Source organism: Nicotiana sylvestris, chromosome 2 (assembly GCF_000393655.2).
Source record: "Nicotiana sylvestris chromosome 2, ASM39365v2, whole genome shotgun sequence".
In the NCBI taxonomy this organism is placed as follows: domain Eukaryota; kingdom Viridiplantae; phylum Streptophyta; class Magnoliopsida; order Solanales; family Solanaceae; genus Nicotiana; species Nicotiana sylvestris.
Genome location: NC_091058.1, coordinates 31,304,149 through 31,369,765, shown reverse-complemented (window position 1 = coordinate 31,369,765; position 65,617 = coordinate 31,304,149). Strand labels below are relative to the sequence as shown.

The 65,617-nt window shown below is 37.2% G+C and overlaps 1 protein-coding gene across 2 annotated transcripts; it reads right to left on the bottom strand.

The window, feature by feature from the left end:
* Window positions 1-6,788: 6,788 nt before the first annotated feature.
* LOC104226867 (cold-responsive protein kinase 1-like) lies at window positions 6,789-14,504 on the bottom strand. Of its 2 annotated transcripts, XR_710953.2 has the most exons (8): window positions 14,301-14,504; window positions 13,360-13,522; window positions 11,980-12,092; window positions 11,588-11,798; window positions 11,271-11,505; window positions 9,808-9,958; window positions 8,406-8,783; window positions 6,789-6,917 (listed from the first exon to the last, which is right to left on the bottom strand). XR_710953.2 is itself a non-coding variant. In XM_009778959.2 (7 exons), the coding sequence occupies exons 2-7, from the start codon at window positions 13,430-13,432 to the stop codon at window positions 8,466-8,468; spliced, it is 1,101 nt and encodes a 366-aa protein (XP_009777261.1). In that variant the 5' UTR covers window positions 13,433-13,522; window positions 14,301-14,504; the 3' UTR covers window positions 8,041-8,465. The 2 variants fall into 2 exon arrangements, 1 of the variants encoding a protein (XP_009777261.1); XM_009778959.2 differs by lacking the exon at window positions 6,789-6,917 and having other exon boundaries at window positions 8,041-8,783.
* Window positions 14,505-65,617: the final 51,113 nt, after the last annotated feature.

Sequence of the window (65,617 nt, the reverse complement as noted above, 5' to 3'; positions counted from 1 at the left end):
TTTGGAGAGCCGTGTAGAGAGAGTAGGGTACTCAGGTAGAGTTGAGCACAGCTTTTTATCCTTAGACGGGCAGTCCGAGCATACTATTCAGATATTGGAGGACATGTTGCGTGCTTGTGCTATAGATTTCAGAGGTTCATGGGATGAGTTTCTACCGCTTGCAGAGTTTGCCTACAACAACAGCTACCAGTCGAGTATTCAGATGGCTCCATATGAGGCTTTGTATGGGAGGCGGTGTAGATCTCCAGTTGGTTGATTTGATCCCGGTGAGGCTAGGCTATTGGGGACAGATTTGGTTCAGGATGCCTTAGAGAAGGTGAAGGTGATTCAGGAGAGGCTTCGTGCAGCGCAGTCGAGACAGAAGAGTTATGCGGACCGGAAGGTTCGAGATGTGTCCTACATGGTTGGCGAGAAGGTTCTGTTGAAGGTTTCACCCATGAAGGGTGTTATGAGATTTGGGAAGAAGGGAAAGTTGAGTCCGTGATTCATTGGGCCTTTTAAGGTGCTTCGGAGGATTGGGGAGGTGGCTTATGAGCTTGCTTTGCCACCCAGCTTGTCTAGCATGCATCCGGTATTTCATATTTCTATGCTTCGGAGGTATATTGGAGATTCGTCTCATGTTTTGGACTTCAGCACGGTTCAGTTGGATGATGATTTGACCTATGATGTGGAGCTAGTAGCTATTTTGGGTCGTCAGGTTCGGAAGTTGAGGTCAAGGATATTGCTTCAGTGAAACTGCAGGGAAAGGACGGCCCGTGGAGAAGACTACCTGGGAGACCGAGCGGGAGATGCGGAGAAGATATCCTCACCTATTTGAGGCTCCAGGTATGTTTCTTGACTCGTTCGAAGACGAATGTTTGTTTAAGTTGGGGAGGATGTGACGACCTGGCTAGTCATCTCGTGAGTTACCGCTCTATTTTCCCCATTTCTGCTTTATTATGCTTTGTTATCCGTGTTTTATATGATCGAGTTGAGTAGGTTGTGTTCGGAGTGAATTTGGTAAGAAATGAAACACTTAGTCTCTTTTAAGAAGGTTTAAGTTGGAAAAGTCAACCGGATGTTGACTTATATGTTAGAGAGCTTGGATGTGAGTTCCGATGGTTTGGTTAGTTTTGGGAGGTGATTTATGACTTAGGAGTGTGATCGTAATTGGTTCTGGAGGTCCGGTGTAGAATTAGGCTTGAATTGGCGAAGTTAGTATTTTGGCAATTTTCGGTTGGTAGGTGAGATTTTGATATGAGGGTCGGAATAGAATTCTGAGAGTTGATGTAGCTTCGTTATGTCATTTGTGATGTGTGTGCAAAATTTCAGGTCATTCAGACGTGGTTTGGTTAAGTTTTTGATCGAAAGCGTATTTCGGAAGTTTTTAGAAAAATTAGGCTTGAATTCAATGTGAATTGATGGATTTGGTGTTGTTTGAGGTGTTTTGATGATTGGAACAAGTTTGAATGAGGTTTTAAGATGTGTTGGTGCTTTTGGTTGAGGTCCCGTGATCTCGGGTGAGTTTCGGATGGTCAATCGGACCATTTTGGAGTTTGAAAGTTGCAGAAAAATTTGCCCAGCTGTTGCAGAGAATTATCTCTTCGCGTTCGCGAGCGGAGTCTCGCGTTTGCATAGAAGAATTTGAGGAAGGCTAGAATTAAGCCTTCGCGCTCGCAAGAGGTGCCTCGCGTTCGCGGAAGGCTAGGAGTTTGTGCTTCGCGTTCGCATGAGGTTGTCCGCGTTCGCGTATAAGGATTTGGGGTCCAGTGGAATTTTCTCTTCGCGTTCGCGTCAGGTGTCTCGCGTTCGCGAAGGTCAAGGTGGAGGAGGAATCTGGCGTGTCGCATTTGCGTAAGGTAAAAGTTGGTCAACGTAAATTTGTATTACGCGGACGCGAGAGGTTGACCGTGTTCGCGAAGAAGGAAGGGTCAGACCTGGGCAGAAAGTTTATAAGTTATTTCATCCGCGGTTTTTAAGCTCATTTACTCCATAATTGGTCTTTTTGAGAGATTTTTGAAGTAAATCGAAGAGGGATTCAAGGAAAAACGTTTGGAGGTAAGGATTTCGGACCAAAAACTCGAATCTATTGTGAAATCCACCTAGAAAATCATGAAACTTAAGCTAAAAATAGAAGAACTAGGGCTTGAGATTTTGAGCTTTTGAATTGGGATTTAGAGGACCATTTGGGGTCGGATTGGAGAACTTTTGATATGTATGAACTCGTGGGGTGATAAGGAATCTAACGGTGTAAAAATTTCTGAGTTTCGGGAAGTGGGCCCGGGGCTCGGGTTTTGCTAATTTCGGGATTTTTGATATTTTTTGATTGTTTTTGTTTGGGCTTTGTTCCCTTAGCATATTGTGGCGTATTTGTTCTGATTTTGGATAGATTCGACGCGCGTGGAGGCCGATTCGAGGGGCAAAGGCGTCGCGAGCTAGAGTTGTAGCCGGTTCGAGGTGAGTAATGATTGTAAATGATGTCCTGAGGGTTTGAAACCCCGGATTGCACATCGTAGTGCTATATTGAGGTGAGACACGCGCTGGATGATGAGCATGGGGTCTTTTACTACTGGGGATTGAGACTTGGTCTGTCCCGACTGATGATTTTACCGCGTATTTGACTGAAACTTATTTGTTATCATCATGATTTGGGCTAATTGTCATATTTGGGCTTCGTGCTAACTATTTGAACCCTTTGGAGATTTTTGACTGATTTTCCTCACTATACTTATTAAAAATCATATCCTCGGTCATGTTTCTATCTGTTTTAAACGATTCGAGTCGGTTTTATCATACTATTCCTAAATGAGAGGGATTTGTGGGCTGAGATCCCTATCTTCTATTATTGTGTCCGAGAGGCTGTGAGGTTAATGACTGAGAGAGGTTGAGAACCCAATGGTGAGTATTATATATGTTATGGATCGGGTTGCACGTCGCATTAATACTTATATGGATCGGGCTGCACACCGCAACAATATAGCGCTTGGGCTGTAGGAGCCCCTCCGGAGTCTGCACACCCCCAATGAGCGCAGTTGACTATCTATATGGATCGGGTTGCACGCCGCAGCGATGTACGGATCGGGTTGCACGCCGCAACGGTTATTCTGATTTCTGTTATTATGAGAGATATATGGGTCGAGAGCTGAGAATGAGCATTAAGTGATGAGAGTGAGCCCGGGGAGCTGATACTGTTATGAGTGATTGATACTGTATCTGACGGGCGGATTTCTACTTGTTATTTACCTGCTAAATTACTTGTTTTACCTTATTTAAAGAGATTTCACTTGATTTTTTCACTGATTTACTGCTTTACGTGTTTTTTACTACTTTGATATAGAAGTGTTTTGTGCCTTTACGTATTTTCATGCTTTCAGCCATTATTTATAATTTTTACTCACTGGGTCGGAGTATTCACATTACTCCCTGCACCGTGTGTGCAGATTCAGGCATCGCAGAGTCCGCTCCTGAGTGCTGATCTTCCCGTCCATGCAGTGTTTCGGAGATCACGAGGTAGCTGTTGGCATCCGCAGCCCCCGTGCCTCCCTTATCTTATCATTTTCATGTTCTTAGAACTATTGTATCGGGTTTAGTGATTAGTAGACTGTATCAGGATTTCTCTTAGTTGCTCATGGCTTGTGACACCCCGGTTTGGACTGTGTTGGGATGGCTTTTACTATTGTTATCGTTAATTCTGCAAATTATGGATATTATATTATGCTTTAGAACTGTTTATGATATTTAACTGTTTAAAAGAGGTGTTCTGTTTTGGTCTGACTGGCCTTGTCTTCACAAGAGGCGCCGTCACGACCGGATTCGGAAATTGTGTCGTGACACAAAAAAAAAAGTTAACTTAAATTTGATGACTTCATTTTGTTGTAGCGAATTAAAAAGAACAAAAATATAATTGAGTAAATCTCACTTGTTATAACTGACGTTGTTGCTATTACCGATACTGTATTTAATGAACCCGCTTGTATAAAATTTTGGATCCGCCATAGTTAACTAAAAGTAAATATTTTAACATGGCTAACTAAAACTTAATCTCTGATAAAATTAATATTATTTGTATGAATTTTTTTCTCTTTATATCATATATTGTAGAAGATCTTGTGGATTTTTCAGATTGTTCATTTGAAAAAATTATAACTCTTTTGAACGATTATGATACCTTCCAAAAATTAAAGTTCTTGATCAATGGAGGAAAAATATCACCATTTTTATTCAATAAGATACTGATGGATGTTGTGTCAGAATCCGCAATCACATTCACTTTCATATGCAGTTCTATTATAATGGCAAGTCAGCTGTTATAATAGGAACTCATAGGCTCATTTCGTTGCTTGGCATTTCGATCATGGTCATTCATAGATAGTTTCTATTATGTGCTTTAAGGCATTCCTATCCCCATTTTACCCCTTCCTCCAAAGTTGGAGTAATTAAAAAACTGAAATACTTCTAAGCTCTTCTCCTTTTTTTAAAAAAAAAAAATTGTAGATGAAAATATCTTCCAACATACACACAAACAATATGTCGAGTTCAATTATTATGGACGAAAATCTAAACTATTCTCAATCTAAAATTAATAAATACTAAATAACAAACCCCCTATAACTAAAATATCAGGGAATATACAATATATGTTATCAGCTCAGTAAATGCAATCAGAATCACCTATACTACCAGTCTGAAAGAAAACAAAAATGTTAAAAAAAAAAAAGGAAACAAAAGAACTAGCGGCACAAAACAGCAGTACCGAAGGATAAACCTTTGGAGCAAAAATAAGTTGCTGGAATTTTGTCAAGGAGCTTTGACAATGTCTTCCTATATCACTAATTTTGTAATTTCAATCCTCTAAAAACTTAGGTGCCATTTGTTTGAAATTTTCTAAAAATGAGTTTGCAAACTCAGTTTTTTAGAAAGTGTCTGATCTTTTTCGGAAGAAAAAATTTTTTTGTTTTTGAAGATTTTCAAACTCAGAATTTCAATTTCTTCAAAAACTCCAAAAACTTTTGAACGATTTTAAAAACTGAGTTTAGAAACCTTTAAAGAAAAAAGTTAACTTTCTCTAAGAAACACTTTTTTCAGAAACTAAAAAACTGAGTTTGCAAATTCAATTTTAGAAAATCTCAAACAAGTGTCAGTCACCAATGATGATTATCTTCTTCTTTTTTAGATAGGTAACTAAAAGAGTTTTATTGATGTAAAGAGGGGGCCAATTTTAAGAAAAAGTTAGATAGGAGCAATCTAAAAGATCACTTTACAGAGAGGTTAAAGAACTAAGAAACTCAGCCAACGCCTCCGACTCTAAAACATTTGACGAGGTTATGTTGCACCAAAAATTAAGCAAAAATATACATTTGTGCTTTAAATTAACTACATTGTCCTTTTTGTTATCAAAAACTCTAGCATTTCTCTCTCTTCATACGACCCACCAAACTACTGTTGGGATAGACTTTCGGATGTAACACGACGCTTTATGCATATCCTGTTTGTGCCATGAAAGGAGAAATCAACCGTGGTCCTAGGTAGGGGCGGCCCAAGGGTCAAGCCGCTAAAGCAAAGGCTTTAGGCCCCCAAATTTTGTTTTCTATTCGTATTTGTATTGAGATCCCGATTAATCTAGATTTGTACCGCGTAAGACCTAGTAAAAGAGAGAACACATTTTATCAGGATTTTTTTAACCACGAGACTTGAACCCAATATATCTAATTAAGGTAAGTTGGATCATATACATCTCACAACAATCTTTAAAGATAGGGTCTAAATATATTTGGCATTTTAAAATAAAAAAGTAAAATATTTTATAAAAGGTAAAGATAACTTTTAATTTAATATTGATGTAACCGTTTGAGCAAATGGAGAAAGAGAATCACTCCCCCTAAATCCTTGTCGCGAATATAAAACTTTTCATTATTTAAATTTTACGATTGACATCATTAGTGAGGTACCTATATTATTATTCTCCTTTTACATTTCTCACTAAAAACGTGTAATAAACTTTTATAATCTGTTTTTTGGTATCTTCAATAGTCAAAGTATTATTTTTTATCTTTCTCATCAGAAAACGGGTACTACATTCTTATATTCTCTTTCTTGGTTTCTGCAAAAAAAGCTTAAGTTTTCGATAAGTTATATTGTTCTCTTTAGAAAGAAAAGAGTTTTATTTTTTCTATAAAAAACAAGAGTTGAAGAGTACCGTTGAATAAAACTATATTGCGCATTCTTTTTTTTCCTTTTTTCCCTCTGGTTTCAAGCGTTTCAACAAGTATATTTGAACATAAAAAATTATTTCGATATCAAGTTATCAACTTCTTGAATCTGGTTCTATTGTCTAAGATCAACAATATCTTAGGAGAGATTAAATTATTTATAAAAGAAACTATTAACAACTTTACATCTTAAAAACCTAGAAAAACAGACTTCAACTAAAATTATAGATGGTTTTTTTTCTTCCTCTGAAAGGCCCCAGACTAAAAATTGGCTTTAGGCCACCAATCTTCTTGAGCCGACCCTGGTCCTAAGCATGCACCATTTGATACCAACATGACACAAAATAAAATGCCAAATCTGACTAGTGAAGCTGCAATGCAGAAATAAGTGGTTCACAGCTTCCCAATCCCTTCGGCATAGCGAGCAACAATGATGATTATATAGGGATCACTTGAGTGATTGTGAAGGGTACAGAACTCTGTTGACTAGTTCTGCATTCAGACGACTTCAATTTTGAACGCATGCTTGCATCAGAATCTTGGAAGAAACCAGGGGGTGTAAGTTCTTTCTCATTTAGCTGGATATTTCTTGAGAGCATCTCAATAACCTGGCTCATCGTCGGTCTTCTGTTTGCATTTGCTTGGATGCAAAAGAGAGATACCTTGATGTACCTTACGACTTCTTTTTCGAGAAATCATCCAATTCTTGAGAGATGATGAATAGGCTTCCTGTTAGGACGAAATAACTTACCTTTAGGATGTGTTGGGCGTTAAGGAAAATATTTTTCGGAAAATGTTTTTCAACTTTCCCATATGTGGTGGGTTTAAATATTTTGGAAAACATTTTCCTTATCAACACATTTTCCTCCGATTGGAGGAAAATGTTTTCCTTATCAAGACAAGGGAAAACATTTTTCAAAACTCCTTCTCAACCTTCTCCACCTTATTCTCCACCCTCACCAACCTACCCCACACCCACCCACATAACCCTATCCAATGCCTACCCACCTCACCCCTCTCACTAAAAAGGTTTTTTTTTTTCAAATTTTAGTTTTTTTTCTGTCCCCACCCCCCGCAAAAAATATTTATTTTACTTTTTTTATTGTAATTTCAATTTTCTATTTTTTCGTTTTTCTGCAACACCCACTCCCCCTCCCCCTCCCCCACCCAATTGCCCCCACCCCCGCACAAAAAAAAATTATTTTGTAATTTTTAAATATCTATTTTTTTTTTTGCAATAATTTACCCATCCCCACCCCACCCCCACCCCACCCTACATAATTTTTTTTTTACTTTCTTTTTTTCAAATTTCTATTTTTTTCGTTTTTCTGCACACACACACACACCTCCGGTATTTTTTATTTTATTTTATATATTTTTCATCTTTCGGTTTGCATATTCGAAATTTTACAAGTTCCAAGGTTATGAGTTCGGAGGTTTATGTGTTTGGAAGTTTACGAGTTTAGAAATTATAAAGTTTACAAGTTCAAAATTTCGCGGTTTCAAAAGTTTTGCGGTTCAAAAGTTTATAAAATTTGAGGGTTCAGAAGGTTGTTGGTTCGAAAGTTTATGGTTTCATATTTATTGTATCTAAATTATTTATGAGTACTCTTGAGAAGCTATTTTCCTTAACTTGCGTACCAAACACCGGAAAATGAATAAGATTACTGCTTGTTTTCCAAAAAAATATTTTCTTGGAAAACATTTTCCGTTATACCAAACACACCCTTAGTACTCTCTTTCATTTATAAAAAAATAGCTTTGAATGTATAAGAAGATTAATAACCGCTAGGACACATATATATAGAGAGAGGGAGGAGAGAAGGAAAAAGAGGATGAAAGAAAACAAAAAGGTCAAAAAAAGGAAACAAAATAACTAGCGGCACAGAACAGCAGTACCGAAGGATAAACCTTTGGAGCAAAAATAAAATACACGAGTTGCTGCAATTTTGTCAAGGAGCTTTGACAATGTCTTCCTATATCACTAATATTGTAATGTCAATCTTCTGAAAACTTAGGTGGCATTTGTTTATTTTCTATTGAGTTTGCAAACTCGGTTTTTGAATTTTTTGAAAAAGTGTGATAAAAAAAAAATCTCTGAATTTCAAACTGAGTTAAACCTTTAAACAATAATTTACTCTTAGAGACACTTTTTTCAGAAACTAAAAAAAACTGATTTTGCAAATTTAATTTTAGAAAATCTCAAACAAACGTCACCTTAAGCCACAAGCAATCTCCCAGGAAGAATGATGCTCAAGTGCCATTCACCAATGATGATTATCTAGGGGTCACCTGAGTGATTGCGAAGGTTACAGAACTCTGTTGACTAGTACTGCATTCAGACGACTTCAATTTTGAACGCATGCTTGCATCAGAATCTTGGAAGAAACCAGGTGGTGTAAGTTCTTTCTCATTTAGCTGGATATTTCTTGAAAGCATCTCAATAACCTGGCTCATCATCGGTCTTCTGTTTGCATTTGCTTGGGTGCAAAAGAGAGCTACCTTAATGTACCTGACGACTTCTTTTTCGAGGAAATCATCCAATTCAGCATCTACCAGCTCCAATAGCTTTCTGTCCTCATAGAGCTGCCAGGCCTGATGCAGTAAATTGTACTTTGGTTACTTTGATCACTTGGTATGGAGCAAAAAGGGGAAGGGGAAAAATGCATTTACAAATAGCTTATAGGCTGTAGGTTGCTAACTATTTAGCCATAAATTTGTGAGATTCAGCTAACTAAACTGAATAAATCAATCCATTTTGGAGTTCATCTTACTGTTGCGACATCTTCTTTTTGAATAACTGGCTAGTCAATAAGTCTGGAAATAACAATTGCATCATAAGACTAGCCAATGAAAGGGAGATTGGAAAAGCAAAGTTTAGCAAACAAGTATCAGTTGACTTCTTTGAAAAAAATATTTGAGCAAGGAGTCCGCTTTCACAGCCTTACTTTACCCTCCCCCTTCTGCCCCAACCAACATAATTCTAGAAAGGGAAAACTCACAATTTCTGAACAATGACAAATTGATAATACTAACATCCATTTAGATATTTGGATCTCTTTACCCCAGAAAATATGAATTCGGTTAGTGAATACAAACTCCTATAGAGAATAAGGCACTAGCTCCTTGTACCCAATGAATACCTTATTGGATCAGTTCATGCTTGGAATAGTCTTTCTGATGACACACTCAGAAAAGAAAAGGAAGTCTCAGAATCTCCGTTGCTTTCCTTTCACTCACACCGTTGTCTTTAATAAATCATTTTTTCCATTCAGAGAAACAGTACTTTTTATCCACTTCTTATCAGTTAGATTGTATAATTATCAATACTCGTATAACTCTGCGAGAAGTAAAAGCTTAATCATATAATAACTAGAGATGGATTCACTTATGTTCTTTTATTTATTTTACCAGACCTCTACTCAATTTGACTTCATATAGTGCATTCATCTCAAAATGTCCTTGCGGTGTTCAGAGATTTTCATTAACATGAACCAGAATAAATGGTTATTAGTTGGAAATACAAGATGAATCATGCAACAGATTCTAGATGCGACACCCAGGAAATGAATGCCATTAGTTTTAAATAAATAAAGGAACTTAGAAAAATCTGACCCACCCATCCGAGAAGTGACTTCTTATCCCCTCGCCAAATACTGCTGCTGCTGCTCCTGCCACTAATTGTTTCCAGTATTAGGACCCCAAAACTGTAAACATCAGCCTTCATTGTTAATTGTCCGCCTAATACATATTCGGGAGCCAGGTAGCCACTGCTTGGAAGAGCGAAAAGGTCTAGAAGTCAGAAACTCGCCTCCAACAAATATATTGGAGATCTATAATCTTAAAACAGATCTTCATTCTTCAGGAAATTGAAAATGCTTGAATCAATATATTCATACAACTGTTTACAAATGATTCTAAAGAGCTAGAAAAGAAATAATCAGTTTATGTTTTTATTAAGGCATCCTTTTTGCATTTGTCAACTATATATAAATCATATTTTTTGTTTGCATGCCTTATCGCTTTCTTTAGAATAGCAGTAGTTAAATGTGTCAAACACATCCTATTAAGGCTAAAGACTTTATTCTAGGGAAAGCATATACAAACTTTTAAAATAACTAAAGGAATGGCTTTATTTGACTTATGAAAGAAAGTTTAAAATTTATCATCAGAAGGACTATGACTTTCTTGCTTTTCAATGTTATGACCCTATTTGATATAACCACCTCTAAATGTTTAATCGGATATAAAGACACTTACTTTTATAAGTTCATGAGACAACAGCATAAATATTCAACAATCTAATAAGGTGGATATATTACAACAATGTAAATATGTTCCACTGAATTCTTTTTAGGACTGCAGGACAGAAAAAAGAAGATGCATCGACTTCTCAATTAATCATATAGTAATAATGAACTATATGTGTACTAAGAGATATAAGAGTAAATGCAAAGCACAAAGTAGTTAAGTATTTAATGCACACGTTTTTACCAACATTCTTTTTTACTTAATGAAATACAAACTAATCATCTGCAGTGATGAATCAAACTAACAATACCTCAATCTCAAGCAAATTTTTAATGACTCCTCCATATTCATATGGTTCTAATTCATGCTCATTCACTCAGTGAATTGATCATTAGGCATAGTAGGGCCACATATTGCTTCCAAGCCTAAGCAACCTAGTTTTTTCAGTTTTTGGTTCTATCTATAGAAGTGTTTCATAGTCTCATAGACTAAAGTTCTCAAGAAGCACATACTTGACTCTTCACCCAAGACAAACAGCCACCACAAAAAAGTAGCTATCACAAAACCGATAAAAGAAAAAAGATGGACAAAGGACCCTAGTTATATGAATGGCACCTGTAAAAGCTTCATTTCTACCTTTTTACTTCATGGCATTCATTTCCAGCATTGTTTTTCCACTCCTTTTTAATTTACTTAGAGTTAAAGAAACCCACATCATCTCATGATATCTTTACAACTAATTACACCCTAAAACAAACGAAGCCATAAGGTCCTACTTTCAGCCACGCAAAACATAGAGGGGTTCGACAAAAAATTCAGAGGAAGACATACGTTGTTCCCGCTATTTTCGTGCTGATATGGGTGATATTATCTGGGAAAAGCTTGGCAAGCCCAAAATCTCCAATTTTTGGCGTATAATCCTTGTCAAGTAGAATATTACTAGCTTTTATGTCCCTGTGCACGATATGTGGCACTAGTTCTTCATGTAGATATGCAAGACCTTGAGCAGTACCCAAGCAAATAGCAGCCCTTTTGTCCCATTCCAACTTAATGCTAATCCTGGAACCTGCAAAGAAAACGCCACTATCAGTAGCCCATTCCATAACTCTGACGTTAATCTTTTACTTCACCAGAAGCTCTGCAATTACCAAACAGTGCTTGATCAAGGCTTCTATTTACTAAATATTCATAGACCAAAATCCGGTTATTTCCATCAGCACAACATCCAATTATCTCAACTAGATTTGGATGTCTGACATTTGATATGGTCTCAATTTCAGTCAAAAACTCCCGCAAACCCTGCTTTGATTCCGCTGCAAGTGTCTTCACAGCAATTTCTTTTCCATTTTTTAGAGTTCCCTACAAATTGCACAGGAGTTGATAACCAGCAACAAGAACCATATCAATGTAATTAAAGACAACGAAATTTGTTAGTATTTACTAAAGTCTTACCTCGGAAGCAAAGACAATTGCCGTATTATACAATTATTTTTAAAGAGGGAGACAATCATGAAAATCAAATGGCAGAATAGAGCTGTACCTTGTATACTGTGCCAAAACCGCCTCGCCCTATTTTATTAGTTTGATGGAAGTTGTTGGTTGCTATTCTTAATTCACTAAAGGAAAAATTCTTTGTGCTTGCAACGGCGCGGTCTGCCAAAAATAAAAGATATGTATGGTATATGAAAATGGAGAATAGAGGCTAACTATCTTATTTGTTGTGCATAAAATGAGGTAATAAGAAATTATTTAAGGCATCAAATTAGGACCAAGAATACAATGTAAGGCATCAAATCTTCCTGTGAGAGTTAGAATCATCAGATGTTTTTATGCGGCTTCCCGAGAAAACGGACAAAATGGAACTTGCCATCCTCTAAAGAATGTGATCACTAATGAATCTTCACACTACTCCATAAAGTGAACTTGTTTATCATAATAAATAACATAAATGTAACACACTTGACCAACTATCTAATAGATAAGACACTTGTAACACACTTGGATAATTGGCTCTTATCCTTAACCAAATCGAACATATTTTAGCAAGCCATTAGCAGGTACATTCAGAACTCTATTCTCGATCCTTACATTGAACCTTCCAATTAATTGCCTTTGGTGTTCTTCCATACTGCAGGATGCTCGTCTTGGATTTACTTAAGACAAGCTCTAGTAAAGACACTCAAAGCAATCCAGCAGACAATTCTTTTGCATTAACGTCACTTATGCCTAAGTTGAAAATCGTCTAGAACTAAGATTGCTCGGGGTTGGATAATCTATCAAATGCTGATTAAGTGTGGATGATATGTGCAATGCATCTAAAAAGTATTAAAGATGATTTGTGATACAGTTGTGAGCATTTTGTATCATTTCCTCGTCACTTCACCCTCAACCCATCTGACATATACACGCATACCACAATATTGATTCACTTTCATATGTCTTGAAAACTTGCATATCTACTCAATCACAGTGTCTTTTTTGTTTTTTTGATTGGTAAGTTTCTCATTCCAGTGTCCTTTCTTCTTAATCTATCCACACTTATTTTTTTTTATTTTTTTTTATTTGTACCGGGTGTCCGAGTCTCTAAGAGCCCCAACTAATCCCGGGGTGCACAGGCCCTCGGCAAGGAGTTTCCCGCAAGTGCACCACGGTTAATCTATCCACACTTATACCTTCTTTCAAGTTTGTTTAATACATAAATCAAGTTAACCTGTGAAGTTTTGTGACTAGGAAGTTCAGAATAGGGTCAGCCAGAGTGTCATGCCAAGCACATAAAGTTGCAAACAAGTCCTCCAAACAACAACAACAACAACAACAACCCAGTATAATCCCACAAGTGGGGCAAACAAGTCCTCCAAACAACCAAATAAACCAGAAAACAACTCATCAGCTACTATCCCAACTTAAAATAGGCACTAACCTTCTGTATCTCTTGTATCATGATGAACAAGATCACCACCCTTTTTTCGGGCACCAAAAAGGCAACAACTCATGTCAATTTGCGTTTTGCGTGACAAATATTCTAATCAATTGATAGTGCCTCTAGATGAGTAAATTACATGTTAGCCTTCACCATGGATACCCTGTAAAACAAAGAAAAGGTTTTCCTCCTTCAGCTTGTTAAACTTATTATCAAAGCAAAACATTTCTTGCTCGGATGGAAAATTCCTGCCCCAACTAAATGTACTATAAAAATTCTATAAAACTTAAGAAATGATCAACATATATTCAGTAAAAGTCAATATGGTATATTCCCAGCCGAGTCAAAAAACATTAGGTTATTTCTTTCCATCTGTCTAAGCCTTAGCAGATGTCTGGTGCTGGTGGAAGGTAATAGGTTCATGGTACCTGTGGAGTTAGTCGAGGTGCGCACAAGCTGCCCGGCATGGTTATTTTAAAAAAAACGAAGTCAATATGGGTAAGCACAAATATTGTTTTCATTTTGCATTAAGATCTCACTAAATTTGCAAGAGGTTGAAAGCGTTATTCTTTGCCTATGAATTAAGGTTTGCCCACATATTTTCTATAATAAATAAATAAAGCAAAAAGTCAAAAAGGCAAGGAATTTGATAGCTCGATGCCTTAAATTTACTAAAAATGTAGTAATTTAGCTCCTTCCCTACAAATTCACTCTTTGGATACAGCTGAATTAAGGTCGCTTACATATATTCTTTTCAAAGAAAAAAAAATGAGCAAAAAAGTCAAAAGGCAAATGAATTTGATAGCTTGATTCGTTAAACTTCCTATAGTTTTAGCTCCATCACTAAAAACCAAAAATGGTAAATAATCAATTCCAAGTAAAATAAGAAACCTAATAATAATAATCAATAGTAATAATCATAATTCATAATTATTGCGTACCTTAAATTGGAAGGCCAGAGGGAAAGAAGAATATGAAAAATTATAGTATATGGTGGAAAATAAAGGAGAATCTTGTGAAAGAAAAGTAGAGAATTCACAGAAGGAGCTTTGTTGGAATAGGTGGTGGGCCGGCGGAGAAGAAGAAGAAGGAGATGAAGAGTCATAGTTAGGCTGTGTGAATGACTTTTTAATCAGCGCGTTCTCACGTTAAAGGAAAATTTTGAGGCTTTGACACTCTGAAGCTCGAAAGCGACTCTGTCTGCTTTCTGCTTTTTGCCACCTTTCACTCATACGCTGTTTCTTCAACCACTCATCTTTCGGACGGCATTTATCCTAATATAACTTACTTTGGGGTCAAACTAGTATACGATTTATACCTATATAAATTATATTAGTATAAGTTATGCTCCAATTGTTATTTATTCATTGTTTGGTATGTCGTATTAAGAATGATAATTGCATAATTTTTAAGAAGAAGGTATAAGTTATACCGGTGCTAATTACCCCACCTTCTATAAGGTATAAGTTATCCCGGTGTTAAAATTAATACCGGGATAACTTATACCTGGTTTGCTAACCAAACAGAGTATTAAGGTGATATTAAATTTTTATAACACTCTTATATCTTCTTATACCTCATACCAAACGACATCAAAGTAAATATTTTAACATGGCTAACTAAGACTTAGAGCCCGTTTGAACATAAGAATTTTTTTACTTTTTTCCGAAAAAAATTCACTTTTTTTAAAATCAGTATTTGGCCATAAAAAATTTTATTTTTCACTTGAAGATGAATTATAAAAAAAATCGCAAAATTAAAAACCTCCAAAACGTTGTTTTTCAAAATTTTCACTCAAATCACGCACAAAACTTCAAAAACAACTCAAAATTTTATTCATGTCAAAACACAACTCTAATTTTCAAATATCATTTTCACTTGAAAAAATTTTTACTTTCTTTTTGGAATTTTATTTGGACATAGGAATTGTAAAATTCCAATAAAAAGTGAAACTTTTTTTCCAAGTTAAAATGGTATTTGAAAATTATTTGAGTTGTGTTTGTATAATTTTAGATTATTTTTGAAACTTTGTGAGTGGTCTGAGTGAAAATTTTGAAAATAGCCTTTTGGAGTTTTTCAAATTTTTGAAAAATTCCAAAATTCATTTTCAAGTGAAAATTGAAAATTTTATGGCCAAACATTGATTTCGAAAAATTGTGAAATTTTTTGGAAAAAAAATTTTAAAAAAAAAAGTTATGTCCAAATGGGCTCTTAATCTCTATTAAAATTAATATTATTTTCTTTGTATCATATATTTTAGAAGATCTTGTGGATTTTTCAAATTGTTCATTTGAAAAAACTATAATTCTTGTTATTGGATAATTATGATACTTTCCAAAAATTGAAGTTAATGTGCTTTAGGCATTTCTATCTCTATTTTACCCCTTCCTCCAAAGTTGGAATAATTAAACAACTGAAAAACTTCTAACCTCTTCTCCTTTTTAAAAAAATAATAATTGTAGATGACAATATCTTCCAACATACACACAAACCAAAAAAAAAAAAAAAAAAGAAGAAGAGGAGAAAACGATGGCTTGAAATTACAATAATCCTGTACCATTTTAAAATAGAAATACAATTTGTTATATAATTGAGCATTCTAGTTAGGGTTGTTAAAATTAGTCAAACTATGCTTCGATCAACCTCATCAAATTTGATCAGTTAGGTAAGTGATACTATTAAGAGTAGGTAACAATAAGCTAAACTCAAATTAACCCGTCAATATCTTGACTTTAAATAGCTAAAATAGTTCATTCCAGCAATTTGATTATCAACCTGTTACTTGATGACAAAATTAAAATAACTATAGAAGTAGTACAATTCTTCAGTTTAAATAAAGGATAAAAGAAATGGATATAGAATATTTTCTTAAGGCTAGAAAACAACACGGACCTCATCATTTAAGGGCAAATATCACTTTTACCTATTTACATGTAATAGCCGCAAAAATATAGTATAAAATTTTGAAAGGAGCTATACAATCTTCCCATTATTTAACATTCGATTTTGGGCCGATTTTGACTTTGACATTCACAAGATGACATAAGAACTCCTTAAAATATTCAATGCATCTGTTTAATTGAGACCGCTTCATTTATTTTATTAGTTGTTAGTTAAAGTCTCAAAATTAGAATTTCATCATCTTTAAACATAAAGATAGCGATGTACTTATTTTCCATACGAATTGGTTGACCATTCTAGAATGTCAAAGTAAAACTTCCAAAATCAAAGGAGATAGTCAAAACATTAGCCTATTTTAATAAAATCGTATAATGGACCAACATCAACTTATAGTTTTTCTTAATTTTATGTAAATGTTTTATATTTATCATACTGTCTGAATTTTTTAACCAAGTTACACAAACCTCAAGTGCGATTAGTCACTAGTATAAATAAGGGCATGTTATAAATATATTATATTATGGATGTTCATTTAGTACTCCGTTGTAAATAAGCTTCCTGAAGAAGCTTATCCATATGGGACTCCACCGTAAATATGTTTATCTATTTAAGTACTCTATTGGAAATAAGCTTCCTGAAGAAGCTTATCACTTCGATACCCGGTTATGGATAAACATTACCCCCGGTAGAAGATTATCCATACCGGGTATAATAAGCTTATCCTTTCAGTACCCAGTTATGGATAAACATTACCCCCGGTAGAAGATTATCCATATCGGGTATAATAAGCTTATCCTTTCAGTACTCCGTTATGGATAAACATTGCTCTCAGTAGAAGATTATCCATATCTGGTATAGTAGCAGCTTACACAACAGCTTCCTTTCTTCTATAAATAGAAGAGATTTCAGTTCATTATGTACATCAGTTTGAATTCGAATAATATATCAGTTTCTCTCTATACTTGTCTTTACTTTATAGTCTTTATTTTATAACACGTTATCAGCACGAGACTCTGCCATCTCGAGCAAATATTTTGAAAGTATCTGAGGTAAGAACTTTCTTTTCCTAAATAATGTCAAATCTTTCTAAACTTGAATTTGTAGCCCTGGATATATCGGGCAAAAGCTACATGTCTTGGGTGCTTGATGCTGAAATTCATCTTGATGCGATGGGTCTGGCAGACACCATCAAAGACAAAAATCAGGCATCAAACCAAGACCGTGCCAAAGCAATGATATTCCTACGCCATCACCTTGATGAGGGCCTGAAAATGGAATATCTTACTGTTAAAGATCCAGTCATACTGTGGAATAATTTGAAAGATAGATATGACCACCTGAAGATGGTCGTTCTTCCACAGGCACGATATGATTGGACTCATCTAAGGCTACAAGATTTTAAATCTATCAGTGAGTATAATTCTGCTATGTTCAGAATTATTTCCCAATTGAAGTTATGTGGTGATAATATTACTGATCATGATATGTTGGAGAAAACTTTCACCACTTTTCATGCCTCGAATATGCTCCTGCAGCAGCAATATCGAGAGATGGGATTTAAAAAGTATTCTGAACTTATCTCACATCTTCTTATAGCAGAGCAACATAATGGGCTATTAATGAAAAATCATGAAAGCCGACCTATTGGTTCTTGTCCATTCCCTGAAGTGAATGAGACGAACTTCCACCAAGCTAAACGTGGAAGAGGTCGTGGCCCCAGTCGTGGTCATGGCCGTGGTCGGGGAAGAAACCCCAATCATGGTAATAATAATGCACCAAAGAAGCCTCCTCACCACCAGCAGTGGAAAAGGAAGGAACAAAAGCATGAAGCGGTGCAAGCGCCAAATGCAGAAAATGCATGCTATAGATGTGGAGGAAAAGGGCACTGGTCACGTACTTGTCGTACGCCAAAGCACCTGGTTGAGCTTTATCAAGCCTCCCTGAAGAAGACAGAGAAAAATGCTGAAGCAAATTTTATTTCTGAAGATAATTTAGACTTCATGCATTTGGATGTAGCTGATTACTTTGCACTCCCAGAAGGAGAAACAAGTCATGTAATCGGTAGTGAATCTGTAGAAATGTAAATATTTTAATTTTTGTTGTTTGTAATAGATAGTATGGTTATGTAATTGTTGTACATAAATAAAAGTTATGCTTTGATAATGATGTTTACTATAATATATTTTATTTATGTTATTTTGAAGAATATGGATAACCCTCAAATTATGTTTGGATCAAAGACAAATCATGAAGATATTTGTGTTATTGATAGTGGAACAACTCATGCCATATTCAACGATCAGAAATACTTTTCTTATTTGCATAAGGAAAAAGCAAATGTTTCAACAATTTCTGGTAATATAAGTTTGATTGAAGGCTCCGGAAGAGCCATAATATTTCTGTCTAAGGGAACAAAACTTATTATAGACAATGCATTGTTCTCCTCCAAGTCCCGAAGAAACTTGTTGAGTTTTATAGATATCCGCCGAAATGGGTATCATGTTGAGACAATAGATGAAATGAACAGGGAATATCTTTGTATTACAAAGAATATTTCTGGCCAGAAATGCATTGTAGAAAAGTTACCAACTTTATCTTCTGGCTTATACTATTCAAAAATTAGTACAATTGAAGCACACTCTATCGTAAACCAGAAGTTTACGGATTCAAATACTTTTGTGCTTTGGCATGGCCGTTTGGGCCATCCCGGATCAATAATGATGAGACGAATTACTGAAAATTCGAGTGGGCATCCATTAAAGAACCTGAAGATTCTTACAAATGACGAATTTTCTTGTGATGCTTGTTATCAAGGCAAAATTATCACTAGACCATCACCAATGAAAGTTGGCATTGAATCCCCTGTTTTTTTAGAGCGTATACATGGGGATATATGTGGACCTATTCACCCACCACGTGGGTTGTTTAGATATATTATGATCCTAATAGATGCATCTTCAAGATGGTCTCATGTGTGTCTACTATCATCTCGCAACCTGGCGTTTGCAAAGCTATTAGCCCCAATAATTCGATTAAGGGCACAATTCCCAGATTATTCTATAAAGGCTATTCGCCTTGATAATGCTGAAGAATTCTCATCTCAAGCTTTTGATAATTATTGTCTATCAGTTGGGATAAAAGTTGAACATCTTGTAACTTATGTTCATACTTAAAATGGTCTTGCAGAGTCATTTATTAAATGTCTGCAATTGATAGCAAAATCACTACTTATGAAAACAAAATTCCCCACTACTACTTGGGGCCATGCTATCTTGCATGCAGCATCACTTATCTGTCTTAGATCGACACACTATAATAAATATTCTCCATCACAATTAGTTTTTGGTCATGAACCAAATATTGCCCATCTACGAATTTTTGGATGTGATGTATATGTGCTAGTAACACCACTACAGCGTAGTAAGATGAGACTACAGAGGAAGATAGGAGTATATGTTGAGTTTGAATCACCCTCTATTATTTGCTATCTTGAACCATTGACAGGAGATTTATTTACTGCTCGATTTGTAGATTGTCGGTTTGATGAAACAAATTTCCCACAATTAGGGGGAGAGAAAAAGGAAATCAAAAGAGAAATTGTGTGAAAAGTTTCATCATTATCTCACTTTGATCCACGTACCCCTATATGTAATCAGGAGGTCCAGAAGATCATCCATTTACAGAATATAGCAAATCAAATACCAGACGCATTTACTGATTTGAAAAGGATAACTAAATCACATATCCCTGCAGAGAATGTGCCTATCTGAATTAATGTCCCAGTAGGACCATCTACTAGCATGAAAGCTAGTGAACCTAAAGCACACCTGAAGCGTGGTAGGCCTTTGGGTTCTAAGGATCTTGAACCTTGATATGTCAAAGAATGTCGACAAAGATCTGATTGGCCAAAATGGCAAGAGGCAATTCAATCATAATTGAAGTCACTTTTAAAAGAGAGGTCTTTGGACCAGTAGTCCAAACACCTGCTGGTATAAAATTAGTTGGTCATAAATCGATTTTTGTGCGAAAAAGGAATGATAAAATGAAGTTGAAAAATGCAAAGCTCGCCTTGTTGCACAAGGATTCTCACAACGACCTGGAGTTGATTTTGATGAAACATATTCACCTGTTATAGATGCCACAACATTTCGATATCTCATCAGTTTAGCACTACATGAAAAGCTTGAAATACATCTAATGGATGTAGTTACAGCTTATCTGTATGGTTCACTTGATAATGAAATTTATATGAAAATCCCTGAAGTATTTAAAATGCCTCAAGCGAATTCAAAATCTCAGGAAATTTATTCAATTAGATTACAAAGATCTTTGTACGGTTTAAAGCAATCTGGTGCATGTGGTATAATCGCCTTAGTGAATATTTGCTGAAAAAAGGTTACATAAATGATGTTATTTGTCCATGTATTTTTATAAAGAAAATGGCATCAGAATTTGTTATACTTGCTGTTTATGTTGATGACATAAATCTTGTTGGAACTCCAGAAGAGCTCCAAAAGGCAATTGAATATCTTAAGAAAGAATTTGAGATGAAAGATCTTGGAAAGACAAAACTTTGTCTTGGTCTGCAAATTGAATATTTAGCAGACGAGATCTTTATCCATCAATCTGCCTATACATAAAGGGTCTTAAAATGCTTTTACATGGACAAAGCGCACCCATTGAGTACACCAATGGTTGTTCGATCACTTGAAGTGAATAAGGATTTGTTCCGACCTCCAGAAGAGGACGAGGAACTCCTTGGTCCCGAAGTACCCTATCTCAGTGCAATTGGTGCACTAATGTATCTTGCTAATGCTACAAGGCCTGACATAGCATTTTCTGTTAATTTACTAGCAAGATATAGTTCTTCTCCTACACGGAGACATTGGAACGGGATTAAGCATATATTGCGATATTTAAAGGGAACTCTTGATATGGGTTTGTTTTATGCTAACAAAGATAGTGCAGACCTTGTTGGTTATGCAGATGCAGGTTATTTATCTGATCCCCATAAAGCTCGATCTCAAACCGGCTACGTATTTACATATGGAGGTACTATCATATCATGGCGCTCCACAAAGCAATCTATTGTTGCTACTTCTTCAAATCACGCTGAGATAATAGCTATTCATGAAGCAAGTAGGGAATGCGTATGGTTGAGATCAATAATTCATTTTATTCGAGAAAAATGTGGTTTGGAATGTGAGAAAAGACCCACAATTTTATACGAAGACAATGCTGCATGCATAGCCCAATTGAAGGGAGGATTTATAAAAGGAGATAGAACGAAGCACATTTCACCAAAATTATTCTACACACACAATTTTCAGAAAAGTGGTGATATTGATGTGCAACAAATCCATTCAAGTGATAATCCAGCAGATTTATTCACTAAATCTTTGCCAACTTCAACTTTTGAGAAGATGGTGTCACACCTCCTTTTTCGCCCGCGCCGCCTCAAAAGGGCGTGGAAGGGAGTTTTTTCCAATTAAAGGACAATCGAAACGGGATTTATTTATTTATTTCAGAGTCGTCACTTGGGAGATTTATGGTGTCCCAAGTCACCGGTTGAATCCAGAATCGAGAAAAATATTGACTCTGTTTAACAGTCTGCGCACCAGAAATCCGGATAAGGGATTATGTTAACCCGGGAGAAGGTGTTAGGCATTCCCGAGTTCCGTGGTTCTAGCACGGTCGCTCAACTGTCATATTCGGCTTGATTATCTGATATAATACATGTTGAACATATGTGCGAATTTTAACTTTTAACCGCTTTTATCATAGACCATTTTTATCGAGAATTGCAACATCGTGAAAATATATCTCGAACCACGTCACATCAATGTACCCGTGGTTACCGATATATTTCGACTCTGTTGAGATTTGAATTTGGGTCACATAAATGTGCACCCAAGTTTAAGAAATAAATTGTTAAAGATGTGCCTAAAGCGACTAGCGTATCATTATTTTGGGTAAGGCCGTGAAATTTGCTAAACGACCGATCCCGAAGTCTATACAATTATTAACCATTTATTGAGGGCCCCGCAACTTGTGCGTTTTATTGGGTGAGGCTCATCTCATTTATTTTAAAAGGATAATCCTAAAGTGCCTACATTTTTTCTATTAAATTTGTCTCTAAAAAAATGAAAGAGAAAAGGTCCTAATTTATTTACATGCTTACGAGTTGTTAAATTAAAAAAAAAACTTGGCAATCTAATTTTAATCATAGACCATTTACATGCTGAAATTAACCAATAATATCTAGCTAAACAATATTCCTACAAGTTCCGAAACGGTATATTCGTTTAATGAGCTAACTGTTGAATGTTTAAGAATAGTCTAAATCAGCTAACATGCTTTTTGAGACATGATAATCATCCAACAATAACGAACTAACTGGACAGAGTTACTACACCATTTATTTATTTTTTAGGCAATACATAGACAGTTCGTCCACTAAGCTACTGTCAGATGTTCCATTATATATATTAAACAACTACATGATTCTGATTAGAGGAAGCTAAATAATGTATATATACAAATAAAATTCAGAATATAACTAAGATAAATTCAGAACTTCAACTTTTCATTTCATAATCATGCTTCATGTTTCAGTTTACAGTAACCAGCGTGCCAGTTGTGTACCTGATATTGGAAGCAAAAGAAAAGGAAGATCAGCAGGAATGCAGTAGCATACAACAACAGCAACAGCCAGCAACAGATTTAAAAACCGAGCAGAAATCCAGCAACAACCAGTGAAGCAGTAGCAAATAACCAACCAAACTCAAGGAAACAAATCAAATGAAAATCCAGAAACACCAACAACAATCAATGGGCAGAAACAAAGTGAATCTTTTTTAGATTGAAAGACTAGTTAATGTTTAACCCTTAAATCTTGACCCCTCTGTATATCCAGTGTATGCAGATTGTATATCGGGTGTATACTACTCTCTCTTTCGAATCTCCTTCGAAATTTTTTCTCAATATTCAGCCAATCCCCTATCCCCTTTCAATATTTTCGGAATCCCTCCCTCTTCCCAGTATCCAGACCCCTTATTTATAGCCAAACTTCAAGCATTTAAAATTAAAATCCCACCATCTTTCACCCATCCCCCTTTAACTTCCACTACTTAATATTTTGTCTCCCACTATATTAAACAAATATATTAGTTCCCACTAACACATATCTTTTCTTTATTTAATTCCATTATTTCCCACTACTGCATGCTTTGTCCTCCACTATATTAAACAATGTATTAATTTCCCACCATTATGTCTTGTCCCCCACTACGTAATAAAAAATATATTAATTTAATATTATTAGTACCTAGTGGACGGAACACTCAGATTAAATAATTGTTCAAATTTTCAATTCCAAAAATACCCCTCTGAAATTACTGAAATTACCATTCTACCCCTGAAAATACTGCAATTTACCATTCTACCCCCATCAGCTATAACCAATTCATCTAATCAATTCTAACCAAAATACAGCAGCTGTAAGCACGTGATTTTTGCTTCACAGACAATCGCTCCAAAAGAAAATAAAAATAGTGGCAAAAGGCTTCGCTATACAATTTTTCGATCTTTCCATGACATGTGTTGTTAGTCGTTTGTGAGTCTGTCCATTTTGCAAACAAAAATACAAAAATATGTGTCAGTAAAAGAAAATTCAAAAAATAATATATATATGTGTGCGTCCTTCGTTCTAGGCTTTTAGTTAACTTACTTGAATATTTGGTGTTAATTGTGTTAAAATGTTCCATTGTTGCTTAGTTTTAATTTCATTATTTTATTGTCTATTATTTTATTTTTTGAAAAATGAAACTAAAAAAAAAAAAACAACAAAAAAAAAGAGAGGGAAGAAAATCGGTTGGGCCCAAGGAAATAAACCAAAAAAATGGGCCCAAACCAATTCGATCAGGTCCAGTCCAAAACCGGCTGCCCAGGCACCTCCTGAAACGACGTCGTTTCAGGCAAATCAATCTGAGCCGTCTGTCCCAGCCGATCCAACGGTTCAGGACCTCTTTCAGCGACCCATGTTCAAACCCGACCCAAATAACCAATCCGATCCGACCCCTCACTTAAACCAAATGACCCCGTTTAACTACCAAACGACCCCGTCTCGTGTCTCATCCTCAGATCCAAGCCGTTGAGATCATCTGATCTAACGGCTCAGATCCAATCAGACTCCCCATATATAAACTCAACCCTTCACCCCACGCCCCCTATCCGAACCCCACCCCTCACTCGTCTCCTTCCCCGAACCCTGAAACCCCCAAACCCTAACGCCGCCCTAGCTTCCCTTCCACCAAAACCCGGCAGCATGAACGCCGGGGGCCACCTCCTGAACACCCTAAGCCCCCCTCACTCTCCTGAACATGGATCTGTTACCCCCTAGGCTCGAATCACTTTCCTTCGACTCGAATCTTCATTTGAAGATTTGAGTCGAACCTGGACCTATGCCAAACCACCCCATCTTCACACCAGACACTCCCCTGACCTTCCTCGTGACCAAGCTAAGCTTGGTTTGGTCCGAATCTACCCACAACTCCCTAAAAATCAGATCTGGAAATCCAGACTTTAGAACACATGCATCTGGGGAATCCGGCCGGTTTGGACATGGGTTTGAGGTCTAATAGACCTTAATCAAGGTGTTCTCATGTGAGAACATCCTGATTAAAGTTTGTTCGGCCTCAAAAGTTCGAGGTTAAATCAGATTTGGGTCTGTTTGATTTAAACATTTTCGGTAAGTTTTCCTTTCTTTTGTGTTAGTTTTAATTAAGTGGTCAGCATGTTTCGTTGTGTTTGTTTGTTTATTTTTGTTATTTTTCATTCGGATTTCTTTCATCTCTGTAAAGACCTTTTATTTGGTCGATTGTCTTCTGTTTGTTCTGAATACTCTCTGTGATAAACATGATCGTCAGTTAGATTAATCGTCAAATGAACTAATTCATATAGGCCCAGTAATTTAACAAAAGTTGTCTGATACCCCTTAGGTCCCTGAACGTATTGTTTATGCGAGCGACTGATTATTACCTGCTATAATTAGTATAGTCGACTCGATAAATGTCGTCGATTAGTTTTCTATAACTAATGAATCGAATGAGCTAATAATGTCGCATGACTAATGAGCCTGTATTGTGATTTGAATGTTGGGCATTACCCATGAATGGTAGTTTGTAACTACATTGTAAACAATTAAAGGCCAGGTTGGGGCAGTTCTGAAATCGAATGTTCAAAGCCCAAAGTGCCCTGATGCTGCAATAGGCAGGGCAGTAATAATCCAGGGTTAACAAGGGCATTCTGGGGTGTTGAAAAAGACAGAAAAGATTAGTATAAATGGGCTGACAAGTAGGGTACTAATTTAGGATTAAACTAATACCAATGGGGAACAAGACACAAGGGTATGGGGCTTAAAATGAATAAACAAATGAGCCCATAATTCTGGATTAAACAAAAACCAGGCGTGGGGAATAAAGGGGGCTGACACCAAAAGATGTTTAGGGATGGGCTTTAAGGGGTATGGGCAGACTGCAAGTTGCAGATGGGGGGGGGCAGCCTAGCTGCACTTAGTCTTTGGCTTATAAATAGGCCATTCGAAAACAAAAAGGGGGCTGGACTTTTAGTCTTCAGAAAAAGAGAAAACAAAAGGCTGGAATTTTTAGTTTAAAAGCTGAAACTTTTAGTCTGAAGGAAGGTTTACTGAGTTTAAAGAAAACTGAAAAACATAAGTTAGTTTCCAAATAGATTATAACCAAACACCATCTGAAAGTTGAATAAGAATTCATATTGGTCAAGCTGCCTTGGCCAAGTTCTGTCATCTGCACTGACTGAGCTGTTTGTTGGTTGCTGAACTGTTGTTATTTGCTGCATCGAACTTCTTTTACTTCTGGTGTTCATTACTCTTCGTCTGGAATTACTGGTTTGGCATTCGACTATTCGCTGGTTTCTTTTGTTCTGGGAACTATTGTTGGTTGTTCGCGGACTGTGGAAAACACTTGGTTTAGTTGGTTGATTGCTGTGTTGTTGCTGTGTGTCTGCCGCTGCTGTATTCACTGCATATTGCCTAGCTGATCATTCCTTTCTTCTTTGTCCTCCTTACCAGGTACACAATCGATACCACTAATGTAACTGAGAGTTTGAACATGAATGCAAAAGAGAGGACCTGCAGATTGTTTTTATATACACGTGGACTGTTGTGTTAAATGTCATGTAGTATATAGTAGTTACATTTTCGTTTGGATAATAGAAGTAGCCTACATGCTTAGTGTATCAATGTAGGTTAATGAATGCTAGTCATGTATGTGTGCTGTTAGGTGAAAAACATTCCCAGTGTAATAAGTTGTATTTTTAGACTTAGTCTGAGGGTGTAATATATTCTCTAATGTAAGCCAAATAGGAAAACTATCCACTTTAGTTAAAGTTCTTTCTCCTTTTGCCAGATTGTCCCATATAAATTGATAAACTCATTTCACAGAACAAAGAATCAGTTCTAGGCCTCAATCTCATGAAGGCCGAGCCCAAATCGAAACAAATCAGTTAGGCCCATATCGAAAAACAGGGGCCCAAGTCTGGCCATCTCGCATGAGCTAGGTTTGGGCCCATAATTTTCGACTAGTTGTCCATAATCGCAGTCACGTTTTATTATTCTGTAAAAGCATTTTAAATCCTGTTATAAGTAAGCTCGCAATCATGTAATCGATTAGGGCTATTTACTGCTTTCAATTAGTAGAGACAAACACCACAAGAAACGTAGTTGCTATAGGATATCCTTTTAAAATAAGGACGAGACGAGCCTCGATGAAAATAAACAAAACGCGCAGGTGCGGGGCCCTCGTTAAATGTATATTATTGAAGCATTTAGTTTCCAGGACGGGTTGCTTAGCAAATCTCACAACCCTCCTAAAATAACAACACGTTAGTCTTTTTAGGATACGCTTTAATAAACCTTACCTTCTTAAACTCGGGTGCACATTTATGTGACCCAAATCCAAATCTCGACGGATTCGAAATGTATTTCTAATCACGGGTACATTGATTGTGACGTGATCCGAGAGGCATATCCATGACGTCGCGAATTCCTTTTAAAAGTAGAACGAGACGAGCCTCGTCAAATAAAATAGACTCAGCTGCGGGGCCCTCTAACTGTATATACATTACAACACTTAGAATTCGGGACATGCCGTTTAGCAAATTTTACGGCCTTCCCCAAAACAACCATACGTTAGTTGTTTTAGGCGCGTCTTAAATAATTTATTTTTCTTAATTCGGGTGCACATTTATGTGACCCAAATCCAAATCTCAACCGAGTCAAGGTATGTCAATAATCACGGGTGCATTGATGTAACGTGGTTCGAGATATGTTTTCACGACGTTGCAAGTCCTATAAAAATAACAGTGAATGATAAAAGCGGTTTAAAAGATAAAATTGGCACATAAGTTCATGCTTGTATAAAATCAGATAATCAAGCCGAATATAACAATTGAGCGACCGTGCTAGAACCACGGAACTCGGGAATGCCTAACACCTTCTCCCGGGCTAACAGAATTCCTTATCCGGATTTCTGGTACGCAGACTGTAATATAGAGTCATTCTTTTCCTCGATTCGGGATTAAAATTGGTGACTTGGGACACCTTAAATCTCCCAAGTGGCGACTCTGAAATAAATAAACCAATCCCGTTTCGATTGTCCTTTAATTGGAAAAAACTCCCCCTGCGCCCCTCGGGCGCGGAAAAAGGAGGTGTGACAGCAGCTATAACCAATTCCTAATCAAATTCAATCAACAAATTCAAACTATCTCAAGGGACTATAACCACCGGAACCCAAATTCCCGGAAGCTCTCCCCGGGCTTCTTCTCAAACTTTAGCAATGTGAGACGGTCAGGGACTATCTCAAGGTTGTACTGGAAGTGACCTGCGAAAGCCTGTGCTAGATCGTCCCAGGTGTACCACCTACTCGGATCTTGTCTTGTATACCACTCCAGTGCTGACCCACTTAGGCTTTGGCCAAAGTAAGCTATCAACAGCTCGTCTTTGCCACCAGCTCCTCTCATCTTACTACAAAAACCTCGCAGGTGTGCCACAGGATCGCCATGCCCTTCGTATAAATCGAACTTGGGCATCTTGAACCCTGCCGGCAATTGGACGTCAGGGAAAGGGCATAGATCCTTGTAGGCTACGCTGACCTGATGGCCTAACCCGTGCATGTTCCTGAAGGATTGCTCCAGGCTTTTGACCTTTCGAATTACCTCCTCATGTTCTGTGTTCCTAACCGGTTTCTCAGCTTCCTCTGGGATCCCAAATTGGGGTGTATATGTGTATGGCTCGGGAGCTTTAAAAGTGGGTTTAGGAGGAAAATATTGGGTGTCGTGAACTTGGAACAGTGGTTCACTAGACGATCCTTGTAATGTGGCTGGGGGAGGTGCCACAAAGACAGGAACATTTGGTGGTGGAGGGTTCTGATTGGGTGGCGGAGCTTGGGGATCATAGGAATCTCTCCCCTGATAGTAGTGGTAGCTTGTGAAGCTTGTTGAAAGGCCGGGGGAAGGGTATTCCGGCGTGTGTCCCGGTGGGGGAGTAGGAGTGACGAGTGGTTCGGGCCCCTTTTTCACCTTAGCCATGGCTTGCTGCATTTCATTCATTTCCAATCTCATTTTTTCTATATTGGCCATCGCCTCCTTCAGCATCTGATGTGCCGTCCTTTCCGACTCAACACTATTTTCTGAGCCAGTCATGCTTTCTGGTATAGGCCCTTTTGATCTTGTTTGATAATGGTATGGTGTCAGTACGCTTTAACAACTAACTGTTTGAAATTGGACAAACAACAAACCTGTTAGCGTTAGAGTTTTAACAGATATTGCAATTGCACGTTGGGGGATGCAATGTTTTTAGGCAGTTAACCATTTCTAACATGGTTTTGCTCCTACCGTATGCATCCTCCCGGCTTGTTTTATTTGTGCCTTTTTCAAGTGTTTCGGAAACCATCCATTCCTTCTTTTTCTTTTTTTCCTTTTCTCTCCCTCTCTTTTTTTCTTTTCTTTTATTCACTTTCTTTTTTTTTCTTTTTTAGCGGTGGTCGAACCTTATGTAGATTGCCTACGTATCATGTCCCCGCATGAATCATACCTTGCGTAGTTCGGACCAATAAAAGATAAATATTAATAAAAACATTTTTTTGGAATTTTCAATTTTCATAATAAAACAAACTTGATTACAAAAGTTTAAAAACTGACCATATTGATAAACTTTGACAAAAGACAACAAACGGTCTCGAAAATCAAATAACCCGCATACTCTAATCAAAGAATTACAAACTCAAAAACAAACAGCCAGATTCCTTCCCCTATATGCCAATTTTAACCAAATGGTTGTTTTTGGCCCCTTCTCAATTTCACATGAATTTTAAGGCCGGGAAGGATTATTTTACGACCTTTCACAAACTTGTTCGTTCTTTTACGAAAATAGCCCTTCGACAACTGAAAGATACTCTAAGGCTATCTCGGCAAGAACGGTTTTAAGACATCACCGAAGCCAGACCGGCTTATTTTAACTAAAAACCAAATGGTATTCACTTGACAACTGACTATTTTCTTGTTTTTCAAATAATAAAAGACCTGGTTTTGCAAACACGACCTTTCAGCGCCTCAGGGACGAAGATTTTAAGGCTGTGAGGGTCAAAAATCAAAACATAACCAAAGGTGGCTGTTTATGCAAAATCAGCCTTCCGGCGTCCCGTTTGGGAACATTTGGCTAATTTTGACAAAACGACGTGACCCAACTTATTTATGAGTCTCTTCTTGTTTTTTTTTCAAATTAGAATAAAAGACCCGGTATTGCAAACACGGCCTTTCAGCACCTCAGGGACGAAGAATTTAAGGTTGTGTGGATAACCAGTCAAAATTCTTAAAGAATGACCAAATGTGACCGTTTATGCAAAGTCAGCCTTCCGGCGTCCCTTTTGGGGACACTTGGCTATATTTGAAATGAGCGGCATTACCCGACTTATTTATGACAAAAATTCGACATTTTTTGGCTATTTTTGCAAAGGAGAGGTTGGACCCGATTAAGGCTGCCTACGTATCTCACATCCGGTGAGAATCAAACCAGCGTAGTTCGCCACATATAAACTAAACTTTGTAAACAATAATCCTTTCTTTTCCAATAAATCAAACTAAAAAAAAATTGCAAAATTTCGGCAGGGTTTTGACACTACTTGGACATTGGTTTTATTTTTTTCTAAAAAAAATAAGTAGTTATCCCCCTACACTGCTATATTTTTTTCCCTTTTTTTTCACAATTTTTCAAAAATTCCTGATTTCAGAAACCGGTCAGCATGCAGATCTGAAGCAAATAAATGTGCAAAACAAACAGGATGCAGCAGGATGGTCTTTTTAATTTAGGTTGCTTGTCCTAGATGTACCCAACCCCTGTGTTGAGTCCCCTAAGTCAAATGCAACATGATGCAAATAAGCGTTCCTACAAGGGATCCGGTCATGAGGTTTTGTTATACTAGGTTTATCCTGGGTATATGTTCTAGACTGTGTACCCGAGCGGACAACTCGAGTCGAGGAGGGAGCTACGTACCGGGAACCAAAAGGCCATCCGGCTTAGTAACTTGTCCGGCCTCTTTCTTATTTCGGGTATTGACACTAACAGAATAGGGAGTCTCGACCAGCAAGCACATCCCCGGAGGTAAGAAGAGAAGGGTTTCGGCACAGTTTATATACAGTTCAGATAACATCAAAGCGGTAAAAGCAGCATTTAGCACATTAGGCCCAAACATGTAACAAAATCAGATAAAGCCAAATATAACAATTTATCTAAGCTCGAATTCTGAACCCTGGACCAGAGATTCTGGGTTCGTCCCCAGCGGAGTCGTCAGAGCTGTCACACCTCCTTTTTCGCCCGCGTCGCCTCAAAAGGGCGCGGAAGGGAGTTTTTTCCAATTAAAGGACAATCGAAACGGGATTTATTTATTTATTTCAGAGTCGCCACTTGAGAGATTTATGGTGTCCCAAGTCACCGGTTGAATCCCGAATCGAGAAAAATATTGACTCTGTTTAACAGTCTGCACGCTAGAAATCCGGATACGGAATTATGTTAACCCGGGAGAAGGTGTTAGGCCTTCCCGAGTTCCGTGGTTCTAGCACGGTCGCTCAACTGTCATATTCGGCTTGATTATCTGATATAATACATGTTGAACATACGTGCGAATTTTAACTTTTAACCGCTTTTATCATAGACCATTTTTATCGAGAATTGCAACATCGTGAAAATATATCTCGAACCACGTCACATCAATGTACCCGTGGTTACCGACATATTTCGACTATGTTGAGATTTGGATTTGGGTCACATAAATGTGCACCCAAGTTTAAGAAAATAAATTGTTAAAGGCGCGCCTAAAGCGACTAGCGTATCATTATTTTGGGTAAGGCCGTGAAATTTGCTAAACGACCGATCCCGAAGTCTATACAATTATTAACCATTTATTGAGGGCCCCGCAACTTGTGCGTTTTATTGGGTGAGGCTCATCTCATTTATTTTACAAGGATAATCCTAAAGTGCCTACATTTTTTCTATTAAATTTGTCTCTAAAAAATGAAAGAGAAAAGGTCCTAATTTATTTACATGCTTACGAGTTGTTAAATTAAAAAAAAAACTTGGCAATCTAATTTTAATCATAGACCATTTACATGCTGAAATTAACCAATAGTATCTAGCTAAACAATATTCCTACAAGTTCCGAAACGGTCTATTCGTTTAATGAGCTAACTGTTGAATGTTAAAGAATAGTCTAAATCAGCTAACATGCTTTTTGAGACATGATAATCATCCAACAATAACGAACTAACTGAACAGAGTTACTACACCATTTATTTATTTTTTAGGCAATACATAGACAGTCCGTCCACTAAGCTACTGTCAGATGTTCCGTTATATATATTAAACAACTACATGATTCTAATTAGAGGAAGCTAAATAATGTATATATACAAATAAAATCCAGAATATAACTAAGATAAATTCAGAACTTCAACTCTTCATTTCATATTCATGCGTTATGTTTCAGTTTACAGTAACCAGTGTGTCAGTTGTGTACCTAATATTGGAAGCAAAAGAAAAGGAAGATCAGCAGGAATGCAGTAGCATACAACAACAGCAACAGCCAGCAACAGATTTAAAAACCGAGCAGAAATCCAGCAACAATCAGTGAAGTAGTAGCAAATAACCAACCAAACTCAAGGAAACAAATCAAATGAAAATCCAGAAACACCAACAACAATCAACGGGTAGAAACAAAGTGAATCCTTTTTAGATTGAAAGACTAGTTAATGTTTAACCCTTAAATCTTGACCCCTCTGTATATCCAGTGTATGCAGATTGTATATCGGGTGTATACTACTCTCTCTTTCGAATCTCCTTCAAAAAATTTTCTCAATATTCAGCCAATCCCCTATCCCCTTTCAATATTTTCGGAATCCCTCCCTCTTCCCAATATCCAGACCCCTTATTTATAGCCAAACTTCAAGCATTTAAAATTAAAATCCCACCATCTTCCACCCATCCCCCTTTAACTTCCACTACTTAATGTTTTGTCCCCCACTATATTAAACAAATATATTAGTTCTCACTAACACATATCTTTTCTTTATTTAATTCCATTATTCCCCACTACCGCATGCTTTGTCCCCCACTATATTAAACAATGTATTAATTCCCCACCATTATGTCTTGTCCCCCACTACGTATTAAAAAATATATTAATTTAATATTATTAGTACCTAGTGGACGGAACACTCAGATTAAATAGTTGTTCAAATTTTTAATTCTAAAAATACCCCTCTGAAATTACTGAAATTACCATTCTACCCCTGAAAATATTGCAATTTACCATTCTACCCCCATCAGTTATAACCAATTCACCTAATCAATTCTAACCAAAATACAGCAGCTATAACCAATTCCTAATCAAATTCAATCAACAAATTCAAACTAAATGATAAACAACAAAGAAACAACTGGAATTATTTTGACTGAACAATATTTTTTAACAACAAACCTACTTTCAGATTCAACAACAATAACAAACAAGTATATTCAAATCATTGAGCTCAAATTCAAATTAAACTTAAACAAAACAAATAAACAGATTCAAATCACTAAACTCAATAATCAATTGATCTTCAAATTAAATCCAACAACATTACAACAAAGATGAATGATTCAAACTAAATCAAAAAATTAAAAACCAAAACATAAACTCACATTAAATCACTGGATTAAAAATGAACTTCAAACAAAAAAATGAACACGAATTAAATCTAAATTAAACAACAAAGATGAATGATTCAAACGATTAAACTAACACCCTTCTATGTTAAAACTAAACAAAACAAATGAATGAAAACAAACCGAAGAAATAATCCAGAAATGAAAAACAACAAACAAGAAAGGAATCAAACATATACTGATTTCAAATCTGAGAATATCAAACAAAATACGGACAGAAATGAAACTTAAACCAACTAACCGGAAATGAACAACGACGAACTCGAACCAAGACTGCCAACGACCTAATGGATCTCGACTTCAATGAAAACCCACCTTCTCTTTAACCTTGACGAACTCAGACTGGACCTCGACGAGGCAGTCATGGTGAAGAAAAAGAAGACGAAGAAGAAGCAACAGCAACAGCAGCAGCGCTGCTTGTCGCGGACGGGGAAGTTGATGGTTTTTCCGGCGACTTGGGGTGAGCTCGGCGAAGCCAGCAGCAATGGTGGCTTGGGTGGTGTTCATGGATGAGCTGGGACAAAGAAGAAGGAGCAGCAACGCAGCAGCACTGCTGCTCGTTAATGGCGGAAGGGGGAGGGCAGTAGTAATGGTGGTTTGGACGTGACGACGACGGGGCTACTGGTTGGGCGACGCTGGAAGGGTCGTTTGGACATGAGGTCGTTTAGCCTATAGGGACAAAGAAGAAGAAGAAGGAGCAGCAGCCATGGGAGCTTGGTCGTCGATGGCTGGTCGTAGTAGAAGCGATGGTGGTCGCTTGCTGGTTTTTCCGGCGATGGAGGCGATGAGGATGGAAAAGCTTAGAGACGAAGGAGGTGAAGCAGAAAGGGTGGTCGACGGAGGTTCGTCGTTTGGTGGATGTAACAGAAGCAATGGCGGGTTTGGGTGGTGCTCGCGACTTAGACGAACGGAGTGCTGTGTGTGTAGATGAGAGAATGACGACGGAGAGGGGTGTTGTTCGTCGTGGGCTGGTGAAGCAGCAGCAGAAGGGCAGCCATGGGAGGTTGAAGAAGAAGAAGAGAGGGGGGGGGCAGGTGACTTTAGTTTTTTTAGGTTTTTTTTCAAAACAAAATCCAAATGGAAGAAAGGGTGGGGGTGTGTGCTTGGGGTTATGGGGCGGACCGGGTCGGGTCGACCCGGTAGGAGTTTATTTGGTTTGGGTCATGGTTGATTTAAATTAGAAGGTGGCCCAATCCGATTTTCTTCCTCTTTTATTGCTTCTTTTCTTTTACTTTCTAAAACTAAAATTCTAAATTAAATTACAAACTAAATTAACTTATTAAAAATACTAATTAATTCCTAGCAACAATTATCATATAAAATGAAATGACAATTAAAATACAATCACACAATTTTTACATTAAAGGCTAAAAATGCAAAAGATGCCTATTTTTGTAATTTTCATTCTTGTAAAACAAACTTAATTACTCATAATTGCAAACCTAAATCCTAAATGCAAATGCGACATATTTTTATATTTTTAATTAATTTAGCAAATAAACATGCACAGACAAAATGCAAACAATACAAGAAAAATAACACAAAATTCACAACAATTGCAAACAATCAAAAAATGTTTTATTTTTGGAATTTTTTTGGAGTAATTCTCATATAGGGCAAAAATCACGTGCTCACAGATGCCCCTCTTTGTCCGAAAACACGAAGGGTTTTCGTGCAAAGATAAAGTGAGCGATTTTTGCCCATCCGAGTACTCCGTGTGAAGCATTTTTTGAAAAAGATTTAACCGAACCTTTGCTTCAAAGGTTTCCTACATATCCCTGGCTAGAAGGGAATCAGGTTAATGTAGTTCGGGAAGTTTTGGTAGCTGGGACTACCATGGAACTGCAATTTTGTTGCTACTGTTGCTGCATGCTGTTGCTACTGCTTTTCGATCTCCTTATTACACCGTGCCAAAAGAAAACAAGAAGCTAGACTAAACTATAGTCTATGAATTACAAAATCTTATCTATCTTCCACGCGCTCTGGTTGCTTTGCTTTCTTGTCGGCTTGTGTTTCCTCTGGTGCCTTTCTTTCGAAAACTGCTGGGGATGACACTTGCCTTTTGCTTTTACAAGTGTCATCATTTTGTTCGGTCTGCTGGGGATACTGCTCCCTTCATTAAAACTTGTTATGCTGGGGATTTTTTTTGTTGTAACCCTCCTCATTACTGACTTCTGAAAGATGACACAACCTCCATTCTTCAGGCGGGATCCTGACTTCTTCAACTTAAGAAATATAACAACCTCCGTTCTACAGGCGGGCTCCTGACTTCAACAACAACTTAACAATAATTCAGCCTCCATTCTCCAAGCGGGCTCCTGACTTCTTCAGCAACTTTGAAAAAATAAATCATTTGGCAATGATTTATGAAAATATATATTTTGGCAATATTTATACAAGCAGGACCACTCGGGTCGAGACCAATTAAATGTCCTTTTGAGGAAGGATTAAATTCAATATCCTATTCGAGGGCGTATAGACCCATCATATCCTATTCGAGGGCGGATAGACCCATCATATCCTATTCGAGGGCGGATAGACCCATCATATCCTATTCGAGGGCGGATAGACCCATCATATCCTATTCGAGGGCGGATGAACCCAAAATATCCTATTCGAGGGAGGATGAACCCAAAATATCCTATTCGAGGGCGGATGAACCCAAAATATCCTATTCGAGGGCGGATGAACCCAAAATATCCTATTCGAGGGCGGATGAACCCAAAATATCCTATTCGAGGGCGGATGAACCGAAAATATCCTATTCGAGGGCGGATAGACCCATCTTCAAAACTTGAAATTGTCTTACCTCCGACTGTTTTTCTTAAAATCGTGCGGTCTTGCTATCCCTTAAATATTGAATTGATTTCCTCGTTCCTCCGAGAAAATTTTCGACAATGGCAGAAAATTTTTTGGCCCAGTTTTGGTGCTTTTCCTTGTGGTATGTTTTTCTCCATTAATAAGATTTCCTTTTCCTGCTTCAAATCAAAGAAAATTTATTAGTTTTAAAACATGGTGAGTGGTCGTTCCACTCCTGCTGGGGATGGTTTTTCCCTTTCTCCCTTCCCCGCTCTGTGTTTCATTACGCTATCAAAACTTGTTGGGGATTATTTTGCTGGAGATGAATTTTCCTTTTCTTCTTTCCCCACTATGTGTTGTCCGACCCTCTTGGAACTTGGTCAAAAATCTGTCGAGGATGCTCCTACATCTCGATGATCTGCTGGGGTCCTCTTGGGATCTAGACCCATTCATCATTTGGTCTTGCGACCAACTTCTTTTCGCTTTATCGCCTTATCTTTGGCCTATCCTATTCGCATTTTGCTTTGCATCGTTTTGGCAACTGGTAGTAAGCTCTGAAAATTCTTTTCAAAAACAAACTGCTGCGGAGGTAAAGTCTTTAAACCAAGAAATGAAAAAGTGATGATCTCAAAAAATAGAAAAAGAAGAAGTCTTTCTAAACAAATGCTGGGGAAAAGGAAAGAAAAGGACTTATCTTAATGATATAACCGATCCCAACGATCATGTCACGCATTCCAGATTAATCAACCCAGTCTATTTGTATCAATCAACCTTTCGAACGGCCTCATGTTGTTGGAGATAAACAGGCACTCAACTCTTTGCCAAATGCGGATCCTTTCCGCCAATCTTGTCTTGTCTCCTCATAGTGCCCTTCGAGGGGTTTTCACTAATAAGACTCTCTCATTTCTCTCAACTCTCATCGCCTTACGGTGCCTGTGAAGGTTTTCATCGATAAGACTCTCTTATTTTATTTCTCTCAACTTTCGTCGCCTTATGGTGCCTGTGAAGGTTTTCACCGATAAGACTCTATCATTTTATTTTATTTTTTAGCTGGGGATCGGAGTATTACCGATATGACTCTCTCTGTTGGGGATTCTTTCGGCTATCAATTCATTTCCAACTTATGATCTTCTTCTTTGCTGGGGATCAAAGTGTTATTCCCGACTTCCATTTGCATTGATTTAGCACTTCTCAGATACTGATCGGGAGGTCTTTTTGGACATCAATATGGGTTTTTGTGTATGGTTAAAAGAAAAGGGGTAACAAGAGGTTCAAAATAATTTTGATGGGTAAAACATTACAACTCTTGGAATCAACTTTCTTTCCCAAAATTATAAACACAAACTTCTGCCCCAGTATTTCTTGCTTGGGGATTTTTGTTTTTTTGTTACACTATGACCGAGCCGTGAGGCGCCTACGTATCCTTCTTTGAGGAATCAGGTCAAACGTAGTTCCCAATTCCTTTGTTTTTTGTGACTTTTCTTTTGTCTTTATTATCATTATTTTTTTTTCTCTTTTCTTTTTTTTTTCATTTTCATTACTGATTCCAAAAGAGGGGTATGAAAGTATAAATAAGGCTCAAAAGGGGAAGCAAAGGATAAAGTGTTTGGATAGAAGAAAGAATTGTCTCCGTCACTTCATTCTCCGATAAATGCTAAGTACAAACAAACAACAATTACAATTACAAGAAATCATACATAATATCTCTTAAATGCGTCAGAATTGATAGCCATGTCGATGCATTTCCCTTCGATATCTGTTAAACATAAAGCGCCATAGGGTTTGCTTTGTTCAGATTGCGATAATCAACACACACCCTGATTTTTCCATCTTTTTTGGCACTGACACCACATTAGCCAAACAATCAGGATATGGAGCGACCCGAATAACCTTAGCATTCAACTATTTGGTTACTTCTTCCTTAATCTTCACACTCATGTCGGTTTTGAACTTCCTCAATTTTGCTCGACGGGAGGAAATGTCGGGTCAGTGGCAATTTGTTAACCACTAGATTGGTGCTTAAACCCGGCATGTCGTCGTATGACTATGCAAAATGTTTTTGAATTCAATAAGTGCTTTGATTAGTTCTTCCCTGATGTTTGGTTCAATGTGGATGCTTATCTTAGCTTCCCTGATATCATCCGCATCCCCTAGATTGATGACTTCCGTGTCGTTTGAGTTGGTTTTTTTAAAAAAAAAAAAATAGGCTCAACTCTCTGTTAATTTCTTCGAATGCTTCAATCTCATCGTATTCCGACTCATCATCACAATCTTGTACTATAAGTTCGAAATCAGATTGATTTTTTAGACTAGGTTGAAGATCCGTCGTGCATGCCATGTCATTAGAACCAGTATAAAGAGAACTGTTCAGAAGAGAAAAAGAAGAAGAAAAATTAAAACAAAATAAGGAATGAAGAAAAAAACTTTCACTTTATTAAAATACGGGATAGCACGGTTTCACACTTTGGCGAGCACAAAAAAAAATCTGGATTACAACCCTGGAATAATCCAGACAACAAGAAAGAAAATCAGAGCCCACTACCAAGACTCCCTTCGGATAGGAAGAGGAGTAGCCATTCAATTGTTGATTTTTGCTTTCAGCCCCATACACTGTACATCCACCTTGCTGGACCCTTCCCCCATCAACATAACTGGCTTGTCATCTACACACTGCACCACTGCTTTTCCACTGGTCGGTTTTTCTTTCGAACTATTTTCACTGGCATGGATCGTCATTACCGTTTGTGAGGGCTTCTTAAGCTCCCCTCCTTCGTGCACTAGCTCGATCATGTGGGTTTCATGGTGTGCCGACAACGGGTTCTGATTGATGTTGGGTGCCTCTGGTGTCTGAACCTCAATCTTGTTGGTGTCAATAAGATTTTGCACTGCATGTTTCAACTTCCAACACTTCTCGGTATCATGTCCGGGAGCCCCCGAACAATACTCACAGCTTACCGAGTGGTCCATATTTTTGGGAAGGGGATTTGGCAATCTGGGCTCAACAAGACTCAACAAACCTAACTGCCTTAATTTGTGGAACATGGCAGTATAGGTTTCTCCCAACTCAGTGAATGTTCTCTATATTCTTTCATTTCTGAAAGCCTGATTTCCCCGGAAACCTGCCCCTGGAGGGTTCCTGTAGGCCCTTGGCGGCAGATAGGTGTTTTGTGGAGGTGGGTATGTATTTTGTGGAGGTGGATATGTGTTTTGGGGAGCCGGCGCGTGCCATTGCGGGCGAGCCGGAGGCTGAGTGTATGTCTGGGCTTGGTGTACGGAGAAGTGTGGTTCTTGTGGCGGGTAATAGGGTTGTGGAGGGTAGTTTGGAGTGTGAGGGTAGTTTGGGTGATGGGGTCTGGGTTGGTAGCGAGGGGAAGGACCTCTCGATCTGGACCAGTTGCCTGCTTCTATTGTCGCGACCTCTTCTCTCTTTTTCTTTCCAAGCGCACCTCCCATGCCGCTCTGAATGGCCTGAGTCGTTGCATTGATTGCCGAGTAACTCAGGATTTTATTGGACTTAAGTCCCTCTTCTATCATAACTCCCATTTTCACTACTTCATTGAAGGATTTGCCAACTGACGTCACCAAGTGACCAAAGTACGTTGGCTCTAGAGTTTGCAGAAAATAGTCCACCATTTCATTTTCCCTCATTGGAGGATCAACTCTGGCTGCCTGTTCTCTCCACCGGAAGCCAAATTCCCGGAAGCTCTCCCCGGGCTTCTTCTCAAACTTTAGCAATGTGAGACGGTCAAGGGCTATCTCAAGGTTGTACTGGAAGTGACCTACGAAAGCCTGTGCTAGATCGTCCCAGGTGTACCACCTGCTCGGATCTTGTCTTGTATACCACTCCAGTGCTGACCCACTTAGGCTTTGGCCAAAGTAAGCTATCAACAGCTCGTCTTTGCCACCAGCTCCTCTCATCTTGCTACAAAAACCTCATAGGTGTGCCACAGGATCGCCATGCCCTTCGTATAAATCAAACTTGGGCATCTTGAACCCTGTCGGCAATTGGTCGTCAGGGAAAGGGCATAGATCCTTGTAGGCCACGCTGACCTGGTGGCCTAACTCGTGCATGTTCCTGAAGGATTGCTCCAGGCTTTTGACCTTTCGAATCACCTCCTCATGTTCTGTGTTCTTAACCGGTTTCTCAGCTTCCTCTGGGATCCCAAATTAGGGTGTATATGTGTATGGCTCAGGAGCTTTAAAAGTGGGTTCAGGAGGAAAATATTGGGTGTCGTGAACTTGGAACAGTGTTTCACTAGACGATCCTTGTAATGTGGCTGGGGGAGGTGCCACAAAGACAGGAATATTTTGTGGTGGAGGGTTTTGATTGGGTGGCGGAGCTTAGGGATCATAGGCATCTCCCCCCTGATAGTTGTGGTAGCTTGGGAAGCTTGTTGAAAGGTCGGGGGAAGGGTATTCCGGCGTGTGTCCTGGTGGGGGAGTAGGAGTGACGAGTGGTTCAGGCCCCTTTTACACCTTAGCCATGGCTAGCTGCATTTCATTCATTTCCAATCTCATTTTTTCTATATTGGCAATCGCCTCCTTCAGCATCTGATGTGCCGTCCTTTTCGACTCAACACTATTTTCTGAGCCAGTCATGCTTTCTGGTATAGGCCCTTTTGATCTTGTTTGATAATGGTATGGTGTCAGTACGCTTTAACAACTAACTGTTTGGAATTGGACAAACAACAAACCTGTTAGCGTTAGAGTTTTAACAGATATTGCAATTGCACGTTGGGGGATGCAATGTTCTTAGGCAGTTAACCATTTCTAACATGTTTTTGCTCCTACCGCATGCATCCTCCCGGCTTGTTTTATTTGTGCCTTTTTCAAGTGTTTCGGAAACCCTCAATTCCCTCTTTTTTCTTTTTTCTTTTTCTCTCCCTCTTTTTTTTTTCTTTTATTCACTTTCTTTTTTTTTCTTTTTTAGCGGTGGTCGAACCTTATGTAGATTGCCTACGTATCATGTCCCCGCATGAATCAGACCTTGCGTAGTTCAGACCAATAAAAGATAAATAATAATAAAATATTTTTTTGGAATTTTCAATTTTCATAATAAAACAAACTTGATTACAAAAGTTTAAAAACTGACCATACTGACAGACTTTGACAAAAGACAACAAACGGTTTCGAAAATTAAATAACCTGCATACTCTAATCAAAGAATTACAAACTCAAAAACAAACAGCCAGATTCCTTCCCCTAAATGCCAATTTTAACCAAATGGTTGTTTTTGGCCCCTTCTCAATTTCACATGAATTTTAAGGCCGGGAAGGATTATTTTACGACCTTTCACAAACTTGTACGTTCTTTTACGAAAATAGCCCTTCGACAACTGAAAGATACTCTAAGGCTATCTCGGCAAGAACGATTTTAAGACATCACCGAAGCCGGGTCGGCTTATTTTAACTAAAAACCAAACAGTATTCACTTGACGACTGACTATTTTCTTGTTTTTCAAATAATAAAAGACCTGGTTTTGCAAACACGGCCTTTCAGCGCCTCAGGGATGAATATTTTAAGGCTGTGAGGGTCAAAAATCAAAACATAACCAAAGGTGGCTGTTTATGCAAAATCAGCCTTCCGGCGTCCCGTTTGGGAACATTTGGCTAATTTTGACAAAACGGCGTGACCCAACTTATTTATGACTCTCTTCTTGTTTTTTTTTTCAAATTAGAATAAAAGACCCGGTATTGCAAACACGACCTTTCAGCGCCTCGGGGACGAAGAATTTAAGGCTGTGTGGATAACCGGTCAAAATTCTAAAAGAATGACCAAATGTGGCCGTTTATGCAAAGTCAGCCTTCCGGCGTCCATTTTGAGGACACTTGGCTATATTTGACATGAGCGGCATTACCCGACTTATTTATGACAAAAATTCGACATTTTTTGGCTATTTTTGCAAAGGAGAGGCTGGACCCGATTAGGGCTGCCTACGTATCTCACATCCGGTGAAAATCAAATCAGCGTAGTTCGCCACATAAACTAAACTTTGTAAACAATACTCCTTTCTTTTCCAATAAATCAAACTAAAAAAAAATTCAAAATTTCGGCAGGATTTTGACACTACTTGGACATTGGTTTTATTTTTTTCTAAAAAAAATAAGTAGTTATCTCCCTACACTGCTATATTTTTTTTTTCTTTTTTTATCCACAATTTTTCAAAAATTCCTGATTTCAGAAACCGGTCAGCATGCGGATCTGAAGCAAATAAATGTGCAAAACAAACAGGATGCAGCAGGATGGTCTTTTTCATTTCAGGTTGCTTGTCCTAGACGGATCCAACCCCTGTGTTGAGTCCCCTAAGTCAAATGCAACATGATGCAAATAAGCGTTCCTACTAGGGATCCGGTCATGAGGTTTTGTTATACTAGGTTTATCCTGGGTATATGTTCTAGACTGTGTACCCGAGCGGACAACTCGAGTCGAGGAGGGAGCTACGTACCGGGAACCAAAAGGTCATCCGGCTTAGTAACTTGTCCGGCCTCTTTCTTATTTCGGGTATTGACACTAACAGAATAGGGAGTCTCGACCAGCAAGCACATCCCCGGAGGTAAGAAGAGAAGGGTTTAGGCACAGTTTATATACAGTTCAGATAACATCAAAGCGGTAAAAGCAGTATTTAGCACATTAGGCCCAAACATGTAACAAAATCAGATAAAGCCAAATATAACAATTTATCTAAGCTCGAATTCTGAACCCTGAACCAGAGATTCTGGGTTCGTCCCCAGCAGAGTCGCCAAAGCTGTCACACCTCCTTTTTCGCCCGCGCCGCCTCAAAAGGGCGCGGAAGGGAGTTTTTTTCCAATTAAAGGACAATCGAAACGGGATTTATTTATTTATTTCAGAGTCGCCACTTGGGAAATTTATGGTGTCTCAAGTCACCGGTTGAATCCCGAATCGAGAAAAATATTGACTCTGTTTAACAGTCTGCACGCCAGAAATCCGGATAAGGAATTATGTTAACCCGGGAGAAGGTGTTAGGCATTCCCGAGTTCCGTGGTTCTAGCACGGTCGCTCAACTGTCATATTCGGCTTGATTATCTGATATAATACATGTTGAACATATGTGCGAATTTTAACTTTTAACCGCTTTTATCATAGACCATTTTTATCGAGAATTGCAACATCGTGAAAATATATCTCGAACCACGTCACATCAATGTACCCGTGATTACCGACATATTTCGACTATGTTGAGATTTGGATTTGGGTCACATAAATGTGCACCCAAGTTTAAGAAAATAAATTGTTAAAGACGCGCCTAAAGCGACTAGCCTATCATTATTTTGGGTAAGGCCGTGAAATTTGCTAAACGACCGATCCCGAAGTCTATACAATAATTAACCATTTATTGAGGGCCCCGCAACTTGTGCGTTTTATTGGGTGAGGCTCATCTCATTTATTTTAAAAGGATAATCCTAAAGTGCCTACATTTTTTCTATTAAATTTGTCTCTAAAAAATGAAAGAGAAAAGGTCCTAATTTATTTACATGCTTACGAGTTGTTAAATTAAAAAAAAAACTTGGCAATCTAATTTTAATCATAGACCATTTACATGCTGAAATTAACCAATAGTATCTAGCTAAACAATATTCCTACAAGTTCTGAAACGGTCTATTCGTTTAATGAGCTAACTGTTGAATGTTTAAGAATAGTCTAAATCAGCTAACATGCTTTTTGAGACATGATAATCATCCAACAATAACGAACTAACTGGACAGAATTACTACACCATTTATTTATTTATTAGGCAATACATATACAGTTCGTCCACTAAGCTACTGTCAGATGTTCCATTATATATATTAAACAACTACGTGATTCTGATTAGAGGAAGCTAAATAATGTATATATACAAATAAAATTCAGAATATAACTAAGATAAATTCAGAACTTCAACTCTTCATTTCATATTCATGCTTCATGTTTCAGTTTACAGTAACCAGCGTGTCAGTTGTGTACCTGATATTGGAAGCAAAAGAAAAGGAAGATCAGCAGAAATACAGTAGCATACAACAACAACCAGCAACAGATTTAAAAACCGAGCAGAAATCCAGCAACAACCAGTGAAATAGTAGCAAATAACCAACCAAATTCAAGGAAACAAATCAAATGAAAATCCAGAAACACCAACAACAATCAACGGGCAGAAACAAAGTGAATCTTTTTTAGATTGAAAGACTAGTTAATGTTTAACCCTTAAATCTTGACCCCTCTGTATATCCAGTGTATGCAGATTGTATATCCAGTGTATACTACTCTCTCTTTCGAATCTGCTTCGAAATTTTTTCTCAATATTCAGCCAATCCCCTATCCCCTTTCAATATTTTCGGAATCCCTCCCTCTTCCCAATATCCAGACCCTTTATTTATAGCCAAACTTCAAGCATTTAAAATTAAAATCCCACCATCTTCCACCCATCCCCCTTTAACTTCCACTACTTAATGTTTTGTCCCCCACTATATTAAACAAATATATTAGTTCTCACTAACACATATCTTTTCTTTATTTAATTCCATTATTCCCCACAACCGCATGCTTTGTCCCCCACTATATTAAACAATGTATTAATTCCCCACCATTATGTCTTGTCCCCCACTACGTATTAAAAAATATATTAATTCAATGTTATTAGTACCTAGTGGACGGAACACTCAGATTAAATAGTTGTTCAAATTTTCAATTCCAAAAATACCCCTCTGAAATTACCATTCTACCCCTGAAAATACTGCAATTTACCATTCTACCCCCATCAGCTATAACCAATTCACCTAATCAATTTTAACCAAAATACAGCAGCTATAACCAATTCCTAATCAAATTCAATCTACAAATTCAAACTAAATGATAAACAACAAAGAAACAACTGGAATTATTTTGACTGAACAATATTTTTTAACAACAAACCTACTTTCAGATTCAACAACAATAACAAACAAGTATATTCAAATCATTGAGCTCAAATTCAAATTAAACTTAAACAAAACAAAGAAACAAATTCAAATCACTAAACTCAATAATCAATTGATCTTCAAATTAAATCCAACAACATTACAACAAAGATGAATGATTCAAACTAAATCAAAAAATTAAAAATCAAAACATAAACTCACATTAAATCACTGGATTAAAAATGAACTTCAAACAAAAAATGAACACGAATTAAATCTAAATTAAACAACAAAGATGAATGATTCAAACGATTAAACTAACACCCTTCTATGTTAAAACTAAACAAAACAAATGAATGAAAACAAACCGAAGAAATAATCCAGAAATGAAAAACAACAAACAAGAAAGGAATCAAACATATACTGATTTCAAATCTGAGAATATCAAACAAAATACGGACAGAAATGAAACTTAAACCAACTAACCGGAAATGAACAACGACGAACTCGAACCAAGACTGCCAACGACCTAATGGATCTCGACTTCAATGAAAACCCACCTTCTCTTTAACCTTGATGAACTCAGACTGGACCTCGACGAGGCAGTCATGGTGAAGAAAAAGAAGACGAAGAAGAAGCAACAGCAACAGCAACAGCGCTGCTTGTCGCGGACGGGGAAGTTGATGGTTTTTCTGGCGACTTGGGGTGAGCTCGGCGAAGCCAGCATCAATGGTGGCTTGGGTGGTGTTCATGGATGAGCTGGGACAAAGAAGAAGGAGCAGCAACGCAGCAGCACTGCTGCTCGTTAATGGCGGAAGGGGGAGGGCAGTAGTAATGGTGGTTTGGACGTGACGACGACGGGGCTACTGGTTGGGCGACGCTGGAAGGGTCGTTTGGACATGAGGTCGTTTAGCCTATAGGGACAAAGAAGAAGAAGAAGGAGCAGCAGCCATGGGAGCTTGGTCGTCGATGGTTGGTCGTAGCAGAAGCGATGGTGGTCGCTTGTTGGTTTTTCCGGCGATGGAGGCGATGAGGATGGCAAAGCTCAGAGACGAAGGAGGTGAAGCAGAAAGGGTGGTCGACGGAGGTTCGTCGTTTGGTGGATGTAACAGAAGCAATGGCGGGTTTGGGTGGTGCTCGCGACTTAGACGAACGGAGTGCTGTGTGTGTAGATGAGAGAATGACGACGGAGAGGGGTGTTGTTCGTCGTGGGCTGGTGAAGCAGCAGCAGAAGGGCAGCCATGGGAGGTTGAAGAAGAAGAAGAGAGGGGGGGGGCAGGTGACTTTAGTTTTTTTAGGTTTTTTTTCAAAACAAAATCCAAATGGAAGAAAGGGTGGGGGTGTGTGCTTGGGGTTATGGGGCGGACCGGGTCGGGTCGACCCGGTAGGAGTTTATTTGGTTTGGGTCATGGTTGATTTAAATTAGAAGGTGGCCCAATCCGATTTTCTTCCTCTTTTATTGCTTCTTTTCTTTTACTTTCTAAAACTAAAATTCTAAATTAAATTACAAACTAAATTAACTTATTAAAAATACTAATTAATTCCTAGCAACAATTATCATATAAAATGAAATGACAATTAAAATACAATCACACAATTTTTACATTAAAGGCTAAAAATGCAAAAGATGCCTATTTTTGTAATTTTCATTCTTGTAAAACAAACTTAATTACTCATAATTGCAAACCTAAATCCTAAATGCAAATGCGACATATTTTTATATTTTTTATTAATTTAGCAAATAAACATGCACAGACAAAATGCAAACAATACAAGAAAAATAACACAAAATTCACAACAATTGCAAACAATCAAAAAATTGTTTTATTTTTGGAATTTTTTGGGAGTAATTCTCATATAGGGCAAAAATCACGTGCTCACAGATGGTATGCAAGAATGGAATGCGGAGACTCGAATATTTAAAACAAGATTTTTTTCAGGGGGAGTAAAATACGCGATGCACTCTTTTTTCCTTACTAAGGTTTTTTCCCATGAGGTTTTCCTTATAACGTTTTTAATGAGGCACATAGCAATGCGTATTACTAAATGTGTACTATTTTTCCTTCACTAGGGTTTTATTCCACGTGGTTTTTCCTAGTAAGGTTTTAATGAGGCACATTATCTTTTATTGAACATCCAAGGAGGAGTGTTATAAATATATTATTTATGGATGTTTATTTAGTACTCCGTTGTAAATAAGTTTCCTGAAGAAGCTTATCCATATGGGACTCCGTCGTAAATATGTTTATCTATTTAGTACTCTGTTGGAAATAAGCTTCCCGAAGAAGCTTATCACTTCGGTACCTAGTTATGGATAAACATTATCCTTGGTAGAAGATTATCCATACCGGGTACAATGAGCTTATCCTTTCAGTACTCCGTTATGGATAATCATTACCCCTAGTAGAAGATTATCTATATTGGGTACAATGAGCTTATTCATTCAGTACTTCGTCATGGATAAACATTGCTCTCAGTAGAAGATTATTCATATCTGGTATAATAGCAGCTTACACAGCAGCTTGCAGTAGCAGCTTACACAGCAACTTGCAGTAGCAGCTTACACAGCAACTTCCTTTCTTCTATAAATAGAAGAGATTTTAGTTCATTATATACATCAGTTTGAATTCGAATAATATATCAGTTTCTCTATACTTATCTTTACTTTACGGTCTTTATTTTATAACAGGGCAAAGTTTGATTTTAAAATTTGAAGTTAGCATGAGCTTGCAAGTATAAATACTTTTTTATACAATTCATATCGTATAGTTTAATCTGTTATATCAAATAACTTATTGCTGTTATAACCTTTTAAGCAACTTAAACGTATAAATATTTGTACACCGTCAATGTATATAACCAAATCCATTTTCACAAAACTATTAAATTATCTTTAATTATTTTCTCAAGGAATGAAAGAACTAGTATAATATAGACATACGTGTATGTGCATCCAGGGACGGACCTACATTGTGGGTCGAGAGATCGCGGGACCCCATTAGCCTTGGCAAATTTTTTGTATATATATATATTATATTTGTACCTATATATATAGGACCCCTTAAATATTTTAAGTATGCCCCCTAAACACAAAAAGACTGACGGGACAAGTGGTTGCATTGTGCACTTAAATTCCCTTCTTTGCCGGGGATGCAAGTTTGAAACCCATCTGCAGCCTTTTCTACTCCTTTTCAGCTTTTTCCCTCTTTTCTATTTTTATTCTTTGAGTACAATGCAATTTATATTTAATAGCAAATTGCTTTATTTTTTTTTACTTTTGTCTTTTTTTTTTAATTCACTTATTATTTAGTACCAATATATAATAGTCAACTTAATTAATATTTTAGTTATTTGAATACACTGTAATTTATATTTAATAGCAAATTGCTAATTTATATTTAATAGTAAATTGCTTTATTTTTTACTTTTATCTTCTTCTTTTTTGAATTCAATTATAGTTTAGTACTAGTACATAGTAGTCAACCTAATTAATTTTATTCTTTTCCATATTCATCCCTTAACATTGAAATCATCAAATTGCAACTTATCGGTCCACAAATGGAAATATACATATCATTTTGCGACAACCTTCTTCAACAATCTAACTCGGCAATGACAACTAATAGTTTGAGACTCTTTTTCGGTCCTTTTAGTATTACCATACTCTTAATCTTGATTTCTTTAGTAAGTCTTTGATAATTTTAAGTTTGAACGCCTTTTTGATCACTGGACTTTTTTATTTATTTATTAAAAATTAAAATTTTAAAGTATGAAACATGCTTAATCAAACACCTTCCCTTTCCATAGCATCCATTTTGCGAAGAAATCTCCCTCTCTCTTATATATATATATATATATATATATATATATATATATATATATATATATATATATATCATAATCATTAAGTTTTCAATGAGCTTCACGCCGAATTTTATCGTTAGTGACTAGCATACAGTGGTGCCCCCGTCGTGCTCAAATCCTGGGTCCGCCAGTGGCGGATCTAGGAATTTAAGTTCATGGGTGCTTAGCTTTTTCTAACATAAAGTTATTAGCAATCACATTATATAAATGCATAACTATTGTAACACGATGATGAAAAAAGTTAACGAGAAAACTCATAGTATTAATATTATGAACACCGTAAAATTGTGATGGATAATATAACTGATAAGAAAAGAATTGATGGTTTTGTCCCTTCGGGAGGAATTGCTCGTCTTTAGAAGGGTCGAACTTTGGAGTCCTTTTTCTTTTTCTTTCTTTATAGTGAATTACATTTTGTAAAATAAGAAGAGATAAAACAAAGTTAGCGGAAAGGAATTCTAAAAAGTAGTATTGGGTAAAAAAGCGGCGGGTGAAAACCGAAAAGAATGAGAAAAGGGAAAGTAGCTTGATAACATGAGGAGAAAAAAAGGGAATAAATTGTTTGTTTTAAAAGGCTTGTCGGGAGAAGGATTTGAACCCTCACCCATTCAATTTTCGTAAACTTCCCGCACCTCCTTTAACCAAAGAACTCACTAGACTATTTGTCTCCTGGGTGCTTTCTGTTTTTTTTTATATTTGTTTTCTCAAATTTTCTACACAATTATATATACTCGGAGCCAAAATTAATGGGTGCTCGAACACCCAAATTCAATGAGCAGATTCGCCCTTGGGGTCCGCCTCTGTGTGCATCAACAAATATACTGTATATTTTTTAGAAGGAAAGAGCTGTATTAATAATTATGGTTGTCGTGCTTAAAATAAAAAAAAATGAAATAAAAATAAAATCTAAAGGAACAATCACTGACCAAGGCGTATGACTCATTCAAGTTGATTCGGTTTTATGACTCTAGTTCATAAAAAAAAAATTAAGATTTTTTTATTCTTTTTTTGCTAATCAGCTTTGATCTGAAAATACCTTTATTTTGCCGCTGGTGCACTCCAGATTTGGTTTCCTCTAAACTCTTTTATGCATATTGATTGTTCTATTACTTTTTGTACACATGCAAATATAATATTTGTTATACTGTATTACAGCATCTTAATACTATGTCGTATATATAAAAACGACATGTATGTTTTTAAAAAATTTTGTCAAACAAGGATGAAATTATAACTTGATTAGCTAAACCTTATAAGTACCAACCAAAAGTTAAGCACAAATTTGATATAACTACTAAAAGAAAATCAATTTCAAACTAAATCATAAAATATGACTGCATCAGATTCAACACTCGTCTTAAAATTCACAATCAGAGCCAAGAATGTGTTCGTTGTGAAAAAATCTTGAAAGCTTGCCCCAAAAAATTTAGAAATGGGTTATTTTATGTTTTTACATGAGTTTTTGGTTTATTTTGTGAAGTGGTTAATTTTACGATGATTTTTAATGAAAAGTTCTTCAGTCACTCACACAACACTCAAAAAATTTCATAATGATTTATACCTAAACATTTGTTATTTCAGCTAATATTCTATTTTGTTTTTGCTTCCCACCCGGTGTTCAGTATTTATATTGGGACCGACTAAATTCAGGTTCGCACCAATAAGTCTCACATTGGGGGTAAACTGCTCTCTAACAAAGGCGATTGCATACCCAGGAACTCGAACCCGAAACTTCTGATAAAAAATAAAGAAGTATTTATCACTCCGCTGCAAACACTCTCGTTTCTAATTTCTGTTTTCAAATGTTCCCCAAAGTGTCTTGACCTTTTCATGATTCTTTCTTGTTGGTGGTTAGCATCTTCCAATGATGAAAAATTACAGCATTTGAAAGCGTCCATTGAGTCATGTTTTTCAAAGTTTTCTCGCCTAGTTGGCAACCATAATTTTGATTGTATTCAACCATTTTGGACTTTTTAAACTTCTTATTCATTTAATTTTGCATTTAACAAGTCTGATATTTGACTATTACCCAACTCAATCTCTATCAGTTCCTACCGTGACTGCCAAAATAAAAAATATTGTTTGGACTTCAAAATAGTATTAAATCGTAACAAACTGCACATGTTTGTTATATCAACCATATATGATTGCCTTGTCTTTTTCCGGCTTAATTGGGCACAGAATTGTCCATGCATAATAAATTCAAATGTTGATTGAAAAAGATGTTGAAAGCTAAAAAACATAGGAAAAAGGAAGTAAGGTAGGCATTAGGTGGGACAAGATCATAAGATAGAGAGATAGAAAAATGTGATAAACTATTTAAACTTACTGATGACACTGTCAAAGACTCAAGTTAGATTTTACTTTTGGAGGGATTTTCAAGAATACTCAAGAAGAGTGGACGTTGAGATATTTTATCAAAGCTTCATTTAGGACAAACTCTCCTAGCGCCAAGACGTAAGATAGTTTGTTATTGGCAAGTTGGAAGTTGGATTCTTCCCACATCGGAAGAAAGAAGTTTCGTACCTGTCATGTGAAACACTCCCGGGATCGACTTTACTCGTACCGTGCCTGTTAGCCTCGGAACTGATCATTATGAAATAACACATAACAGGCACGAGATTGTCTCAACAGGCACGAGACTGACTCAACAGGCACGAGATTGTCTTAACAGGCACGAGACTGACTCAACAGGTATGAGATTAACTCAACAGGCACGAGATCCTAGAGTTAATTATTTATTTGAATTTTAAATTCAAAATTCGAATAAATAGTCGTGTCTGTTTGTGAAACAAGACATCTTTTCTGAAAGGGTCTATTGGTTGCCTATAAATACACAAGAATTCCAACGAAGTGTATATAGAAAATCACAAGTGTTACTGCAGGCTTTGTTGTATTCTGAAGAGAATCGTTTTGTATTTTCCCTAAATTAGTATACAGGCGATAACTCTTTAAGGACAGTCGATTTTCACGCCTCAAAGCCAATTTAATTATTTTATTTCTAACAATCTTAAAGAGTTATTCTGCTATGGAGAAATTGATGTTTGTTGTTGAGAATCCGAAGGAGTTCATCAAACTTGATCGCTTTGATGGAACGAACTTTACCCGTTGGAGAGACAAGATGATATTCTTGTTGTCCGCTCTCAATATCTACTATGTTCTTGATTCTGCCTTGCCTCTGATGCCTGAGCCCACAACAGAAGATTCTGACGTAGTCAAGGAAGAAAGGAAGAAACGAGAACATGATGAACTGTTGTGTCGCGGCCATATTCTGAATACTTTGACAGATCGACTCTATGATCTTTACTGCAATCTGAAGTCGCCAAGAGAGATTTGGACTGCTCTACAAACTGCATACCAGAATGAAAAACGAGGTATTGACAAATTCCTGGCTCTGCAGTACTTTGAATTTAAAATATTTGATACTAGGCCTATAATGGATCAGATTCATGAACTGCAAATCTTAGTATCAAAACTAAGTGATCTTGAAGTTAAAATTCCTGATGCACTTCAAATAGGTGCTATTCTTTCGAAATTGCCTTCCTCTTGGAATGACTATAGAAAGAAAATCCTACATTCTATGGATAAAATGACTGTGGAACAATTTCATACTCACATTCAAATTGAAAGTGAGACTCGTGCTCGTGATGCTATTAGTCAGCCTTCGAGTTCTGCAGTCAATTTTGTCAGTCAGAATGATTCAGGAAGTGGGAACAAACATCTGAAAGTTTCCAAAAAGTCTTCTTTTAAAAAGAGAAAGAACTTTAGTTGTCATCATTGTGGAAAGAAAGGCCATATGATTCGGGACTGCACATATAGAAAGGCAGGAATAAATTTCAATGCAGGCAAAACCGAAAAGTCTGGAAAGATTAAAAAATCTGGAAATTCTGAAAAGGCAAACTTAGTGGAAAATTCTGCCCAAGGACTGGTTTCCATGGTTTCCGCAATGCAAATTGGTATGGTCACAGAGTTGAATGTGGCTACCGCTGCTACAAATACTCAAGACTGGTGGCTAGATTCGGGTGCTACTATTCATGTCTGTTATGACAAGAAGATGTTCAAGACATATGCAGAAGTGCAGGATTCTGAACAAGTCTTGATGGGAAACCATGTTGCGGCAGATGTTGCTGGAAAAGGAAGTATTGAGATTAACTTCACATCTGGCCAGAAGTTGACATTACTGAATGTGTATCATGTTCCTGATATGAAGAAAAACTTAATGTCCGCTGCTTTGCTGTCAAAGAAAGGCTTCAAGATAGTTATTGAGTCTGATCATGTAATAGTGTCTAAGAATGGTGTTTTTGTTGGAAAAGGCTATAACTGTAACGGCATGTTCAAATTGAGTATTAATGAAATAAATTATGTTTCTGCTTACATCGTTGAGTCTGATTCTTGTTTATGGCATGCTAGACTAGGACATTTAAATTTTGGCTCCTTGAATTATATGTCCAAAAATGGTTATATCTCATGTAAAACTCAACATATAAAATGTGAAATTTGCATACAAGCAAAGATGACAAAGAAACCATTTCGTAAAGTTGAAAGATCCACAGAACTATTAGATTTAATACATTCAGACTTGTGTGAATTAAATGGAGAATTAACTAGAGGAGGCAAAAGATATTTTATTACTTTTATAGACGACTTCTCTAGATTTACATATGTTTACCTACTTAGAACTAAGGATGAAGCTTTTCAAAAGTTTAAAGAATACAAGTCTGTTGTGGAAAATCAAAGGAGTAGGAAAATTAAAATTATTCGAAGTGATAGAGGCGGAGAATATTTTCCTAACGAATTTAATAAGTTCTGTGAAGAGCATGGCCTAATACATCAAATGAGTGCCCCTTATACTCCTCAACAAAATGGGTTAGCGGAAAGGAAAAATAGAACTTTGGTGGATATGGTTAATGCTATGTTACTTAATGCACATTTGCCACATAATTTATGGGGTGAAGCACTACTAACTGCATGTTATATTTTAAATAGAGTGCCTTCAAAGAGTATGCATATTTCGCCTTATGAGCTTTGGAATGGTAGAAAACCAAATTTAAATTATTTTAAAGTGTGGGGGTGTATATCCTATTATAGAGTACCTGACCATCAAAGAACAAAATTGGGTCCTAGAGGAATTAAAAGTGTTTTTGTAGGATATGCACAACACTCCAAAGCTTATAGACTGCTAGATCTAGAATCTAATGTCATTATAGAATCTATACATGTTGAATTTATTGAAAATAGATTTATAAATGACAATGTTGATGAAATGACTGAAATAAATGGAAAACGTATCGATGCTAATAAATTGTCGCTTTCTGAAATTATTAAAACTAAGGAAAGAAGTGATGATATACAAATAGAACCAAGAAAAAGTCAAAGAATAAGAAAAGAAAAACATCTTGGTTCTGATTTTATTTCTTCACAATCTATAGTATTTCTTGTTGAAGGAGATAGGACAAACGTTTGTAATCAAATTCTTATTGTATTAAATGTTGAAGAAGACCCAAAGACGTTTCAAGAAGCAATGTCTTCTAGAGACACTGCCTTTTGGAAAGAGTCCATTAATGATGAAATGGACTCAATTATATCCAACAACACTTGGGTTTTGGTTGATCTTCCTCTTGGATCAAAACCTATAGGTTGTAAGTGGGTCTTTAGGAGAAAGTACAATACAGATGGTTCTGTCCAAACCTTCAAAGCAAGATTAGTTGCAAAAGGTTTCACTCAAAAGGAAGGCATAGACTATTTTGATACATATGCTCCTGTTGCAAGAATAACATCCATTAGAGTCCTTTTATCCTTGGCCTCTATCTATGATCTTTACGTACATCAAATGGATGTTAAAACAGCCTTTTTAAATGGGAACCTTAGTGAAGAAATATATATGCAACAACCTGAAGGATTTGTTCTTCCGGGAAACGAGAAGAAAGTTTGTAAATTGATAAAGTCTCTTTATGGTCTTAAACAAGCGCCTAAACAGTGACATGAAAGATTTGATAGTGTAATACTATCAACCGGATTCGTACATAATAATGCAGACAAGTGCATTTACTCTAAATTTACAAAAGAATATGGAGTAATAATTTGTTTATATGTCGATGACATGCTGATTTTTGGTACGAATCTACAAGGAATTACCGAGACCAAGAAGTATCTAACCTCAGTTTTTAAAATGAAGGATTTAAATGAAGTTGATACTATTTTGGGAATCAAGGTCAAAAGAGATAACAAGCAAGTGACTTTGTCACAAGCACATTATATAGATAAAATCCTTACTAAATTCAGTCATTTAGGAATAAAGGGGTATAATACTCCTTATGATTCTAGTGTTAAGCTAACTGCAAATACTGGAAGAGCAGTAGCACAGTTGGAGTATGCAAGTGCGATAGGTAGTATGATGTATGCAATGCATTGCACTAGACCCGACATTGCATTTGTTGTTTGTAAACTTTCAAGGTTTACCAGTAATCCAGGTAATGATCATTGGAAAGCAATAAGTAGAGTACTTGGATATTTAAAATATACAAAGCACTTAGGCATTTGCTATAATGGTTTTCCTAATGTATTAGAGGGATATTCTGATGCAAGTTGGATTACAAGTGTTAATGATAATAAATCCACATCATGATGGATATTTACTCTAGGCGGTGGAGCCATTAGTTGGGCATCCAAGAAACAAACATGTATTTCCCATTCTACTGTGGAATCTGAATTTCTTGCATTAGCAGCTGCTGGAAAAGAAGCAGAATGGCTGAGGAATATGTTACTTGATATAAAGTTGTGGCCACAACCTATGCCAGCCATTTCCATATTCTGTGATAGTGAGACTACAATGTGTGTTGCTCACAATAAAATATATAATGGGAAATCGAGACATATAAGCTTGAGACATGCTTATATAAGAGAATTAATTACAAATGGAGCTATAGCTATAATATATGTGAGATCAAATAAGAATTTGGCTGATCCACTTACGAAGCCATTAGGTAGAGATGTAGTACAACAAACTTGTGGAGGGATGGGGCTGAGACCCTTAAATTAAATACAAGGAATGGGAACCCCACTTTGAGTTAGTATACACTCTAACAATATAAGTTCAATGGGTAATAACAAGTTACTTGTATTGTTTAAGCACTGATCTCCTCTTTAGGAGCCCTAATTCTATTGTACTACTTACTGTTATATGAGGAGTTAAGGAGTTGTTAAATGCTTGTTATAACAGGGGCATAAAGACAAACTCCAAAGTGCATACTGTTACATGAAGAGGTTGATTAATCTTAATGGAATTATTAATGTCTGGAGTAACAGGGACATAGTAACTAATTCCACCTATATGAATATTGAAGTGGTGCCGCTTCTAGCAAGATTTAAAGGGTTGATCTTGTAAATATTCATGAATTCAGGATGAGCACATGGCCGTAAACGTGCTAAAGCGAATACTGGATTTTCTAAGCTACTAGATAACGCTGTGTGTGTGGTATTTTCGGTTTTGGCACAAGGATTTGTGGTTCAAATCTTAAGATACCATTAACTTCGTCAAAACTTTAATATACTTACACTAAAGGAAAGCTCAAATCTGTAAAAGATACTTTCAATTATTCACAAGTGTTATGAAGTGAAATAACAAACTAGTGGGGGATTGTAAGATAGTTTGTTATTGGCAAGTTGGAAGTTGGATTCTTCCTACATCGGAAGAAAGAAGTTCCGTGTCTGTCATGTGTAATACTCCCGGGACCGACCTTACTCGTACCGTGCCTGTTGGCCTCGGAACTGATCATTATGAAATAGCAACTAACAGGCACGAGATTGTCTCAACAGGCACGAGATTGTCTCAACAGGCACGAGACTGACTCAACAGGCACGAGATTGTCTCAAACAGGCACGAGACTGACTTAACAGGCACGAGATTAACTCAACAGGCACGAGATCCTAGAGTTAATTATTTATTTGAATTTTAAATTCAAAATTCGAATAAATAGTCGTGTCTGTTTGTGAAACAAGACATCTTTTCTGAAAGGGTCTATTGGTTGCCTATAAATACACAAGAATTCCAACGAAGTGTATATAGAAAATCACAAGTGTTACTGCAGGCTTTGTTGTATCCTGAAGAGAATCGTTTTGTATTTTCCCTAAATTAGTATACAGGCAATAACTCTTTAAGGACAGTCGATTTTCACGCCTCAAAGCCAATTTGATTATTTTATTTCTAACACAAGATTCTAAAATCTGTTTATTTTGAAAAAGTATTTTTTTTTTAATTTGAAAAATATTTTTGAGCAACAATTAATATTTAACCAAACTTTAAAAAAAATATTTTTAAGTATATTTTTCTCAAAAGTAATTTTCAAAAAAAATATTTTTGGAGATAAGCTACTTTTTGATGCTTCTTCAAAACTGCTTCCTCTACTCAAAAATATTTTTTTCCCTTCAAAAAACTTTGCCAAACAACTTAATTTTGGCAAAAAAACACTTTTGACTAAAAAAAAAAGCACTTTTCGCCATAAAAGAAACTTGGCAAACATGCTATTAGAGGAATTCGACTTATAGCCTGTTTGGCCAAAAGTTTTTTTTTTTGTTATGCCAAAAGCACTTTTGGCCAAAACTTGAAGTGTTTGGCCAAGCTTTTGGAAGGAAAAAATACTTTTAAGGAGAAGCAGAAGCAGTTTTGAAGAAGCAGAAAAAGTAGCTTCTCTCTAAAATCACTTTTTTGAGAAGCACTTTTGAGAAAAATACATATAGAAGCAGTTTTTTAAAGTTTGGCCAAATACTAATTGCTGCTCAGAAGTGTTTTTCAAACTAATTAGCCAAACACAAACTGCTTCTCACCAAAAGTACTTTCGAAAAAAACACTTTTGAAAAAAAAAACACTTCTCAAAATAAATTGATTTTGCAACTTGACCAAACCGGCTATTAGAGTTCACGCTTTCTGATCCTTACCTACTAAACCACAGAGGCACGCGAGAGAAAACCTTGTACAATGATTTAATGATTAGGAAGGCTTTTGTCAAAGCCTTCGGTATTCTGCTTATATTATTAAAATTTATTTATATTTATCGGACTAAGGCTTACAGTTGGAAGACTAACTTAGAGACTACTAGATATATCACAAAGCGACTCTCAGCGAATATATTGACATTTAATTTATTATTATTATAAGAAATTTAAGAGAGGGAATGAGATTAAATTATATGTATGAAGCATGCCATCAGCTTTTCATCACGAGCATAAACCAAACTCTCCCCTTACTTTGGAAAAGCTAGTAGTTGCATGTGAATGTGAAATGATCATTTACTAATTAAGTAGATTTTTTGTAAAATGTATTTCCACCTTGGCAACTCGAAAAATGTGCAAAAGAAAGGGTATAAAGAATTAGAAGTGACGAAATTGCTACTTATGTTAAACTTATCAAAGAGGAGGATATATATCCAATTTCATTCGTATAAGGTTGCTATTAAATAGGGATGGTAAATGGGACGGTGCGAGTGTAGGGCGGTGCGGTTTTAAGGCTTGCGGGGCGGGGCGGGGCAAGGCGGATTTAAGCCATTCTTTCAAAAACTGATGTGGGCGGGCAGGTTGCGGGTTGCGGGTCTGTGCGGGTTTAGACAAGCCTTTTTTAAAGTCATATCAACCATTAATTATCTTTGGTATATGCATGGAAATTTCCATTATGTGCAATAATTGTTACAAAATTTTAATGTGCATGTGAATCTATTACACCTACATACATAAATACCTACTATCTCTCGTTAGAACAATATCTGTTCAAACTTTGGCAGGAGGAATAAATGCAATATATTCTATAAGAAAGACGAAAAATTATTCTGCTTATTAAATTTTCACATACAACTAACAAACTAGAGGAGCAAGACAAAGCAAATTGAAATGCACTTTCATATGCATTATTGATAGTAGGCTATAATTATGTAGTTTAGCTATCATTTACGCTTTAGCTTAATTGTACTTTACTGATATTTGAATGTTAAATGATAATAAATTGTTCTATTAAGAACTTTATGCTTTGCAGGAGCAATTCCGGGCTATGAGGACATTAAAGAGTATTTTGGAGTTAATATGGAGCAATGAAGGCCAATCGGAGGTTAGCGCGCACAAAAGAAGAAAGGAAAAAAATGAAGGCAGAAATTCCTCCAGGTGCGCGGTCTATCCGCGGCCGCGCACTGGCCGCGCACGTCAGACAGAAACTTGGCAAAATGCGCGGTCAATCCGCGGTTGATCCGCGTTCGCGCACGGGCTTCAGAGAAAAAAATAGCCCAAGGCCAGTTTTGTAATTTCAAAGGCTACTAACCTTGACCTATATGAAGCCTAACTCGCCCAAAAAGAGGGAAGACTTGTTTTTAGAAGAATTTTGGAGGCAAGAACATAAAAACAAGGAGCAAGACGGAGAATCATCTACGAGTTTTTATTCTTCTTCTTCTTAATTCCATTGTTGGTTATGACTTTTTATGTTGTAATCGTCTAGTAGTATGAGTAGCTAAACTCTTAATCTAGGGTTTTGATGGAACCTATTGGAGGATGAATTTCTTGTTAGGTTAATATAGATTTGTTATAGTTGTAAGCACGTGATTTTTGCTTTACGGACATTCGCTCCAAAAGAAAATAAAAATAGTGACAAATGGCTTCGTTGTACAATTGTTCGAGTTTTCATGTGTTGTTAGTCACTTGTGGATCTGTCCATTCTTTTTTTTGCATTTAATCATTAACAAACAAAATACAAAATATATGTATTAGGATGGTTAAACCATAATTCGGTCAGTAAAAGAAAATTCAAAAAATATATATGTGCACCGTTCGCCCTAGGCTTTTAGCTAACCTACGTAAATATTTTTGTGATAATTGTGTTAAAATGTTGCATTGTTGTTTAATTCCGTTACCTTATTATTTGTTATTTTTATTTTGTTTAAAAGAAAAGAAAAAATAATAAGAAAGAAAACAAAAGCAAAAGAGTAGGGAAAATCGGTTTGGGCCAAGAAATGAAACAAAATAGGCCCAAGACCAGGACACAGATCCAGTCCAAACACAGGCTGCCCGGACACGTCCCAAACGACGTCGTATCAGCGCCTCAATCTGAGCCGTTGATTCATGGCAATCAAACGGTCCAATACAGCCCCTGCTAAGTCGAAACGACGTCGTTTCAGGCAAGTTAATCTGGGCCGTTCATTCCCATTGATCCAACGGATCCAGGCCTTCCTCTAAACCCGTCAACATGACCCGATCCAATCCCCTACCCGGTCATAACCCACTATCATCTCCCGAACGACGTCGTCCCTCCTCAATGGTTAGATCCTGGCCCTTGATCTCAATTGATCCAATGGCCAGGATCTAAACCCTCAATACATATATAAACCTAACCCCCTTACCCCACGCCCCAAGCCACACCCCCCCCTCGGCCACTATTCACCATCTTCCCCAGGCTCCCTTTCCTCTCAAACCCTAGCAGCCTAGGTTTCCCACCATAAGCCTGGCAACCACAGTTCCGATGACCACCAAAATAACACCCCCGATGCACCCGACCATCCTGAACACGAATCCACTAACCACAAGCCTCGAATCACTTCCGTTCGTCTCGAATCTTCGTTTGAAGATTTGAGTCGAACCTGGACCTATGCCAAACCACCCCATCTTCATGCTAGACACTCTCCTGACCTTCCTCGTGACCAAACCAAGCTTGGTTTGGTCCGAATCCACCCACAACTCCCAAAAATCCAGATCTGGAAATCCAGACTTTTGAAGCACATGCACCTGGGGAACCCGGCCAGTTTTGACATAGGTTTGAGGTCTAATAGACCTTAACCAAGGTGTTCTCATGTGAGAACACCCTGATTAAGGTTTGTTCGGCCTCAAAGGTTCGAAGTCGAGTTTGATTTGGGTCTGTTTGGTTTAAACATTTTGGTAAGTTTTCCGTTCTTTTGTTTTATTTCCAAATAAGTTGTCAGCATATCTCTTTGTGTTTTGTTTGTTATTTTTGCTATTTTTCATCCAGATTTTTTTTCATCTCTGTAAAGACCTTTTATTTGGTCGTTTATCTTCTGTTAGTATTCTGAATGTACTCTGTGATGAACCTGTTCGATTAGATTGGTCGTCAAATGAATAAACTTATATAGGTTCCCAGTTATTTAACACAGAATTGTCTGATACCCTTTAGGTCCCTAAACGTATTGTTTATGTGAGCGATCGATTATTACCTGCTATAATTAGTGTAGTCGACTCGATAAATGTCGTCGATTAGTTTTCTATAACTAATGGATCGAAGGAGCTAGGAGTTTCACATAACTAATTAAACTCGGACACTGGCTGGATGACCTAGTAATGTTTGAAATGGTCTGTTGGCATTATAAAAATGACTAAAAGGGTTCAGTCTAGGCAGTCCTGAGTTCGAGTTTTCATCAGTGCAAAAATGCCCTAATGCTGCAATAGGCAGGGGCAGTAATAATCAAGGTTAACGGGGGTATTCTGGGGTGTTTAAAAAGAACAGAAGTAATTAGTTTAAGTGAGCTGACAAAAAGGGTACTAACTTAGGATTAAACTAATACCAATGGGGGAACAAGACACAAGGGTATGGGGGCTCAAAATGAATAAACAAATGAGCCCATAATTCTGGATTAAACAAAACCAGGCGTGGGGAATAAAGGGAGCTGACACCAAGCATGCTGAGCATGGGCTTAAAGAGTATGGGCATTCTGCCAATTGGCAGGCAGGGCAGCTCAGCTGTAATGGTGCATTTGGCCTATAAATAGGCCATTTGATAACTAAAACAGGGGCTGAAGTTTAAGGGTCTTAGGCTGGACTTTTAGCTTTCAGAGAGGGAAAAACAAAGGGCTGGAAAATTTGTAGTCTAAAGAGAGGTCTGGTGAGTTCAAAGAAAACTGAAAAAACATAAGTTAGTTTCCAATAAACACTGCAACCAAACACTGCCTGAAAGTTGTATAAGAGTGCATATTGGTCAAGCTGTCTTGGCCAAGTTCTTGGTTTGCATTGGTTGAGCTGTTTCTGGTTATTGAATTGGTAGTGTTGCTGCATTGAATACCCTGTTTGCTGTTGTTTCATCTTTCTTTTCTGGGTTCATTGGTTTGGTACTCGACTATTGGTTGTTCCTCTTTGTTCTGGGAAATATTGTTGGTTCATCATTCTGCCTCTGGGACTGTTTGTTTGTTGCTCGACCACTTGTGAGCTCCATCATTGTGGCTGGTTGTTGTTGCTGTGTTGTTGGTGTTTATCTGCTGTTGCTGTATTTGCTGCATACTACTCAGCTGACCATTCTCCTTCTTCTTTTTCTTTGCTATACCAGGTACACGATTAATAGTGTCAATGTAACTTGAAAGTTGAGCATGAATATAAAAGAGAAGAGCTGAAGATGTTTATTTCATACATAGACTGTTATATTAAACTTCATGTAATGTATAATAGCTTACTTTCTTGTCTAGATACTGAAGCTAGCCTGCATGCCTAGTAGATATCAATGTGTGGTGATAGAATGTTAGTTTGTATATATGGGTTGATAGATAAAAGTATTCCCAGTGCAATAGGTTGTACCTAGGCTTTATCTAATTGCGTTTAACATGTCTTTAAATGCATAAAACCGTCCATGTTAGTTAACTTCATTTCCTTTTGATAAATTGCCTCCTTATAATTGGCGAACCATTGCTTTAAAATAAACAGCGCAAGTCTGCACTTCTCAACCTCACGAAGGTCGAGCCCGAATCAAACGAACCCAGCAGGCTTTCATCAGAAAGGCAGCGGCCCAGGCCCAGCCGATACTATGTTGGCTGGGTTTGGGCCCATAATGACCGATTAGCTGCCCACGTGCATGGCCATGTTTTCTGATTTTGCGCAAGCACTCGGAATTCTGTTATAGATAAACTCGCAATCATGTAATTAATTAGGACTGTCTACCGTTTTCAATTGATAGAGACGAACACGACAAGAAACGTAGTTGCTATAGGATATCCTTTTAAAATAAGAACGAGATGAGCCTCGATGAAAATAAACAAAACACGCAGATGCGGGGCCCTTGTTAAATGTAAATCATTGAAGCATTTAGTTTCCCGGACGGGTTGTTTAGCAAATCTCACAACCCTCCTAAAATAACAACACGTTAGTCTCTTTAGGACACGCTTTAATAAACCTTACCTTCCTAAACTTGGGTGCACATTTATGTGACCCAAATCCAAATCTCGACGGATTCGAAATGTGTCTCTAATCACGGGTACATTGATTGTGACGTGGTTCGAGGTGCGTGTCCATGACGTTGCAAATTCATTTCAAAAAAAAAAAAAGAAAAAAAAAAGGAATGAGATGAGCCTCGCCAAATAAAATACAAATTGCGGGGCCCTCAGTAAATATTTGCTTTAAAAATTGTTTAGACTTCGGGATGGACCGTTTAGTAAAATTCCACGGTCCTACCCAAAATAAATACGCTAGTCGCTTTAGGCGCGCCTTTAATAATTTAATTTCCTTAAAACTCGGGTGCACATTGATGTGACCCAAATCCAAATCTCAACGGAGTCAAAGTGTGTCGACGACCACGGGTACATTGATTGTGACGTGGTTCGAGATACATTTTCACAACGTTGCAATTCTTGATAAAAACAGTAAATGATAAAAGCGGTTAAAAGTTAAATTTTGCACATAAGTTCACACTTGTATGAAATCAGATAATCAAGCCGAATATAACAGTTGAGCGACCGTGCTAGAACCACGGAACTCGGGAATGCCTAACACCTTCTCCCGGGTTAACAGAATTCCTTATCCGGATTTCTGGTACGCAGATTGTAATATGGAGTCATTCTTTTCCTCGATTCGGGATTAAAATTGGTGACTTGGGACACCCTAAATCTCCCAAGTGGCGACTCTGAAATAAATAAACCAATCCCGTTTCGATTGTCCTTTAATTGGAAAAAACTCCCCCTGCGCCCCACGGGCGCGGAAAAAGGAGGTGTGACAGCTCTGGCGACTCTGCTGGGGAAACTGACCCAGAACCACTGGTTCAGGGTTAAGAATTCGAGCTTAAAATAATTGTTATTATTTGGCTTTATTTATTATCTGATTATTACATGTTTTGAGCCTAATGTGCTAAATGCTGCTTTTACCGCTTTGATATTATTTGAACTGTATATAAACTGTGCCGAAACCTTTCTCTTCTTACCTCCGGGGATGTGCTTACTGGTTGAGACTCCCTATTCTGTTAGTGTCATACCCCAAATAAAAGAGGTTCGGAAAGTTTCTAAGCCGGCTGGCCTTTTGGTTCCCGGAAAGGAGCTCCTTCCTCAACTCGAGTTGTCCGCTCGGGTACACTGTCTAGAACACCGACCCAGGTTTTGAACATAGAATAACGTGACTTCATGCCGGATCCCTAGTAGGAACGCTTATTTGCATCACGTTGCATATGACTTAGGGGACTCAACACAGGGGTTGGGTCCGTCTAGGACTAGCAACCTGATATGAAAAGACCATTCTGGTGCATCCCACTGTTCTCCGTGCATTTATTTGTCTCATACCCGCATGCTGACCGGTGTTTTGATATTTGGAATATTGTGAAAAAAAAAAAAGGGGAAATAACGGTTGGGAATTGATTTTGAAAAAAAAAAAAAAAAAACAAATACTGTCAAAACTCGGCCAAAATTTTGAAAAGTCGTTGTTCTATCTTTCATAATAAAATTATATCAATGGAAATATAGAGTTGTCTTATCATAAAAATCAAAAAAAATCTTATTTTTAAAATTGTTTTTTTATAATAATAAAAAAAAAAAAAAAAAGTCTTGTGTTGTCTTTACTTTTATCATTTGTTACAAATATATGTATATATATATATGAAAAATTCGAAAGTTTTGCTTTATTTCCAAATGTATATATCTTTACTTATGGTAAAAGTATTTATCTTGTTATAAGTCTAGAAAAGTCCTTTCAGGCTCCCAGTTTTTCGAAAAAAAAATAATAAATAAATAAATAAATAAACAATAAAAATAATAATAATATATATTGACTTCTTTAGAAAGTTTTATATATATATACATGAAAATTCAAAATTCAAAAAAATCGCATATGTTTTTGCTTTTAGCAGGATAAGTGTCGTTTGTTAAAATCTTATTAATAAATGTGCAGAATGAGCACGATTCCGAATGAACCATTTTCAATCATGAATAAAATTCCCCTCCAATTGCGGCTCTGGTGGAATGATTTGGGCAAAGAGGGGCATGACGAAATCAAGAAGTATCTGAAAGGCCTCACGAGTTTGTTGGATATCAGGCCACGAGGAGATATCATAAGGGCACTAGTCCCCCACTGGGATCCTGCGCACAATGTCTTCCGCTTCTCAGATTTCGAACTTACCCCAACTTTAGAAGAAATAGCAGGGTATATCGGCAGCGCTGAGACTCCTTTGAGGCACAAATATCTGATTGCTCCGAGAGCTGTGGCAGTACACCGGTTCCTGGACTCCTTAAAGATAGTCAGAACAATTCATAACCCTGACTTGGCAAAAGGTTTTTGCAGC

Coding starts and splice junctions, on each gene's coding strand:
- LOC104226867 (XM_009778959.2), bottom strand. CDS start 13,432: ATGAGTTGTTGCCTTTTTGGTGCCCGAAAAAAGGGTGGTGATCTTGTT. Junction 12,093..13,359: donor TGATACAAGAGATACAGAAG/GTTAGTGCCTAT, acceptor TATTTTTGGCAG/ACCGCGCCGTTGCAAGCACA. Junction 11,506..11,587: donor CCTTGATCAAGCACTGTTTG/GTAATTGCAGAG, acceptor TTTTCTTTGCAG/GTTCCAGGATTAGCATTAAG.